This window comes from Pseudorasbora parva, chromosome 19 (assembly GCF_024679245.1).
Source record: "Pseudorasbora parva isolate DD20220531a chromosome 19, ASM2467924v1, whole genome shotgun sequence".
In the NCBI taxonomy this organism is placed as follows: Eukaryota; Metazoa; Chordata; class Actinopteri; order Cypriniformes; family Gobionidae; genus Pseudorasbora; species Pseudorasbora parva.
The window spans coordinates 8,201,625-8,271,723 of record NC_090190.1 but is presented as its reverse complement, the minus strand read 5'-3'; the positions used below and the strand labels follow the sequence as shown (position 1 = coordinate 8,271,723).

Here is a 70,099-nt window from a genome sequence, read left to right as displayed (position 1 = left end):
GTGTTTGTCAATGTTCTGAACTGTTCTCATCTGCTATTAGCTAACTAAATATACACTGCTGCCTTACATTTCTAAGTACAATCAACTTGGATGATTTTCAACTGAAATTGCATTAACTTAAAAATGATCATCTTGTATAACTTATAAAAAAGTTGAATATGACTTAACTTATTTTGATGAATTAAAGCAATGTAAAAACACACACATATATATATATATATATATATATTTTTTTTTTATTATTATTATTTATTATTATTATTATTTTTTACAGTGGAACTTGCTGTTTTCATGTTTGTGGGGGAAAACGGTTAAAATAATCCTTATAATTTAGTCCTCCCCAAAAAAAGATATATAATTCCCTATCTTGAAATAATGCACAGTTTTATACAATAAAAATCGCTTTCCCAATAGTCTTCCGAAAGAGTTAAGTAGCAATATTGAATTTCAAATTATAATTCCAACACTATATAAGCCACTTTAAAATGGTGTGTAAGACCTCGCCCAGAATACACAGCACATTCCTGCTGACTCCTCAGTTTATGCTGGAAGGATAGAGCACAGTTCACTCCTTTGGGTATCGGAAAGAAAATCACAAACAGCATGGCAAACATAGATAAGCCCACAATTCTGCTTATTATTGACAGCGGCATGAAAATCACGGCTGATTGGACTAATTGAAATTCATGCACGAGTCATGGCATTTAGCTCCCTCTCTCTCCTCCCCCATAGCGCATTCATCCAGACAGCATGAAGGATGGATGTTAATTAGTTAACACTAAAATACCAAGCTCACTATCCCTGGTACCCACTATCTCCCACCCCACTTCAAACAGGGAGGGGCATTTAGTGACGGTAGATGTGCTTTGTTTTGAGAGAGTCTTTCAAGGATTCAAAAAGGCCATCTAGGACACATCCCATTTCTTTTCAAGTACACATTATTGTCCAGAAAATGAGCTGAGCGTACACTGTCTGCACAATCATGGCATGATGCCACTACAGGAAGTGTGATGGCACCCCAAATGAATTCATACCATCATCATTTACTCACCCTCATGTCACTCCTGATGACAAAATATGTGATTTTCTTTCAGCTGCGAAACACAAAAGAATGTATTCCAGCTGTTCTTTTCCATACCACAAACGTAGATGGTGAGGTGCAAAGTACAAAACAGACAACAGGTATCATACAAAAAAAAAAAAAAAAACATTATATATAAGTCCATATATCTTGTTCCAAGTCTTCTGAAGCCGAAATATAGCCTTTGGTAGCTGTCAAATTTCATTCACCTCACCTGCATGAGGCATCAGGCTTGCAGTGAATTATAACCAAACTTTTGTTTTGGGCTAAACTATCCCTTTAACTCTTTGTTTCACGTCTCAGAGAAACGGTGGCAATTTATCATTCCTTTTTAGTTTCCGGTCAATTTTTTTTTTAAAAACCTGATAAATTATTGTGATAAAAGATTGGATTCCAGCGAAATACATTATTTAAATTGTTCACATGATAAGGGCGGATTGTCTGATTGGATACACTGTAGAAATGCATCCACTTTTAGTTATTTATTATTTTTATTCTATTTTTCTACAACAATAATACTATGTATTGCTACTATTACCACACTGTATAATATTGTTGGTTTAACTTAAAAAAGGAAGTTACCCAGGCCATTTGCCTTAAAAAATATATTTAATTTAAGTTCATTGAAATAATAAAAAAAAGAGTTAATACAGTGGAAATTGATTTGTTAAATAAAAACTTAATTTTATGTTATATAAATATTATGTTACCTCCACTGTAAAAAAAATAAAAAATAAAAAGTTTTTTAAATAAGTTACCTGGTTGCTTTAAAATGTTGAATTCATTAAAATTAAAGATTTGAGTTAATACAATGAACCTTTTTGATAATTGATAACCTTTATACAAAATATTATATTTTAGCATATTGGGTAATTGTGTGTGTTTTATTTGTGATGATGCAGTGAAACATACCAAAATTAGAATAATATTTTGAGTTTCTACACTGTAAAAAGTCCTTAAGTGTGTTGTCTGTAGGAGTTTATTTTAAAAAGTATATTTCTTCCAATAAATTGATTCTCTTTTCTTTTTGAATTAATTTATGTTTTACATAAGTAAAAAGTGTGAATGTTTTTGTAACTTATTATTACTTATCAAAAAAAATATTTTACTGACGTTCACAATAAATTGCTTCCAAACTCTATTTAAGTGTTTATATCGTTTATATCCAAAGTAAAACGTCACGACACACCCACATGCTGCAGCAGAACGAGTTCGACAGTTCGTTGCTTGCTCGTTGTCACCTGTACCGGACCAGCTTCGGATTTCTGTGGAGTTTTTGGGGGTCTTAAACAACGTGCAACCGATGTAAGTAACTATTTACATTGAAGAAAGTTAGGTTTTAGCCGAATGGGCATGCATTTATTGAGCTAGAAAATGTAAAAGTAGCACCTGGTTTCAGACAGTAACATTAAGTTTGTCAGTTTTGCAGGCGCTGCTTGAGGCCTTATACCGAAGGTCTTGACATTAACATTAAACGTTACGTTAACTGCTAGGTTAAGTTACTGTTGTTATTCCTGCATGATTGAAAAATATGAGGACATAATTCCTGGCGTCTCTCTCTGCATCGTGGTATCATGCAAATTCGTAAATAATGTGTGTTGCCACACAGCTGTTTATAGACCCTAGTCCGCTTTAACATCGGTTTATCAGTTTTTAAACACTTTTTTTTTACCTTAACCTTAATCTGTTGATGTATTTTTTTGAAATATTTTGAAACAATTAATGTTGTATGACACCAGTTCAACAGGCCAGGCTTTCTGTAGATATATGTCTGCCGTGAACCAGATCATGGTCGTAGATTACGGGGGGGACGTGTCCCCCTCACTTTTAATAAAATGTATTTTCGCCCCCCGCACTTTTACTGGGTCTCACCGATCCTAGTCAGAACCACTCCGAGCGGGATTCGAACCCGCATTACCTGCGTGGCGGCGGGCAAGTTAACAGGGACGCTAAAGACAGCTTTCTCTAAAGCCTAGTTCACACTGCCCGATTTTTGCCCCGATTTTGAGTCGCCGACAGGTTTTGTGAAATCGCCGACAAATGCCCGAGATCACAGGCAAATCGGTGCTCGTGCACGCGAGTGACAATCACGCAGTATGAATTATCAAAGACGCGATCAGAGAGAATCGCCGACGAGTCGCCGACGCCGGTGAGATATTTGGCATGCTAAATATCTGGACCTGTCGGCGATTCAAACTCCTGCTGTGTGAACAGCGTTCTGACTGAAAATTACACCGACAGCCAATGAGAGAATGAGATAAGGGCAGCAGGAGGTTCAGGGAGGAGTTATAAAGCAGAATTTCAGTATTTTAATAGATATATTTACAATTCTATCAAACAGAAACAAAGGCCAAACATTTGCACATCCAGCCACAGCAGCAGCACATTAAATAATTATTTATTTACCTCAAAATGTCTTTGCAGAACAAAATCCTGGCTCCCTCTGTCTCTCCAACAATTTCTTCCGCCATAATCTTTTTTCTTTTTCTCCACAAATCAGCGGTCATACAATTTGAAGCAAACTTTGTGCAGTTTATCATTTTTAATAACAATTCCAAGTCTCGCGCGAGAACTCCGGTCTGACGCACGTGTGATCTCGCGTTGTTTACTTGTCACATCGCACGTGTGTTTGGGAAACGTAGTTTGCGCACCGGAGAGCGAGAGAGTTGTCGGCGATTCTTCCTCTTGTTCAGTCATGCAGTGTGAACTCCTCTGTCGTCAAACCATCGTGCAGTGTGAACACAGCAGTGACTGAATGATACCCCAGATAGTCATGCAGTGTGAATAGAGCAGTGACCCGACGAGTTTGAAAATCGTGCAGTCTGAACTAGGCTTAATCTTCACGCGTCACGGTCAAATGTATTTACATAGAAACCAATGTGAATACATCAAGATTTAAATTCAGAGACAAAAAATAATCTATGCATGACCTGCCATTTTATTCGCATCTAAATATGAGGAATGCGCTCTCACAGAAAGTTCAAAAGCGGATTCGTGGAAACTTACTGTCACGCTGGAGCTGCAGCTGAAGGACAACAATCGGTATGAGCTGAAACGTGACGACGACAATATATGCTTTATGTGTGTTTTTCAAGCCATCTCAATGTAGCCTATTTATTGACAATAAAGTATCCTATGAATAATGCAGCTTTTTTAATGTTTAGTTGCCTAGGCTATCTTCTGCTCACCACGGCTGCATTTATTTAATCAAAAATAGTTCAACAGTAATATTGCGAAATATTATTACAAATTAAAACAGCCTTTTTCCTGTGTGAATATATAGTAATTTATTCCTGTGATCAAAGCTGAATTTATCATCATTACTCCAGTCTTCAGTGTCACATGAGCCTTCACTGATCATTCTCATATGATGATTTTATAATCAAGAAACATTTATGATTATTATCTGTGTTGAAAACAGTTGTGCTGCTTAAAAATGTTGTGGAAACCATGATTCATTTTATTTTTCAGGATTCTTTGATGAATAGAAAGTTCAATGGACAGCTTTTATTTGCATTTATTAAATAAATTATTATCTTTTATAATATAAAAAATATCACTTGTGATCAATTTAATGCATGTCTGATCAATAAAAGTATTTTTTTTTCTCTTTTATAACTTTACTACAAATGTTTAGATGGTTTCCACAAAATTTAAGCATCACCATGAGCAGCACAACTGATAATAATCATAAATGTGTGTTGATCATCAGATCCTCATACACTGAAAAAAATGACTTTGTGGTATTGTAAAATCTATTACATTAATTCATGTAATTTATACATTGTAAAATCAAGATTAAGTTGGAACTATATATCTTATGTAAAATTTACACAATTTATTAATGTAATAAATTAACTGAGAAGAAAGAGTAAATTTTACCATATATTTACAAATAGTATTTAATGTTTTATAGTCACAGCACATTCACCTAAAAATACTAAGTAAATTTTAATCTGAAAAGCAAAGTGTGTTTGAATCTGCCCGACCGTTTTTGTTGTTGCTCAAAAAGATCCCGGTTCAGTGGCAGAGACGGTCGGTTTGGGATGTCGCTTTTACATGGCTGACTTCTTTTTTTTCATTCTCGGTAAGTTCTGACCTTTCTATTTTAGATTTGTGATAACGATGTACTTCGTTTTGATGGTTTGATTATTGCATAGACGTTACGGTTTAAAATTGACTAAAAGTGAGTTTTAATCACAATAACGGTAGCTAAAGCTAAAGCATTATCCACTTCTATAAAGTTGAGACTGGTGTTTAGTCAAAGATAGAGGGGATTAAATGTAGTTAGCCACGTTGTTGTCGAAAAAGTCACCCTGTCTGGTTAACTTCAAAATAATTTAATGTTAGCTGGCCGTGATTAAGTGCTGGCTGCCTGTGTGTGTGTCCTCTAGCTAATGTTAGCATTTTTTAAAAGTGTCTAAGTTAGTTGTTTTTATATCCACTGAAAATTTCACAGCAATTATTATATCAAAGCATAAGTTAGTCTGCACTCTGCACTAAAGAAGGAAAGTTTGGATGGCAGGTGAACTCTGATACCAAATAAGCATTGATGTATAACGTTAGCAACAAGTGCATGAATGTCAGCAATTCTATTTTAGTGAGCTAACAACATGAAGGTCCGGTCACCTTTTTAATGAAAATAAAATGTAATGTTATAAATGTAAATCTATTTCTTAAATGGAATTGTGTTCTTTCTTTCTTACAAACTGTATGCAGGAGGACAGTCGCAGTGTTGCTGCTGAACATATCCTTAAGATGGTCGTCCATGGAGCTGATCGAGAGGATCTAGTCGATGAATGAGCATTAAGGAAAAGTGACCATTCTGTTTCAGCTGAACTATGCATGTGCTCGTCATTAAAGGGTTAAATTTAGTTCAGTTCAGTCAAAACTGAAATGTCTGTCATTAACTCCTCTCTCCCTAATGTCGCTCCACACCCGTAAGACCTCCGTTCATCTTAACACAAAGTTTAAGATATTTTATATTTAGTCCGAGAGCGTATGCAAGTGTATGCACACTATACTGTCCATGTCCAGAAAGGGAATAAAAACATCATCAAAGTAGTCCATATGAGACATCAGTGGGTTAATTAGAGTCTCTTGAAGCATCCAAAATACATTTGGGTCCAAAAATAACAAAAACTACGACTTTATTCAGCATTGTCTTCTCTGGCTTCTCTTCACCGTTTGAATCTTTATTTGAGAATTGAACACAAACACGGAAGAGAAGACCATGCTGAATAAAGTCGTAGTTTTTGTTATTTTTGGACTCAAATGTGATACATTTCATATTTGGCTGAACTAACCCTTTAATGTTAGTTTGCCACTGTTGGCTGCTGATGTTTAGATGAACCATACATGGTTAATTCTACAGTTATTGTAAATTATAATGAATGTACCTTAACTACTTAATCAGTTGATGTGAACATTACTGATTTAATGGTTAATTGTAAATTTTGACATAATAAACTGTTCAACTTCATTGTATTTATGTGTGATTTGTGATAAATGTATTTGATGCAGAGAACATTATTACATTTATTTGGTTTAAAATAGCAACATTTACATAATAATAGTGAGTAATATAAATTAATTAAACTAAGTAATTCAAAATGTCAAATGGACAAACATTATAAAATCTACTTAATTACTTCATAAGAGTAAATAATACAGATTTATAAAATTCACAATAGTTATGCTCCTTTTAAAATAAAATTTACTTGATTACTTTTAATAAATACAACATGCTAAGTTAAATATAATTAAGTAACATTTACTTAATGTCTTTGCAAATGTTACATTTATAGTGAAGTACATTTTACTTGATATTGGCAAGTAAGTTGTACTTGATATCGCAGCAGTAAATTTTACTTAGAAAAACTGAGTGCAAATTGTTACAAAGATTTTATCAAGTAAATCTTACAAGTTGTTTTTATCAGTGTATGAGACTGATCAGTGAAGGATCATGTGACACTGAAGACTGGAGTAATTATGATAAATTCAGGAATAAATTACACTTTACTATATATTCACATAGCGAACAGCTGGTTTATATCAGAATATATATATTTTTTTACTTTGCATAAAATCTATGTAGACTTAATGCACAAGTGTTTGTAGTAATCCAATCATAAAATTGGCATAAAATATAGGAGAAAAATATTATAGATATTAGAGGTTATTGTTCAGCAGTGCATTTGATATCTTACCAAATTAAAAGCAAGAGATGCGATAAATTATATAGGTCCACAAAAAAACGACATTTCGACATTTCTGTCCCCCTCACTCCTGAAAAGATAGCTACGCCCCTGAACCAGATTCAGTGGGCATCATCACTGAGGGAATCCCAGGGCATGTTGCCTGCTTCTGGGGATGACATATGCTCTGAACCTGCAGTATCCACCTAGCCTGGTTTTACCAGACTCTCGTACATTTCATTTGTACATAGAGTCTGGCCACTCTCCATTGACAAGGGTTTATTTCCGCGAAGACGGGCACCCTGTTGAAAACTATTGGATCTGCTCTGAGCCCCTCTGGATCTGCCATAACCAATCGCTATCGTTTGGTCGTGACGTATGTCATGTGCCCTTTGCCTGTTTCACTCATGGAAATCCGACAAAATAAAAGTGCACATGTGCATGCCACCTCAGTAATAAAACTATAGGATAAAACCTAAAACTCGTGCATTCGGATTGTGATTTATTCACGCCAGGGTGGACAGGAGAGTTCTGTGATCGGGAACGCGGCGCTCACGTGGGCAATAACATCATTGTATGCTGTAAATAAAATGTCGCTTGGTATGATAATAAATGCTGCTATAAATAACGGACCAATTCAAATGTTTAAGTGCTTTTATTTTAATTTGTTTGAGCGGTGATGAAATATATTGCTCTTCTAAATACTTGCCAGCATTTTAAGGAAATACAAGTCTATAAATGCATCCTAATAACAGCAACCGTGTATGGTGTTCTGCAGTGGTCAAAAATGATTACAAACAGTGCATTTTGAAGTGATATGTTGTTGAAAACTCAAGAGATGTGGATTCGGACAGCTGTTACATCAACACGACCTTGCGTTTGTCAAAAGCAGTAGGTAACTCGGCCGGGGATTTTTACGTGGGTGGTGAGAGACGGACGGCAATAAAATAACTGACCAGTCCCTGTAACTTAAATGATGGCAATACCTTCCGACCCCACGAGAAACAGTTACCATCCGATCTGGAAAATCAAACTTTTCCCGAATTTACCCTGTTGGAGGGCCACCAACAAACCCCAGCAAAGACTGTTATTGCTCCGGCTTTAACTTCTGGATATTCGGCAGCGGTGCCACAATGCAATGAATGGTTTAGTTTGCATCTTTCTCCGCCGCCATTACTGAACTACATCTCAAACTAGCGCTCAACATCAACGTCATCGTTCTCAGCCACTCCCTCCGTTCGCTGATTGGACCGGTAAAAATTTGTTCGGAGAAAACCTAAGACTACACAGCAGTCCCAGACGTAGTACTGAAGGAAAATAAAAATTGAGCGGAAGTACGTAGGAGGGCAGAGCCAGGCTAGTATCCACCACAACTCTGCAAAACATTTGAGGTGTTCCAAAGACTTTTTGTGGGTCTTGACACACTGCGCCCAAAACCTTCCTCTCGATTCATGACATTAAAAAACAAACTTCTGAGTTAGTTGGTCAAATGCCAGCCTAGCACTCATAAATGGTGTTTATAAAATCTTGTGTTTTTCAGAAGATTGTTCTGAATGTCTAATTGTTAATTGGCTGAAGATTGCCTAATTGGCTGTAGAATATGGCACAGATTGTACTTAAAACGTGTTCTTGTATTAATGTTTTAATGAAAAGGTACTGTGTGCACTAAAGTCAGTCTTTTTATGTAAATTGCTCCGGTCAAGAGTCACTGTATTTTAATGTCAGTGTTAGGAGTACACAGATTGCACTTTGAAGATGTTCTATGCTGCACTTAAAGATAAGGTCGGAAGTTTCTGTAATTTTTCATTTTAAAATGTTTACATTATCATTATTGTGGAACATTAACATTAAAATTGATTACAGAATGGCTGCTATATGGCAGCTGTTATAGAGCAATAAACGTTGGAAACATACCTCTCTTTCCTGTTATTGCAATGCTAAGTCATGGTAATGCTAACTATTTCAAGTGGATTGAAGAATTTGTCTAAATTAATGAGTAAATTAATTAAGTTAAAAAAATATTTTAAATGTAACTTATTTTAATTATGATTTGATCAATATGCTGCTCTTTGGCACGATGGTTAAACTCAAATGTTTTGCTTTATCTTGTAGACTCTACTTAATTTTTTAGCATTCTGTAAAATAAATAATACTGATTTTTACCAACTCAAAATACCAAGAAGTTCACTAAACTTACAAAAAGTAGTTGGAAAATGTTGCCTTAATTATTTTTTTTTGAATTTATGTAACAGTTTTTACAGTGTATTAAACCAATTTCCTTCAGTGTATCAACTCAAATTTTAAAATCCAATAAACTCAATTGTTTTAGACAACCAGGTTACTTACTTTTTTAAGTTAAACCAACAATATTTTTTGACAGTGTGCAACACAAAAGTTATCTAAGGTGATTTGACAAAAGATAAAAACTTGTGATAACATCATAAAAGTATTTTTTACAGTGTTCAATTAATAATTATAAATTATTTGATTAAATTAATTATTATTAATAATAATATCTGCCTATATGTGTTTTGATTTAGTCAATATATTCAAAGTATTTGAAGAGAAAATGACAGGTTAGTTTTGAAATATATATTATTGTTTTATCACAGTCTCTTTGACTCCAAAGATAAAGGCTGTACAAAATAATTCTTAACGGAACAATAAGGTTTAAACATATGTATTTTTGAAGATCTACAGTAAAGTAATATTTGTATATTGTTCAGATATTTGCATATACTCCAACGCTGACACTATGTCTGTCCTAAAAATAAAAGATTTTGACGTTCAAATTTTTTTTCTGGCATTTCAAGGAATGTAAGAAATTAAATATCATTCAGAGAGAAGCAGATGGCATTCATCACCTGCTAACAAATCAATGAAAGCTCTCTACTATTCTCTATATAAGAAGGCCTGCATGAATGCTAAGGGGTGCCAGACAGTTTCTTGCCACTTTTTTCACCTAATTGGAGCAAAATTAAGTTTGATGAAACAGCAAGACAATTAACTGTGTTTTATCAGGCTAGTGCAGTCTGGAGAAGCATCACTGCTAAAATGGTGGTGGCTCTTCTGAGCTGCCAGGCACAATCTCCTCCGTGCCGTTTCAGGGGCTTTGTTTATCTCATTTTTCAATTAACCTCCTCGATTTAACTCTCATCATAAAGCGGTGTGCATGTTTGCTCCAAAGAGCAAATAAAATCGCCCGGTTCTCTCTCTTGCATTCCTCCCCTCTCCTCGTGCATTTTCCTTTCAGTGTTCTCTCTCTCCCTCTCTGTGCCGTGTGCGGTGGCAAACCGGCAGCGGCGGATGTGCTTCACAGCACTGAGGCGGATTTTGAAGAGGACAGAGCCACATGTTTTTTAGATTTGAAAGGCTGAATCTGTCATAAGCAGAGAGCACTTTGGAGATATTGCAGTGTTGTGATAAGTTCCTTCCTACTTTGTTACTATGGCATCCTTTCCTGGCAGGGCTTGGCAAACAGAGGGCAAGATTGTGATGAAGAAAAAAAAAGAGATTTGTGTAGAATTTAGGGCTGTCAAAGTTAATGCGACAATAATACATTAAAGTTCCACTGATCTGGAAGTTGCAAATGATTTTATGTCAGTGCTGTGACGTATTTCCAAGTGAAATGGAATATTGAACTGAGGGCAGAGTTTTACTTCAGCGCTCCTCCTCTCCATCTCTCTCTCTCTCATAACGGTTGGAGGTGAGTGGTTAAGGATATTCAAACCCAAGCTGCCAAACTGCCATCATTAAAAAGGGAACGCCATTCCAGACCGGAAGTTACTTTTCAGATTTTGATTAAAGATTACCACAGCTAACTATTTTTTTCTGTGTATTATCTTGCATCCATTAATTGTTCATCCTAGGCCCTGTAATATGTGCTAAATGTGATTTCTTGAGGACCTTAACAGTTAAAAAATTGTGACGTTAAAACAGGCTCTATTTGACCCTATAAATCACCCAACCCAGTCTCACAGGGGGAAAAAAAGTAACTATTTTATCGTGGCATTCTGAATGGGACAAAAATTTAAATTTGTTTTAGAAAGAACTTATTATGAAGGACCACCCTAACCCCGCCCCTAAACAGATGATACAAACTCATGCGAATTAGCCACCAATTCAGCAAAACGTAAAATAGTCAGGAATCGCTTTGAGATTGGGTTGGAATCACCCATAGTTCAAGCCAGGGTTGCCAAGTCTGTGTTTTTCTCTACACCAAATTTGTAGCGCACTTCCCATCCGATAATCGTACAGGGCTTTGTGCTTTCTTACTTCTGATAAGAAACAAAGCTAGCTTTCAAATCCCTTCCATTTTATCAAGAAATTCAAACAATGCATGGCGTTTTGATTCTCTTAAAGGTGCCCTAGAATGAGTTGAAACAATATTGGGTGTGTGGCTTGTTTAGAGGCAAAAATTGTCCAGATACAGTTCTACAGGTCCATCTACAACTCTCTAAATTGTCACTAGGATGTAATGCTCTGTTTTTGCCTTATTTGGAAGAGTCATGAACATTAATGTTGAGCTCTGCTCTGATTGGCTTATTTCAGCAGCTCACAGCACACAGCATTTCATTTGTTCAGCGAAGCGGCTCGTGAGTCCTGACAGAACACAGGCCGATTGATTTACACTTTAAGCAGAACATTTCAAATGGAGATTCAGCTTACTTGTTTATTAGTGTTTTCAGAGCATCCAAAACTCTGAGAGTTTTTTGCATATGGTTGCCAGATTGCAAATGTTTAGGTAAAACACCAGATAGTATACGTGTTCTTTTCACAGAAAAGCTCTGATTGGGGGATTTAAAATAATGAAATCTGGCAACCACAAGCATGAACGCTCTTCTTTACCCCCGACAAAAACAAAACCAGTATATGCGGTGTTTGTTATACATGGTACTTGGAGTTCCCTATTGTTACTGTATTAGCATCTTGCATTATCTAGACAATGCTATCTCTAAGAAACTTTCAATTTAATCAGAAATTGTTAAAACAGTCAATAAGTGGATAAATCACTACTTACCGCTTGCAGGAATATAGTTGTAATTATTGCCACTTTCTTCAGTTTAAGACACTGAGCGAAGCTTGCTTGAAATGGGCCGAACAAACGAACGATTTTGAATTAAATTGTTGCGGTATCCGATAATAATAAACATCACCCAAGACTGTTGACATTGTTTATCTGTGGGAAGGGTATGAAAAGTCCTCACGTCTCCTGCACAGCCTGGATCATGACATTTGTGTCCAGGAGAGCTGCCGTTTTTGCTATCCTCGAGTGTCTTGTTTACCTGCAGTTACGATGATTCAGCTCCGTAAGTTCCGTCTGGCAATGAACATGTTTGGACAGATGCAAATATTGGGGACGTACATATTAATGATCCCAGTGATTGTGTCACAGTTGGCGTTATGTTGAGAATCACTTATTTTTCTGTGGTGTTTTTCATGCATAAGATTTACATATGAAGTAGGAGGCAATGGTGTTTGAGACTCACAGTATGTGATGTCCATGTACTGAACTCTTATCATTTCACTATTGGCAAGGTTAATTCAATTTTTCATTCTAGGGCACCTTTAAATGTGACGTGACAGATTGCTGTAGATCCTTTTCTTTCACATTTTTTTTTTTACTGACACCAGGTAAAAGTAAGTAATGAAAGAAATTTCATTTTCATGTCCTTTTAATGAAAATGTAGAAATGTCATTTAGAAAATCACAGAACATATCATTAGCTCAAGATACAAATTAGTCAAAAAGTCCCCACTATGATAATGTGTGTGTGTGAGAGAAAAAGTTTTGTAACTTTTTATCTCATATATAAACTCACACTTGTGAGTTATACAGTCAGAATTGTGAGATAAAATTTATATATATATTAGTGTTGTCAAAAATATCGATATTTCGATATATATCGATACTGGAATATCTGAAACGATACGATTCTCAGTTTTTACAGTATCGATATTAGCTGCGCTCTCCTCTCCGACCGTCAGCGAGCTGACACACACCGGCATATTCTCACTCGGCCCGGTTAACCTCTGAGCACGGCGAACGCGCGTTCTGCTGAACTTTTTCCTCATGACAGTGTGTTAGTGTTAGTGTGTGATCGGTCTGAATTTCGCGCGGGATTGCACATAAATTAATTCTAGCCTACTATTGCCCGCAGATTTCGTGCTCCACATCTGAAAGCGCACACACACATAGCCTACCCTAATAAAGCCGCCTCTGACATGATACAAGTGCAAACATTTGCTTCCTTTTCCAGCATATTATTGGTCAAATACACTCAAAGAATTATCAGTGCACATCTGGAAGAGTATTAACGTAAACACAGTCGCAAACAGTTCAGGAAGAACGAGTAACAGGAGCAGTGTTTAGGATCCATGCGTCTTAAAGGGACCGCAGTCATTTGTTATTCAGACTACAAAAAGACAAACGATCAACTGCTCTTGACTGATCAACTTGTGTAACTTTAATAGTTTCATCTGTACGCTATTGAATTTTTTACAAAGAACATTATCCAATGTTGTTTTAAATGTAATTACTATGCATTTTTTTAATTCAGTTTCTTATCTGAATGTTAGACCTACCTGAAAAAATAAAGCAGTCTTTTTAATTTTTATCTTCTATTCTATTGCATTTATTTGTGCTATTGTTTGTAATCTGTTTATTTGTTCTTATTTTATTACTGTTTACTCGTCTTTTTAAATTCAATTTACCATTCGAAATCAAGCTTTCTTGTGCTGTGTGTAAGCTACTGCAACACAATTACCCTATTGTAAAAAATACATTGAGATAGCAAAAATTTGTGAGATAATTTTAATAGTAATTGATCAATTGATCAATAATTGTTCAAATCAAAATGATGCCCAACCCTAAGGAACATGCTGGCCACATGAATTTTTAGTAAAAAATAACAATGAATAATAAGTTCTGTTGTCATATTAAGCATCTTATCTTATTTATTTATTTATTTATTTTTTTTTTACTGTGGTATCGATTTAGTATCGATATATCGATATTTTAGTCTGATATCGTATCGAAGTCATAATTTTGGTATCGTGACAACACTAATATATATATATATATATATATATATATATATATATATATATATATATATATATATATATATATATATATATATATATACAAATTCTGACTTTATAACACAGCAAGATATAACATTGCAGTTTACATCTCAAAATTCTAAAAAAAAGAAGTCAGAATTGCGAAATATAAACTTGCAATAGTGAAGAAAAAAGTCAGAATGTCAGATATTAATTCACTATATAGCAAGAAAAAGTCAGATCTGCAAAAAAAATCTAAATTGCAAGAAAAAAATTAGATCTTCAAGAAAAAAAGTCAGAATTGTGAGATATAAACTTGCAATAATAGAAAGAAAAAAGTTTGATTTGCGAGAAAAATGTCAGAAATGCCAGATATAAACTCGAAAGAGTGAGAAAAAAAAGTCTGAATTGCAAGATATAAACTCACAATAGAGAGTAAAAAGTCATATAAACTCTCTAAAAAAAATAATCTGCAAAGTCGTTTATATCTCGCAAATTGCCGCAGTTGTGAGGGGGAAAAAGTCACAATTGTCTCATTAAATTGTTTTAATGCAGAAACAAGCTTACGTATGTGGAACCTTAAAACCGAACGCAAACAATGTTCACAATGCAGTCAGCCCATTGAGCACTGATGATTAATTCCTTTAGAATGTAATAATGCAGGGCAATGTCATGAGCTTTCCATATAAGCCTGATTTAACTTTGAACATATTGCTATAGTGGAGTTACACTCCGGAACGCCGTCCGGCTTGAAATGGAGGTTCAGCAAATGGAGGCACCAAAGCAGCGGCCCTCGCCGATTAATCACTGCTAATGAGCTACAGGCCCTGAGGAATACAAGAAAAATCAAAACAAATTAATAGGAAGCAATGGAGAAGATTGTAAAATACTCATTTGCATCCCCCCACAACAGACAACAATTCCCCTATCCAATCAGTGCTCGGGCTTTAAGAAATCAAACATACTCTTATCTAGGGAGGGATGCTCTTCTGACAAGCCTGTGATTGAATGAATGCATTATCCATCGCTCAAAGAAACGCACGCTGTTTCGCTCAACTTTTCCCAGGGTTGCTTGCCTGGGTCGGCGCATGTTTACGGCTGTCCTGTTATGGATGACTTGGGTGCACGGTGGAGAAAGACTCCTTCAAACTGATGGAGGGTGTGCTGCTTATTTCAGCACAAACGCTCACCCCGAGAGCAGGCGTTTAGCATCTTAAGCACAGGCCACGGTGTAGAGCATGTCAACAGTGCAGCTCTGATAGATCAATCTGGCTTTGAGATGAATCCAGTTCTGAATAATTTTCAACAGCATGGCGAACCTTTCACTGCTCGGCAAGTATATGTGAGACTTAAAGTATTGAGATGTTCAAAGGGAGCGCACACTTGGGTGCGGTGTGTGTACAAGTGGTCTATGCAACCAGCATGGTGTGGTAGTAGTATTATTTTTATATACAGATATTAAAGGTGCACTATGTAGTATTTTTTTTGCAGTAAAATATCCAAAAACCACTTGAGTTCTTACAATATCCCAAATGTTTCCAACTATTTGTAAAGGAGCCGGGACGTCTAAGGGCCTGCCTGTCAATTGCGTCATATCTGCGTTACCCTCGGTTTCCGGTTTTATTTTGCAGAAACGCTTTACTCTCAGCAGTGTGAACAAGTGTCACAGCAGCTGCTGAGCAAACACACACAGAGTAACGTCCTAACATCATTTTAAATACACTTAAATGTGTCTAATATGATAAACAGAGCTGCGTTACCTCATACTCATGACGGGAAAAGCGGAAATAGCGCCGGCGACTGTGTCCCGTCATAATAAACGTCCTGCTGCTCGTGTGCCGTGTGTTGTGTAAAAATCGCTCCAGCAGCCTTGCTCAGCTCCTCAACACTCGATCCTGCTCTGCTTCCTACTACAGTAACATTAATAACAACATCCACGACATGATTTCTGCCCGAGTCCTAGCCCGATGTCTCAAGACTCTGAGCTCAATCTTGGCGTCATCAACCTACGCCTTTGTTTTGAATAGGCGCCCTCTAGCGGACGGAAAAGTTACATAGTGCAGCTTTAATTCGTTATATTTGGTAAATGTAATATTAAAATGATTCACAGAATGATTTTAATTGATTTAATTGAAGTCCCTTTAAACATTCAAGGCATTCAACTGAATAAAATGTTGTCAAGTGACTTGTTGTACAGTATAATTATCAATCAAATTATTTGTAATCTTTTTGCACATATCAGCATTTACTAAATGTGAATTCAAAGCATAAATAATAAAGAGAAGTCTTTATTATTTGTAGATGAGAAAATCATTAAATAACACTACAAAAATGTACTTTAGAAGTCAATATAGTATTTTTTATATATAAAATGTTGTTAAATAAGTGATATGAAATAGTATTATCTATATACTACCATCAGGGTGGGAAATTAGCACCAGCCAATGGCGGGTATTTTTTCAAAGTGGCGGGTGACTTTGCCGTGTATACCAGCCACAGTGGCGTGGGTTGTAAAACATGTTTATTGGTTACTATTGGGGTGCTCCGATTGATCGTCAACCTATCTCAATCGGTCGATAATCGCGTTGGGATTTTTGATCAGCGGTCTCTAAAAAGGCTGATCTCATAAACCGATCTCATGCTGACGACCATAGACTGTAAAAAAATATGGACGTAGTGTCCGTGACGTCACCCATAGGATTCTGATAAGCCGTTCTGAAGCTTAAAGTAGGGTCGAGCTGGGCGTTGCCATCTTGTGAGCGAGTCAATGCGTGTCACTCCCGGATAACAGAAAATGGGCAAAAAGGCGGGATGTGCGTGGAGCTGAGGTGACGCAATAACTATAGACGGCGGATAAATGGCTATCCACTTGTAACCACGCCCTTAATTATGCAGAATCTTAAGGCTTTATATAAGGGTAACGAATGAGTTATAAAAAAAATCACCCCCCTCAGAGTTGTCATGAAGATCAAAATTAGCCTTATCAGCCAAAACCACAATTTGTACCAGGCTGTAAACATGTTTTTTTCTGCTTTAAAGTTGAGAATTTTAACATGGGGCTCAATGAGATTCTGCTCCCTTCTGGAGCCTGGAATTGCAGTTTTCATTACTTCCGTATTGGCTTCAAGAGAGGTCGCGGGAGGTTGCCGCTTGCTGACGACGCGCGCCTGCTGTGAGAGCGAGGGCATGACATGCAGCGGTACCGTCTCATTCTCTTTCCGGCGCGGGTATAATAATTATAATGCTGAAGGTGAGGTACAATTCATACTTCTATATTAAATAACTTACGAAGTCATTTGAAAACTTTCTGTGAGACGGAAGTTCACAAACTGCGCGAGCTGAATCACCGCGTGCGCTCTCTCTCGCTCTCTCTTTCACTCTCAACGTGCTCAAATGGCTTCACATCAGCGCATCCGATCTGCAACTAAAATCGAGCTGCACAGTTGACACATGATTTGGCACTTGCACAATCGAGGCAGTGTCGCATATCCTCACTAAAGTTTATCATTTGCATTTATTTTTAAGTCTAGCAGCCAAACTGCTCAGCACTCGCCCTCTCTCCAAGAAGAGACCGTAACACACACACACACACACACACACACACACACACACACACGAATGTATGTACTAAATTACCATATAGAAGAGTATGCACGTGTGACCCGCGAGTGAACGTTAACATTTGTGTAACTGCATGTAACCCCATGCAGTCATTTGAGTAACTGTGTATGCGCTCTTAAAGTGACAGCAATGAACTGCTGCCAAGCCTGCAGTCTCCCTCTCATTTACTGAAGCTTTCGCGCCTCGATCGCCCCCCGGTGACCGGTCCCAGTATAACCGCCCCTCTGTGATTTCTAATGGCCGCGAGGCAAACTACATAATAAAATTACACTTCTAAATTTTTCCCCCAAAGTTAGTTTATGTCACTGAAGGCAGTTATCATCACGATGATTTCATTTCAGGTGTTCGTTTTAAAAATAAGTTTAGTTTGAGTTAGTTATTTGATGCTATAAAAACGGGGGGTGTGACGTCATGATTGACAGCTGAGACTGACGTCTTCTCTGAGTGAAGTTCTCACTGAGGCACTAACGGACTTTTTTTGAAATTTTTGGGAGCAGATTAGAGCTTTAGCTTTAATTTCTACATTTCCATAACTGTTTATTTCACACCAACATAATTAATTGTTCTGCATCTGTGAGAGTGTGGGCGGGCTTTTGATATCGCAGCTGTACTTCCTGCTCTACTTCCTGCGCTCTACTGCGCAACTCCGGTCCCGAAATCGCTACTGCGCAGACTCGGTCCCAAGATGTCCGCGCCGTGCAAGGCCGCCTGAAAGCTTCAAATATGGCAAGCGGAAACGGATGATGTCGAGTCGTCCATATTTTTTTACGGTCTATGACTGCTGCTGTCTCTGAGTTTCTCTTTGTCTTGTGTGGTTTGATTAACCTTAATGACACTTACTGCTCTTGAATGACTAACTTTTGCAGCCTTAAGTGTAAAGATTAATTTAATTTATTCAGGGAAGTCCAATATTAATTTATATTTGATTCCTTATTAAATTTCTTTAGTATTTCGTACCTCAATAATGTTAGACCTACCTGAAAAATTGTCTTTAAAAACAAAAAGGCACTGCATGATCAAAGATTTAGGTGAGATAATTATATACATTTACAAAGAGCACTGTTCACGTGAGCAGCTCATGATTGGCGGTTCTTTCAGAATGCTGCTCCATCACTGCATGTGCTGTGAGTTTAACCTGCTTTAGACTTTTAAGTTGCATACATGTTGTTCTTGCACTGACGTTAAATTTGTAGACATTTTACACTTTGACAGGCAGTTTGAGATAAAGGCTACATTTGTGTGTAGAGATTCTGATTCTGCCATTGAAATGACTGGGAAAAAGTTTCCAAATCTACCCGAATTCACCCCATACTATGCTATTGTGCTTTCTTTATAAATTCGAATTCTGAAAAAAGTGGCTAGTAAAAAAATATAAGTGGCTGGTAAAATTGGGCATCCACCAGCCACTGTGGCTGGTAGGCAAAAAAGTTAATTTCCCACCCTGACTACCATATTATCTATTAATAGCTTTTATTTTATATTTTCACTGTTTATTTAATTTTTACTTTAAAATTATAATTTAGTGTGCTTTTGTGTTTTGTACTATTTATATTTACCTTTAATTAATATGTATTTTGGGTTTAGCTATTTTCGTACTTAAACGTATTTCTGGAATGTTTCTTCTTCTTCTTCTTCTTCTTCTTCTTCTTCGTGTTTTGTGCAATGAGCACCACATTTTTAAGATGCTTTGTCAAGTTAAAAACAGTTTCGGTTGAACGTGATGAATTTGTCCCGCCTGTATGCTTACTCATTATGTGCTGCCTTCTTAAATTAAATATGACAAAATATTTTTAATACAATTAACTGTATCAAATGAATGTGTTGAAACGGCAGCCCTATAGTTTAATTGTAATTATGATCGTTCATTTATAGAGTACTTGTTTCCTTTCCAAATATATTCAAACCAGAGTCTTTTCTGCCTCGTCGCTTTCGCACAATGGCCGCATGAGCCACATGTAAATCTTCCATACAGTGTCAATTCAGATTCAGTTCACGCACAGAGGGAAAAAACCCACAGCAGAGAGACGCTCTGATTACTACTCAGCCATAATCCCTTTTCTCTGATCTCTGCTGATTTTAGTTTAATATTCCTGGGACTTTTTTAGAAGGGGGAATTATTCAAATACAAGGTAGAAATCGCTTCTCTACCTGCAGGCGTTTGAAGGGAAGTTTGGAGGGAGGGAGATAAATCGGAGCAAAGTGCTTATATGGCCTCCAAGCTTTTTCCTCCCTGATGTTTCCTTCGACGTCAGCCGGACATCTCGAACCCTCGAGGTCATTTCCCTTCCTGCCCTGCTAATTTACTTGCGGGTGGCGTGTGTCTGGCGATGGCTAAGAACTCGTTCTTGAGCTGCAGCTTCCCACCCCTTAGGCCACCCAGACTCACCCCCCTAAACTGGGGTGTTCGCTGATAGCGGCATGATAACTGCCATGCCTTGAATTTTATTTCAGGATCACACCTCGTCAGCAGAGGAACAGGGGCTGCTGAACCATCTCTGATAATCGGCTAGACGACTAAAGCGGCCTAGCATGGCAACCGTTTACAGGATATTTCCTCTTTCTGTAAAGCCTCCTGCATGTGTGCGATGCTCTAAAAAAAAAAAATATTTTTTACTGCTTTTTCAAATTGCTTAATTAAACATGAGCTAAAGCAACACAATTGCTGTACATTTTGTCCAAACTTAATTTGATTGTGTTCAATCCACTTAAATATAAGTCAAATTGAATTCAAACTTAATCCGTTTGTGTTGTGCTACATAAATTAACTGAAACTGGATGGGGCTTGTTAGCATTATGTGCATGTGGCTAAATCATGAGCGAGTAAATGTTAGGCCCCACTTTATATTAGATGGCCTTAAGTACTTTGTACTTACATCAAAAAATAAGTACAATGTACTTACTGTGTTCAAATTGTATTGCAAAACACCTTTGCTGATATTGAGGTGGATAAGGGTAGAGTTAGGGACAGGTGTGGTGGTGTATGGGTCAGTTCAAGGATAGAGTTAGGGACAGGTGTGGTGGTGTGGGTCAGTTTAAGGGTAGAGTTAGGGACAGGTGTGGTGGTGTGGGTCAGTTTAAGGGTAGAGTTAGGGACAGGTGTGGTGGTGTGGGTCAGTTTAAGGGTAGGGTTAGGGGCAGGTGATGGTGGTGTGGGTCAGTTTAAGGGTAGAGTTAGGGACAGGTGTGGTGGTGTGGGTCAGTTTAAGGGTAGAGTTAGGGGCAGGTGTGGTGGTGTGGGTCAGTTTAAGGGTAGGGTTAGGGACAGGTGTGGTGGTGTGGGTCAGTTTAAGGGTAGAGTTAGGGACAGGTGTGGTGGTGTGGGTCAGTTTAAGGGTAGAGTTAGGGACAGGTGTGGTGGTGTGGGTCAGTTTAAGGGTAGGGTTAGGGGCAGGTGATGGTGGTGTGGGTCAGTTTAAGGGTAGAGTTAGGGACAGGTGTGGTGGTGTGGGTCAGTTTAAGGGTAGGGTTAGGGACAGGTGTGGTGGTGTGGGTCAGTTTAAGGGTAGAGTTAGGGACAGGTGGGGTGGTGTGGGTCAGTTTAAGGGTAGAGTTAGGGACAGGTGTGTTGGTGTGGATCAGTTTAAGGGTAGAGTTAAGGACAGGTGTGTTGGTGTGGGTCAGTTTAAGGGTAGAGTTAGGGACAGGTGTGGTGGTGTGGGTCAGTTTAAGGGTAGAGTTAGGGACAGGTGTGGTGGTGTGGGTCAGTTTAAGGGTAGAGTTAGGGACAGGTGTGGTGGTGTGGGTCAGTTTAAGGGTAGAGTTAGGGACAGGTGTGGTGGTGTGGGTCAGTTTAAGGGTAGAGTTAGGGACAGGTGTGGGTCAGTTTAAGGGTAGAGTTAGGGACAGGTGTGGTGGTGTGGGTCAGTTTAAGGGTAGGGATAGGGGCAGGTGTGGGTCAGTTTAAGGGTAGAGTTAGGGACAGGTGTGGTGGTGTGGGTCAGTTTAAGGGTAGAGTTAGGGACAGGTGTGGTGGTGTGGGTCAGTTTAAGGGTAGGGTTAGGTGTAAGGGAAAGGCCAACTGTGTAATTACAAATGTAACTACAGAAATTAATTACAGACGTAATTACATGCAGGTATTTTTTAAAATGTAAGTACAATGTAAAAACATGTATATACACAATAAGTGCATTGTATTAAATGATTAATTAAAATGTTAGTACATTGTAGTTAAGGCCACCTAATATAAAGTGGGTCCAAATGTTATTATTTTTTTATATGTAAATGTTTTTTTTTTTTTTTTTGTAATCTATTTTTGAGCAAAATAAGAAAGGGGGATACTTCGTTTCATAGATTTTAATATTCAATTATGTTGGAATTATTAGAACAAGTTAAATTATTGTGAGTTACCATTGTGGAGAAGAGTGGAGCATTTGCTTAGGCTGTGGACTAATATAACTAATGTCATAACGGCTTTGCTGAAGGAGCTTTTAATGCCTAGCATTTAATATGCTAATGTGTGCTATTCCTAGCTAAAAGTTTGTCAAGTAGCTAGTGCAGTACTTGTGTACGCAATTAATTCACGTGGGACTGATGTAAACACTTAAAAAAAGTAAATCCAACACACTTTTTTTTCCAGTTTGGGTTGCTGCATTTGCTGATTGTCTAAACAAATGAATGCCTTTAGGTTTATACATAGAATCATAAGACAATATTGATTTAAAGGAATATTCCAGATTCAATACAAGTTAAGCTCAACTGACATTTCTGTACCAATGCTGATTAAAAGAATTTCATCCCACGTTTTCTTTAAGCAAAGTAATCTTTATTTATATTGTTTATACAATACAGATTGTTACAGAATGATACAGAATACAGAATCAACAACAGTGTGATTATGATTCAGGCTGCATCACAGATGCAGTCAGATTTCACATTGGGATCGGTAAAGCATTCAAATATTTAGTTTGAAGATCGGATTCATCACACCGGTTTGGAGACGAAGCAGGTCATATGTCTGTGCCGGGGACCTTTCTGGTTCTTATGGTCTTTGCTGAGGATCTGTGCTAATGGCTGTCATGTTGGCAAGGCCCTCACAAGGGTTTCTGCTGACATTCAGGGCTGCATTGTGGTCGTGTCTATGTGCAGGTCCACCATTTGATCTGAATATGCACCAGGTCTGGCTGACCACAGTAACCTTGGGATAAGGATAAGACAGATGGACTAGATGCCATTCTTCTTACCATGTAACAAGTATATTAGGTGTTATAGAGAGTGTTCCCGGGTGACCTAATTTATGCAGCCTAACAATAATTTAACTGATTTGAATAATATAAAATGGCAACCGCCTGCAGTTGATTTTGGTATTGCTTGGTATTATCGACTGGCCAGGATTTTGAGATAGCTTTTAATAATAATAAAAAAAATTAAAAAAAAAGCACTTACAATTGGAAATAAATAGGGCTATATTTTTGGAAGATTTAAAAGCAGAAATGTGAAGCTTATAATTTTATAAAAGCACTTACATTCATTCTTTTGTTAAAACGTGTATTATTTGAGCTGCAAAGCTGTTTTAGTGTTTGGTGGTCTGTTCTCATGGCAACAAAGTTGTAAAATTGGATATAACTAAGCTGCATTCACAACAAAGTGACATGATCCCATTAATTTCAACAGTGAGCTGGCGATTTCCGGAGACATGACATGACAACATGACAAAGTTGAGAACTTATGCAAATGAAGAGCGACATTCGTGACGACCCATAGGAGTGAAGTCAGTGGAGTGCACGTGATGCGCCATTACATCCTGTAGTGGAGAGTGTTGAGGCAAGATGGAGAAGTTCATTTTAGCAGTTAGCAACTTTCCCATTATTTCAGGAGCTTGAGTTGAACTGACTCGAGTTGAATAATGGCAATTTTGTCTTCTGTTGCTTTACAACAGAATTAGAATTTGTCTCATATTTGCAGAAGTTTGCATCATTGAGTCTGTAAATTTCCTGTGTATTACTGTGAAGCTGCTTGAAACAGTTTGTATTGTATAAAGTGCTATATAAATAAACATGATTTAGCTATTGTAAATTATTCATTGTAACGCAAATTTTTACTTTTTGTTATATTTTTTGTACTCAGCATTATTCCACAAGTAACTCATTCTGTTTAAAAGTAACTTCTGCACCACACACATCCCCAAATGTTGTCTTTTTCTCTTTATTCCCCATTGATTGTAATTGCAGTGACCAGAACATTCTTCAAAACATCAGAATTTCACGGAAGTAAGAAAGTCGCACAGGTTTCAAACAACAAGAGTAGGTGAGTAAATGACAGAATTTTTATTCATTTAAAGAATACACACTTCACCTTTCAATCAGTGGTGTCAATTCACCAAAAGCCAGGGTTTGGCAGACTCTGATGACATCATCATATTTTACTCCCTCAACATGACAGTCTCCCTTAAAATACAATCTGTATGTAGTTCCTCCAGAGATGAATTACATAGGCCTATAATTTTGATAGTAAGTTCCACGATGTAAGAAATGGCAGTTGAGTATAGGTTTTTACGGGGACCAGAACTCAGACATCTTTAGGTTTTTCAGCACCATAGAGAATCATGAAAAGTTTCGAAACTCTCATCAGTTTAACAGTGTTTGTGCTACAAAAATTATAAAATGATTTGCTTGGGGTACTTGCAAAACTAAATGATTTTCTGGCTGTAATAAACACATTAAGGTACAATTAAAGTTAGTGAGTCCATGCTAACGTACAACTCTAAATAGCTAACTGTTCTCACGTCACGCAACATTAACAGTGTAGTTCAAAAACACATAAACGGAGGTGTGGCAAGCAGCGAGGCGAGGGACCGTGAGAGCGGGCCGGTGGCGAGTGATAATGAGTGCCAGCTGCGCGACACACTGGTCTCGTCTCACCACGGCAGAGTAACGGGAATATAAAAGGAGGAGCAAAGACAGTAGAAGAAGAGGGAGGACCAGGCCTGGACTTTACGTTGAGTTTTGTTTATTTAATAAAAGTTGTTGAATATTTGCCGGTTCCCGCCTACTTCCTTCCCATTTCTACAAACGTTATTACATTGGTGCCAAAGCCCGGGAGGAAGGAGGGACACACGGTCGAAGAGCCCTCACTGCTGAGGGGGATCGCGGTGCTGAGAAGTTCGGGCAGCGCGGATGGACAAAGGACCGGGAGTGGCTGCTCGAGGCGGTGGTTCTGGAGCTAGTGAAGACTGGTTGGACGGAGAGCTCGTTGCCGTGCCCCTGGGTCGAGGTGGGGTGGCGGCTATCCTCGAGAGACCGGAGGAGTCGCCGGTGTTCGCCGTAGGCTGGAGCCTGCTGCCGTCCACCATGATGGGGAGGAGCAGGGAGTACGGGGCTCGCTGCCGACTGCCCTCAATCAGAGGAGCTACCGCCGGCCGCCAGGGGGCGGAGGAGGATCGGGCCGTCCACCGGGCATCAAGCACCATCGCATGGCACTGCAAGGAAGAGCCTCTTGGCTGGTAAGGGGCGAGCGGCAGTGTGTCGGGGAACCGGACCAGATTTTTGTTTTTTTCCTTTTCTTTTTCCTCTCTCCCTCTCGATGGGGGTATGTGGCAAGCAGCGAGGCGACGGACCGTGAGAAAGGGCGAGTGTTAGTGAGCGCCAGCTGTGCGACACACCGGTCTCATCTCACCAAGGTGGAGTGACGGGAGTATAAAAGGAGGAGCAAAAACAGTGGAAGAGGAGAGAGGACCAGGCCTGGACTTTATGTTGAGTTTTGTTTATGCTTCGTTATTTGTGTGCGGGCAGTCGATCTGTTATTTGTGTGCAAGGGTTTGAAACCCTTGCTTCCAAATTAATCTTGTTAACTACCATATTTATTTTAAAATATTTTATTTATTCCTCTATGGCATATTTAAGTCCTATTTGAATACTCCTTGATGAGAGGTGGTCCTTCTTTGTCCAAAAACATCCAAGGTTTACACACTGACAGCTGTCATTGTAAGACAGTTTGTTTGACTGAGTTAGCAACAGTTACTAAGAAGGCAGGGGCTTACAGACGAAAGTATTAAGACCCCCTTACATTTTTCACTCTTTGTTATATTGCAGCCATTTGTATGCTCCACTCTTCTCCACAATGGTAACTCACAATAATTTAACTTGTTCTAATAATTCCAACATAATTGAATATTAAAATCTATGAAACGAAGTATCCCCCTTTCTTATTTTGCTCAAAAATAGATTACAAAAAAAAAAAAAAAAATTATCGTGAGGTCAAAGGAACTGCCTGAAGAGCTCAGAGACAGAATTGTGGTAAGGCACAGATCTGGCCAAGGTTACAAAAAAAAATTCTGCTGCACTTAAGGTTCCTAAGAGCACAGTGGCCTCCATAATCCTTAAATGAAAGACGTTTAGGATGACTAGAACCCTTCCTAGAGCTGGCTGTCCAGGCAAACTGAGCTTTCGGGGGAGAAGAGCCTTGGTGAGAAAGGTAAAGAAGAACCCAAATATCACTGTTGGTGAGCTCCAGAGATGCAGTTGGGAGAAAGTTGTAGAAAGTCAACCATCACTGCAGCCCTCTACCAGTCGGGACTTTATGGCAGAGTGGCCTGACGGAAGCCTCTCCTCAATGCAAGACACATGAACGTTAGCTAAAAAAAACACCTGAAGGACTCCAAGATGGTGAGAAATATGATTATTTGGTCTGATAAGACCAATATAGAACTTATTGGCCTTAATTCTAAGTGGTATTTGTGGAGAAAATTATCACCTGTCCAATACAGTCCCAACAGTCGAGCATGGTGGTGGCAGCATCATGCTGTGGGGGTGTTTATCAGCTGCAGGGAGAGAACAACTGGTTGCAATCCAGGGAAAGATGAATGCAGCCAAGTACAGGGATATCCTGGACCAAAAACTTTCTCCAGAGTGCTCACGACCTCAGATTGACCCTAAGCACACAGATAAAATAACGAAGGAGTGGCTTCAAAACAATTCTGTGACTGTTCTTGAATGGCCCAGCCAGGGTCCTGACTTAGACCCAATTGAGCATCTCTGGAGAGATCTGAAAATGGCTGTCCATTAACGTTTACCATCCAATCTGACAGAACTGGAGAGGATCTGCAAGGAGGAATGGCAGATGATCCTCAAATGCAGGTGTGAAAAACTTGTTGCATCCCAAAAAGACTTATGGCTGTATTAGATCTAAAGGGTGCTTCTACTAAATACTGAGCAGAGGTTCTGAATACTTAGGACCATGTGATATTTCAGTTTTTCTTTTTTAATAAATCTACAAAAAATGTCAACAATTCTGTTTTTCAGTTAATATGGGGTGTTGTGTGTACATTAATGAAAAAAAAGGAACTTTTGAAGAGATTTGAGCAAATTATGGCTGCAATACAACAAAGAGTGAAACATTTAAGGGGGTCTGAATACTTCCCATACCCACTGTACATCTGATAAACTAAGAGTCAGGCACAAATACATTTTGAATCATAACTGTTGCAGAGATATATTGCAGATGTGAAAACAGCCAACTTTTTGATGAAAATACATACAGTAAAATTGAATAGAGAAGTGATGTATGTGTGGCTAAACAGATAACAACTGTTCTGCCATAGAGCTAATTTTCAGTAATGGTGATTCTTGGGGGTTCTTTAGAAGGTCCAGAATGCAACCTCAGCCCTTCATCCAGAACAAGCTTTGTGTCAGTGCCAGCCTGGGGATTCACACTCTGGGAACAGTCACTTGGAGACCCGCTGTCAACACAAACACAGCACAAAGAGTCCCAAACCGCCTTCACTCTGACAATGTGCAGCTTTAAGCTCTCTGCCAGCTACCTGATTGGGGTGGTGGATGCCAGAAGAAGAGCTTAAGTACAGGCTTCGGAAAGGTTTACCACCAAAATCTGTATTTACCAGGTTCCTTGCAACTTCTGTTTTGCTTTTTCAAGGTATAACTATCATTTTCAGTTTGAGTTGAGTTAATGTTAAATATTTAGTAATCATTAACAATAGTTTAATTATTATTTATTTTTTTCTGTATACAATGCATAAGATAAGAAAATGCCAGAATCTTTTCAAACGTGTAATTTTTGTTCTTCAGGCATCACTGAACAGAAGGTTCAAAAGTATTGGGACAGCCCTCCAAATCATTGAATTCAGGAGTTCCGATCACTTCCATGGCCACAGGTACATACAATCAATCACCTAGGCATGCAGGCACTTCTACAAACATTTGTGAAATAATGGGTCGCCCCAGGATCTCAATGAATTTAAGCGTGGTACCGTGATAGATTGCCACCTGTGCAATGAGTCCATTTGTGAAATTTTCTCACTATTAAATATTCCACGGTCAACTATTAGTGGTATTTTAACAAAATGGAAGCAATTGGGAAAAACAGCAACTCAGCCATGAAGTAGTAGGCCATGTAAAATTACATGTAAAAAGAGTGGGGTCAATTCATGCTGAGGTGCACAGGGTGCAGAAGTCGCCAACTTTCTGCAGAGTCAATAGTTATAGACCTCCAAACATTGTGTGGCCTTCCGATTAGCTCAAGAACAGTAGAGCGCTTCATGGAATGGGTTTCCATGGCCGAGCAGCTGCATCCAAGCCTTACATCACCAAGTGTAATGCAAAGTGTCAAATGCAGTGGATGCAGTAGTCTGGCAATCTGATGGAGTTTGGGTTTGGTGGATGCCAGAAAAATGAATCCTGCCTGACTGCATTGTGCCAAGTGTTTTTCAAGCGTTCCAGTGAAAGGAACTCTTAAATGAAAGAAGATCTTCAGCATACCAAGATATTTTGGACAATTTCATGCTCCTAACTTTGTTGGAGTTTGGAGATGGACCCTTCCTGTTCCAACATGACTGCACACAAGTGCACATAGCAAGGTCCATAAAGACATGGATAAGCGAGTTTGGTCTTGAGGAACTTGACTGGCCTGTTTAGAGCCCTGACTTTAACCGGATAGAACACCTTTGGGATGAATTAGAGTGGACACTGCGAGGCAGACCTTCTCATACAACATCAGTGCCTGACCTCACAAATGCGCTTCTAGAAAAATGGTCAAAGATTCCCATTAAAAACACTCCTAAACCTTGCGGAAAGCCTTTCCAAAAGAGTTGAAGCTGCTATAGCTGCAAAGAGTGGGCCAACTCCATATTAAACCCTACATGTGCATGTAAAGGCAGGTGTCCCAAAGCATTATCAATGTAGTGTACATGTCCACGTATCGGACATTGTAAGTCCACAAGACTGCAAGTGCGCATGCCGCATAGCATTTGGGACAAGACCGTATATGTAAGTATAAATAAACTACTCACATGACTTATACAACAAAATGCCATAAAATAGTGCAAAAGTATGTGCAATAGGATGCTTTTGATGGTGCTGTATTTATCTAGGAGATTGGTAATACTTAGGCCCTGTCCCAAATGGCATCGTAAACACGCAGTCTTCCTACGAGTCCGCACTTTCGTGATGTAATACAGCTTTGACTGTCAAGAAGAATTCTACTGCAGAGCTCACATCCGTTTAGGTTTGGCAAAAGTGTGCATCGAGCTCACAAGCACATTTCTGACAAATGGGTCACCGTAGGGTCTCATGAACTTAAAGGGATAGTTCACCCAAAAATGAAAATGTGATGTTTATCTGCTGACCCCCAGGGTATACAACATGTAGCTGTGTTTTTTCTTCAGTAGAACACAAATTAAGATTTTTAAATTCAACCGTTGCTCTTATAATGCATGTCAATGTGGTCTAATTAATTAGATAAACATCACATTTTATTTTGGGTGAACTATCCCTTTAAGATGATTGAAAGTGCATATGAAGTGTGCTATTTGGGACAGGGCCACGGAGAAATCTGCTTGCAGTCCCATTCATCTCAATGACAGTTTCGTGTGTTTTGGGTCCAGATTGTGTTGTTAGTCCACCAGAAGGGTCTAGCTGCTAACCAACTAAACCTTGACCCCTGTGAGAATTTTTTTTATTATATTACTTATAGTTGTCTCTGCATCTTACGCTTAGAAAGAACAAATACACACATACCCTTTAATGTGTTGTCTGATATTCACAGTGTGTTAACTTGTGTTAAAGGAGCTACAGTTACATATCAGAGCATTGGCTGAACTATTCTTATGATTTTGTGGTTTGATGGCAGCAGTCACAATTTCTTTGCTCTACTGTACAGTGCCCTCTGCAGGCAATTTGTAACCCTCAAATTTGACAGAACCGACAACATTTTCACTTCCTTTGAACATAATATGCACATAACAGCCTTTCAACACACACGCACACTCACACAAAGAGAGAGAGAGAGAGAGAGAGAGAGAGAGAGAGAGAGAGAGAGAGAGAGAGATAGCCTACATGCATAAAGATAATGAACAAGGTTTTATACGTTTTGTATTGGACATTTGACATGACAGGCACTAACACAAACACACAGACTCGCACATCCACTCCTTCTAAAAATGACACTCAGAACATGCAAAGCCCGTATGAATTTTTAGCAGACAGATGCATGCTAATTAATCACACAAACTAATGCCTCATACCCCAACAGGCTGTTTTCCCTGTGCTCTTCCTCTTGATATGGCAAATAACAGGCCTGCCTGCCACGCAGCTAGACACTTTGTCAAACAAATATGATCAAAACAAAGCTAATGGCGTGTAAATTGTTTATGATGTTCTGTGCAATGAGCAACCCTAGTGTGTGTGTGTGTGTGTGTGTGTGTGTGTGTGTGTGTGTGTGTGTGTGTGTGTGTGTGTGTGTGTGTGTGTGTGTGTGTGTGTGTGTGTGTGTGTGTGTGTGTGTGTGTGTGTGTGTGTGTAAGGGAGGGTAATCACTGCCATCAGCTTGACATAATCAGGAGGAAATGAATATGAGTATTTCACAGCACACTTTGAGCCAAATAGCGGTCTGGGGGCCTGTGATGGATGCAGGGCAATTCAAATGACGTGAGGGATTGTTTGTGTATATTTCCCTGAGAAGTATAGATCACGTGTGCGACATATGAAATGTACTGGAGTGAAACAGGTACGTAATGGACTGGCACGTGCAAATGAATCAGGTTTTGAGAAAGAACTTTTCCTCCGAAGTGACTACTGTGAAATGATCTCGACACTTTCTGTTTTTGATAATTATATAGCAGTGCAGTATAAAAAAATATGAATGCTTAACAACATTGTATGGGCAGTAGGCCTATCCATGAGCACTGAAAATCTGTTATTTAACATATAACATAACTTTGCAATCATTACAAATACATTCTGAAATGACCACGGCTATTTTTCAGTGCTGTAACTAATGCATGTCAACAGCATCATTGGCAGGTGTGTGTAAAAGGAGATGTTTAGCTCATGCATCAAATTGAAAGTACACACTTTAGCTCTCCAGCAGACAGCACCGTAGCCAGCAGCTCAGGCAGTCTGCAGTGTCTTCTGTAAGGGGAATGAATGCAGTGTGTGCCTGCTGGGCTGTCACACACCAGCCAAAAGAAAGCATAACCAACCCTAATCCAACACACTGAAGCAATGCATTGTTCTGCTGAATCCTCTGACAGAAATTGAAAAATTTACACTCACACATTTAGATGCATGCAGGTGCACCACAGATACACATTCTTATCTATTTTATTTTGAATTGTGTGTACATCATTTATATGGTAACACTTTAAAATAAGGTTTCATTTGTTAACATTAGTAACTAACAATGAGCAATACATTTGTTACAGTATTTATTCATCTTTAACGCCAGTTAATACAAAAATACAGTTGTTCATTGTTTGTTCTCAGTGCATTAACTAATGTTTACAAATACAACATTTGATTAAAAAAAATAATGTATTATTTATATTAAGGATTTTTAAATAATTAAAAAATTATTTAATCTGTATTATTTATTTGTATTTATATAAATATATTATTAATGTATTTATATCATTTTTAATAATAATAAATTAATTTATTATATATTTAATTATATTAGTTAATAGAATTATATTTTTGTAGATTTTCGAGATTAAAGTTTAAACCTCCCATTGATTTACATAGCAAGTTCATAGCATCAAAATGCAACTGACAGTGATAAGGCCATGATTCATGATTCGGATCGCATGTCAAACGACCAAACTGCTGAAATCACGAGACATTGGCGATGTCATACGCTAATTCATAACCGTTTCAATCTTTATTTGAGGAGTGAAAATCAAACCGGAAGAGAGGACAGTGCTGAATAAAGTCGTAGTTTTTGTGATTTTTGGACCAAAATATATTTTCGATGCTTCAAGAGTCACAAAGGGACTACTTTGATGATGTTGTTATTACCTTTCTGGACATGGACAGTATAGTGTGCATTCACTTCCATACGCTCTCGGGCTAAATATAAAATGTATTAAACTGTGTTCCAAAGATGAACGGAGGTCTTACGGGTGTGAAACAACATTAGGGTCATTAAAGGGGGGGTGAAACACTCAGTTTCAGTCAGTGTCATGTCAATCTTGAGTACCTATAGAGTAGCATTGCATCCTGCATATCTCCGAAAAGTTTTTATTTTTTTAATAATTATATAAGAAAGATGCGCTGTTCCGAGTCTTTCCGAAAAAAGCCGAGCGGGTGGGGGCGTGTCGTGTGAGCGGAGCTAAATAATGACGTGTGCAGCAGCGCGCTGTGTGTTGAGTCGAGTGCATCCCTAACAGCGGAAAAAAACTTTATTCAAAATAAAAATATGGCTTTTAATCGGATACAGCCATACATCTATGATCCGGAATCAGACCCAGAGGCTGCAGTTGAACAGGAGTAGCAGCAAAAACGACTAGAGCAGGACGTCTGTATGTGGTAAGTTACAAGTTATACACTAACTATATAATATGCTTAGCGGCTTGTGTTATTTACATATTTATACTTGAATTATATCGTCGTATTTTTGTCTTTGAAGGTGTACATGTGGGAAGTGCAGTTGTGCACGTGTGTTTGTGTGTTTACGCGTGGTTTGTGTAGACAGTAAGGTGACTAAAAGCAGTCTCACTCACCCTTCTAACGTTGGGACTGCTCCATCCTTCAGCATTAGGCGATTGGGAAAATTCGGCGTCGAGCTGGGCCTTGTTTATGAAACAGCGAACAGATATAAACATTCGCGCAACTCAGTTGCTGATCCGGAAAAGCAAATTACATCCACTGTTGCCTTAACGCGGGGTTTTTGGCGAATCTGTGCAGGACTGTCTTGGTCTGGCAACCAAAAACCCACTTTTTTGGTGACATTGTTATGTGCTATGTGTAATTGTCACCTGTCCAGCATCCTACAAGCCCCGCTTTGATGGGCGTAGGCTGTTGCTTTCGCTCTCTCCCTCGCTCTCTCTCACGCGCAGGCTGTTGCTTTCGCTCTCTCCCTCGCTCTCTCTCACGCGCTTCCGGTAGAATTGTCCGTAAGGCCCATACAAGGAAATTCCGCCCCCACTAACGTCAATGGGGACGCATGATCTCAAAAAACTTGCCGAAACTTATGACTAACCGGAAGTAGTATTTTTGACAAAGAAATACTCCCATCAAACGTCCACCTTAACTTTTGAAACTTTGTCTATGTTTAGTATGGGATTCCAAGTCTTTAACAGTGTAAAAAGATCAGTATGCATGAAACAGCATTTCACCCCCCCTTTAATGACATCAATTAGATTTTTGGGGGAACTAACCCTTTAAAGGTGCACTATGCAACTTTCCGTCCACTGGAGGGCGTCTATTCAAAACAAATGTGTAGTTTGATGACGCAAAGTTTGAGCGCAGTATCTTGGGACATGTGGTCTTCACCTCACAGCCGGTGGAAAATAGGACTCTGGCAGAAATCATGTTCATGTATGCGGTTATTACGTTACTGTAGTGTGAAGCAGAGCAGGACCGAGTGTTGTGGAGCTGAGCACGGCTGCTGGAGCGATTGTTATACAAACACACGTCGCGAACACCGGCACTAATTATGACGGGACGGGACACATTCGCCGGGCACCCGCACTGATCCGCTCTTCCTGTTATGATTATGAGGTAATGCAGCTCTGTTTATCATATTAGATACATTTAAGTGTGTTGAAAATGTGTTATGACGTTACTCCGTGCATTCACTGGTTCACACTGCTAAGAGTAAAGCGCTCCTGCCAAATAAAACCTGAAACCCAGGGTAGCGCAGATATGACGCAATTGACAGGCGACTTCCTCAACCGCTATGCTGAAACGTCTCTGTCCTTAGTTAAAATAGCAATTTTCTCACAATTTACAAATAGTTGAAAACATTTGGGATATTAGGTACTCAACTGAACAAAATATATAACACCGGCCTAGTGGTTTTTGAATATTTTACTGCAAAAATACTACATAGTTCACCTTTAAGATACGATTTGGAACCCGTCTGGAAAACACAAAGCCCCGGGACTCTGGCCTTTGCGAGGCCTGGCCCATACATGTCCGAGTCTGATCCCGAATCGCAATGAACCATAACTGGATTATCCAGCCTTTGACAGCATGCTAAGGTATGTTCAGTTAGACATGTACACATAATCAATACTATCTGTAACAATGCAATACTGTCACATATTTTTTTTTTTTTTTTTTAAATGTTTTACTCGCATTAAAGTGTGTTGCTGCATTCATTCATGTAATCGCATCCTGTCTGCAAATCCAGTCTCTTGTTTACAAACGAATCCGTGGTAAAATGAAGGAACAAACGCCGGTGTGTTCCCAAAGTGAGCTGGATATTCATTCAAAATAAAGTTCATCCATGCATTCATGATATTAGAATCCGAATGAAGCTTATGTGTTATATTTATTGCTTAGATAGAAATTCAATCTTTAGCTCTATGTAGGTCTTTGTCATGTTAGTGGGATGAGACGGTGGGCAGGGCTACAGAATCAGGCGTTGTTCTTCTGCTGAGGCGGTGTTTCACCACACAATGACTTCAAGGTGTGGCATATTCTGAGATCGATCGTTTTCTGGGCCTGGTGTCAATAAAAGCTTTTCTTTGACTAACAGGGATGTTTTCAGCTCAGAAACTTACAGGATATTCTTATATAACCATGGTTCGGGTTGAATAACTTGTTCTTCCAATGTTCCATCATCGGATATGATATGGTAAAACCAACGTCTTTATATTCGCTGAGCTTTAGGAAGCCTCCGGACGGAGCTGAAGTTCAGTTATGGTAATGGACGATTAGCTTCTGACATGTACTGTACGCTGTAGACCAATCACAACAGACTGGGCCACCTGGCCAATCAGAGCAGAGTAGGCTTGCGGAAAGAAGATATTTTGAGAGATTGAATCATCCGTAGAGTCGTTTGTGAATCATTGAAAAGCGTGGTGATGTGCGTATCATGAGAAAATTAAACCTTTGTTGACCTTGTAAGTAAACCTGTTGTAGGAGACCTCCAAAACTAAATTGGGAATCTTTAAAGGAACTAATTTTAAAGGAACTGTAGTATTTCAATTAATCATAAAATGGCCCTGATATGTCACTAGACATTAAGAAATCATGTTAATTTCAAATACTTATATCATTGACAACAGTAGTCCGGCCAGGATATTGTCATTTAAAAGTTGTTGTTGCAGCCCTCAACTGATGTTGATGTTGTCATGTTGTGTTTTGGCCTGAAGCTCCGCCCTCAACCTATCGACCAATCATGAAGTCAGTATTGTTTTGGCAACCGGGTTGCCAGATCTGCTCTAGTTACCACAGCTGAGGCTACAAATGTTCCTTCTGGATCCTGCAGCTTATCTGGCAACCTCGAGTCAGGAGGAGGGGGAGGGGGGATAGTGATTGCAGTACGAGTTTTGGCCACAATCTTACATACAATTTAAAATAGCATAATTTGGGCACTTTAATTTTCCTCCAAGAGGCAGAATGAGTCTTTGAACTGAACAATGTGGTAAAATCATTGCCTTTGGGAACTATATACATATTTATAACCAAACAGCTATAGCTTAAATACACAGGCATATACAGCAAAACACAAAGCAAAAAAAAAAAAAAAAATACTAATCTGATTTTCACCATTTGTTCTATGGCTGTTTATTGCTTATCTTAGAGCATTTTGCACTATCCATAATGTAGAGCACTGAAACCGTAAATAACATAACTATGGTAATGTCATGCAATTTGACTATAAATCAGTGAATGATGGTTCCAGTTATATTTGGCTCTGATGGCAACATGTAACGTTTGAACCTGAAAATAAAAAATGAAATTTCTTGACACAGTCTCACCATGCAAGAGATGGATTTCCCTCTCCAGGAAATGAATGAACAAAAAGAGCATTCAATATGTAATTACCTGTCATAGACACAGTCACACCGGTGAAGGAAATTCAATATGCACCCGTGACACTTCCGGCGTAATGTGATGGAAATAAGTGTTTGTTTTGGTAGGTGGAGGGGGATGCAAGTTAGTGTGTGTGTGTGTGTGTGTGTGTGTGTGTGTGTGTGTGTGTGTGTGTGTGTGTGTGTGTGTGTGTGTGTGTGTGTGTGTGTGTGTGTGTGTGTGTGTGTGTGTGAGTGTGTGTGTGTGTAGTTTAGTGGTTTGTGGGTGCCGGAGAAACTGCATCTAGTTGTTCATTATGACCAACCATAGAAGAAAATGAAGGCATGGAGAGATGTTTCGTTTCATGGACCAAAAACATTGTTTGCGACACTTAAGTTTATCTCAGACATTTCAAAACATCTCTCTCCCTCTCCCTCTCTCACTCTTTGTAATGGTTGTGTGAGTCTCACTCAATATTTCTCATTCTTATTAACTGCATGGGTGCAATTTATTTTCCTCTCAGGCAACGGAGGTAGCTGGGAATGTGGGAGACTCTGGTCGACGCTGATAAGCCCACGCTCACATATAGGCCTGCAGGAGGAACCAGATTTACCAGGAAGACAATGTCCACTAGGTCACATACGTGCGCTTACACACGGACACATAAGTGGAGTAATTTACTGCACCAACATAGATAAACTTAAATAAACAGATAAACAGACTAACACATGCTTATAAGAAGCAAACATGCACAATCATTCAATTTATCGATGCTTTACTGCGTACACAAGCACATAACATATAAAACATAAAAGCAAGTCCACTCGCTAACCTACCTGCTAAACAAGGGAACAACCCAAAACTGTATCATCATTTATGATCATCATATCTGTTTTCTTTATAAATCAATATTTTCAAACAAAGCATGTTTGTGAGACAGTATGTAAAACACTGTGAAAAAAGTGTACTAAACACAACTACAAGCCAAGTATAAACTCACCTAAAGGATTATTAGGAACACCATACTAATACTGTGTTTCGCCTTCAGAACTGCCTTAATTCTACATGGCATTGATTCAACAAGGTGTTGAAAGCATTCTTTAGAAATGTTGGCCCATATTGATAAGATAGCATCTTGCAGTTGATAGCAATTTGTGGGATTCACATCCAGGGCATGAAGCTCCCGTTCCACCACATCCCAAAGATGCTCTGTTGGGTTGAGATCTGGTGACTAGAGGCAATTTTAGTACAGTGAACTATTGTCATGTTCATGAAACCAATTATATATGACTCAAGCTTTGTGACATGGTGCATTATCCTGCTGGAAGTAGCCATCAGAGGATGGGTACATGGTGGTCATAAAGGGATGGACATGGTCAGAAACAATACTCAGGAAGGCCGTGGCATTTAAACGATGCCCAATTGGCACTAAGGGGCCTAAAGTGTGCCAAGAAAACATCCCCCACACCATTACACCACCACCACCAGCCTGCACAGAGGTAACAAGGCATGATGGATCCATGTTCTCATTCTATTTACGTCAAATTCTGACTCTACCATCTGAATGTCTCAACAGAAATCGAGACTTATCAGACCAGGTAACCTTTTTCCAGTCTTCAATTGTCCAATTTTGGTGAAAATTGTAGTCTGTTTTTCCTATTTGTAGTGCAGATGAGTAGTACCCGGTGGGTACAAATGCTTTGCTGCATACCTCGGTTGTAACAAGTGTTTTTTTTTTCAGTTAAAGTTGCTTTTCTATCAGCTTGAATCAGCTTCTCCTCTGACCTCTAGCATCAAAAAGGCATTTTCACCCACAGGACTGCTGCATACTGGATGTTTTTCCCTTTTCACACCATTCTTTGTAAACCCTAGAAATGTTTGTTGCGTGAAAATCCCAGTAATTGAACAGATTGTGAAATACTCAGACCGGCCCGTCTGGCAACAACAACCACGCCACGCTCAAAATTGCTTAAATCACCTTTCTGTCCCATTCTGACATTCAGTTTGGAGTTCAGGAGATTGTCTTAACCAGGACCCCACCCCTAAATGCATTGAAGCAACTGCCATGTGATTGGCTGATTAGATAATTTCATTAATGAGAAATTGAAAAGGTGTTCCTAATAATCCTTTAGGTGAGTGTACATAGAATACATAAATATACTTATACTTTACATCTATACTTTACTTATACTCATGACTATACAACACTCATTATCGTCATACCACCAAAAAGTCTTTTTTTATATATTTATAAAAGAAAGATTGGCTGTACTGAGTCTCTCTGAAAAAAAAAACTAGCGGCTGGAGGCAGAGTCCTGCACAGGTACGATTTTGTAAATCCGCGCCCGCCCGTACCTGCGGTGCATTAAACCGCATTCGACCCGTTTTCCGACATGGAGCACTAATTTAAATCCGCACCCGACCCGACCCGCTTAAAATAGAACTGACACCCGACCCGCACCCAAAATAAAATCAGTTTAGCATATTTCTTTATATAGGCCTACACCATTTATTTCCAGGTCATACAAAAGTAATTACTTCACCGTGCCACGTCTTTAAAATTCGAACACATTATTTTCAATGAGTGTACGCACAGCGGCGGCGCCATTCGGTGCCTGTCCACGGCGACTCAGGAAGTTGTTCAAAGTCCTGCTGCGTCACAGAGCGCCAATGTGCTGATTTAACCCTGTGCCACAAGACCTTCTGTCAGAAGTGGATTCAAAACTGAGCTCACGCGTATATAATGTGCGTGTCCGGTGTGCGACCCCCTTGAAGCCTTGTGTGATATTTTGAAAGTGAGAGTAAATTTTTCAGTTGGCCAAATTGAATTTTTGTGAATTGATGCAATTTAATTCACAGAAATTAAATTTGTCTGGTCTTGTCTTTGGTGTGATTATTTTATTTTTATTTAATTTTTTACGTTTATTTTTAGAATGTTGTGTCATTTGCGAGACGCTGCAAAAACACAAGTGCAATGGTCAAAGACGTTTCTCTAAAGTGTGTTTAAATAGAAACAGACCTAGTCCTCATTTACTTTTTTATTGTATTAAAAAGAGAGACTATGATGGTCTTCAAAAATGTGCTTTTTGCATACCACAAGTAATGCAGAATTAATTAATTTAAGTAAATAATTCATTTTCATTATTTTCATTTATGGATGCACTATCCCTTTGAGTTTCTTCTGAACTATCCAACAAAACAAAGCTGAATTAAATGAGAGATAATTAGGGAATAGTAATTCCATTTGAGCTGCGTAGTTAGTGACTTGCATTAAGGAGAAAGTTTCGGAGCTGGAAAAATATGTAATGATATTCCTCCCTAGTTGCTTGTTTGTGTTTATGTCTAGGAGCCGAGCAAAGCAGCAGGACGATAAGGGAGAAAAACGACAGCACACACTGTGGCGTCAGGAGCACAGAGACGTCTATAAACTAAAAGAAGCACTGCACTGTCGGAATATGACAGCCAATCCATCAGGGAAATGGAAGCTCTGTCTACTGCACCAAGGAGAGAGTGGCCAGAACTTTTATAAATAGTCACGCATTTTTAAGGGAAATTGAAAGTTGTCAGACATATGCTTTCCAGTCTTTCTGTTGATCATCCAAGTGGCCGAGTTGGCTGGATATGATTGAAACATCAAAGCATACAAAGTAGGTTGAAAGCTACATGGGACATGGAAGGGCATGGGGGATGATTTTATTTGTGGCCTTCTGTCTTAGAGCAGGGTTTTCCAAACGGGAGTTGATGAAAAGTTAATAATTAATGAAATCCAATGTAACATTAAAACAAATAGGGCTGCACAATTACCGTATTCTAAGTAAAACTGCCACTACACTCTCAGATAAATGGGTTTACAAGCTATCACTGGGGCAGTCCCCTTTTAAAAGGATCTAATATGTACCATTACTAATATACACAATTTTTGCACCAGTACCATTAGGTACTAATATGCGCTCTTAAAATAAAGGGTACCACCACAGTAACAGCTTTTGTACCTTTATTTTCGGGGTGTATTATATCTTATCAAATTGTGATTGCCGAATCAAAGGCTGTGATTAAATTAAAGAAGTGGTTTGTTGTGTAACATCTTTCGGAGGCAAGATCAGCATGCATACAGCTTATAATAGAGCAGCTCAGTATATGCTGCTTCTCACAACCTCCATCTCTGCAAGAGTTGTGTACGGAGTCCCTAAAGGGACATTGTGGTGAAAAAAATAAAATAATGATAAAAAAAATATATCAATACTTTTGTGTTCCACTTTTGTGAGAGAATGCAACAACTTTAAAGGGATAGTGGGTGAACTTTACCTTTTGCTTTTAATTTGTTCTCCCTTTTAACATGCACGTCTTTTTTCTCTATTTTACCATGGAGTTTGGGTTCAAACATATTGATTTGACTGCACTGACACTTGGATGAGAACTGAACTGAACTGGATGATGATGTTACTGGTTTCTCCAGAGATGCTGTAAACGAACTAAATTAATAACTAATGATTATTAAAAATCAACACTGAACTCACTATTTTCTTCTAGAGCTGCCCCTACACTGCAAATGTTTTTTGTTGGTTTAACTTAAAAAAGTAAGTAACCTGGTTGCCTTAAAATTTTGAGTTTATTGAAATTAAAAATTTGAGTTGATACAATGAAGGAAATTTGTTTAATAAATAGAAACTTGAAATATTGTATCTGAACCACATAAAAAAAATGTTTCATGTTTCACTGCGTCATCAGAAATAAAACACACACAATTACTTAATATGCTTACAAAATCTTTTAATAATATTTTAATAAAGGTTGTCGAATCTCAAAAACATTTTTACAATGGTGAGAAAAAAACAACAATATGTATTTCTTACGAAGTATTGCTGACATTGCTTGAGACGGATATAAATATTAAAATTCAACTTTATTTGGAGTATTTCTTTACTGCCCAATGCATATTTCTTAATCTTAAGCCTAAAATGTGTCTATCTTTAGCTGGACCTCAGCACTATTTCGACATAACTAAAGTACATTAAGTACAACATTTGTTCCAATTTAGCAGACTTTATGTATCAATTATAGCCCTATACAAAAAGTACAATTGCATTTAAGCCTATTTGCACTAAGTACATAAATATGTAAATGTATAGAATAAAGCAGAGAATAAATGTATTTTAAAGACATTTTGGTGTATTTCTTTTTCAATAAATACAAAAATAAATTATATATAGTCAAGGTGACTTGACTTTGACATGACATTTGGGAATGCAAAGTGCACTAGGTTCACTTTATTTGCATTCATGACTCTTTTTTTTTGACAGAAGTTTATAACATTTCACGAGTATGATGCCAAAATAACGCTCTTTGACATTAAAGCTTGAGAGCCAATGTTAAACATTTAGTTGACCTGTACTCACATTAGGCTATCCCAAACGTTTCCAACAATCTTTAAATCCAGAGTAATCAGCTTTGTTATGGACCGTGTCCTTGCGTCCCGGATCAGTGACGTAATATCCGCACTACCCTTGATTTCCGTAGAAATCATGGAAACAACAATGACGTTTTAATATTGTACGTGTTTTATTAGACAGGCGAGCAAGTGTTTGGAGATACATTTTTGACAGAATGATCCTCACTGTAAACTGGAGAAAACAAATAATTTTAATACAGCACAACACAGTTAGTCTTTTTGTTTGAATCACATTTTTTCCTGATTTACTGTGATTACTGATTTTACCATTTTACCAACAGCATAATCAATTTAGTCATCTAGTTTTTATGAACTCTTTCCCCGCCAAACACAGAATTTTCGGTGTTTTCACTGTTAGACGCTAGGGGGCACTATTACTCATCTCCAGAATGAGTACAGAATCTCCTGATCAAAACACACGCGAAGACATCACAGTAAAACAAGTGGTCCAATGTAAACAGATGCATATGCAAAATAACTTGATCATCAACATTAAAAAGCATACACTCTAAAAAATGCTGGGTTAAAAACAACCCAAGTTGGGTTGAAAATGCACCAACCCAACAATTGGGTTGTTTTAACCCAATGGTTGAGTTGTTCTTACCCAGCAATTGGGTTGTCTTAAGCAACATTTAACCCAACCACTGGGTTAAAACAACTCAACCATTGGGTTAAAACAACTCAACCATTGGGTTAAAACAACTCAACCATTGGGTTAAAACAACTCAACCATTGGGTTAAAACAATCCAATTGTTGGGTTGGTGCATTTTCAACCCAACTTGGGTTGTTTTTAACCCAGCATTTTTTAGAGTGTATGAATCAAAACTATGTTACTGAATGAAATGTCAACCCAGGACAAGGAAGCATTAGGGGTGTTGATGGGATCGATCTATATAGAATATAATTGGACAACTAGGCACAACATGGTCATGGGATACAGCTGGTCAAGATAAAATGGGATCAGGGTCTAGACATAGTCAAGAAAAGGTAAGAATGTCAGGAGGTTTTCATCATGTTGTCAAGAAACACCCAACATTGTTGCTACCTCGGATACAAATTCCCAAATGTAAAACATGCAGGCTTTGAGTTTTTATATATATAAAAAATTATATATATATAAGAAAAAGGAAATGATCAATGTGGATACAAAAATGAAATTCAAATTTAACTTCAAAGAGGAAACACAGTGTAACTAATTCAAAGAATACCAGAGTGAAATAGGAAGAAGAGGCAGTTGATTAAAGCTGAATATCTCCTCATGCGGAAGTGTTAGGCAGACTTTTGAGAATGCATGTTGAAGAGAAGTACCCTGAGGCTCGGGACAAAATATGTTACATAGACGTGTGGTCATCCTTTCATCTGTGCATGGGCAGCGAGACCTATGCTATTAACCTCATCAAAACTAGCATGGCCTGCAAGTCAAACATTATGCCATATCCTAAGGAATGTTTCACACTGTTCTTTTTGGACAACAACTGAACCCACATAAAAAAAGAGTTTAACTTTAAAGTAACTGCTAAAGCATTGCAAAAAAGAGGCACATTACACTGACTGCAAATTAGCTGAAGGTGTTAGATGTTAGCTGTTAGCAAGGAGGCCTGGAAATTAGCATCATCGCATGGGAGTCATTAGGTTCAACACATCATTAGGGTTTGAAACGAGAAACGGTTATTATTCAGAGTGTACCTAATTCTTATTCAGAACGTTACATCCCCCAAAAGAACAATCATTTTCATGACGTTGGTTCCTTTGGTTATCTTGTGCTTTGTTTCCCAGATGTAAACAGAATGCTGTACTAACTTAGAAACTGTTCCCTGCATTAGTGTTCGGTGCTAAACACTCAGCATTACTAGGGAAAGATTCCTATATCTTTGGTGAATCAAAAGCATACGGCACGGTGAATAAAGTCCGATTTCGTTGTGGATGACTCCTATGAGTCGGTTTTAGTTGTCATGAACATTTAAAGGGATGGTTCACAAAAAAGGACATTTTTAATTACTCACCCTCAGGTTGTTTCAAACTTCTTGGAGTTTATTTCTTCAAAAGATGATACTCATACATGTTCGGAATAACATGAGGGTGAATAGATGATGACAAAATGTTCATTTTTGAATGAACTATCCTTTTAAAGGTGTCATAAACTGGGTTTTTGATTTTTTTTTATACTGTGTTCTGAGGTCAACTAATGACGTTTGTGTGGTTTTTACATTCAAAAACATCATAATGAATAAGTATAGGCTGTTTTCTTCACTGGTTTTGAGGCTCTCTCCAGAATGCTCGGTTTTGATGGGTGTGCCGTACTGAAGACTTGGAAGTAAACGCAAACGGCTCGGATTGGATAAGATTTGCATATTTAATGATCTTCAACTCCCTTGTCAGTTCACGGAAGGGATTGTTTTGAAAGCGGCAACCGGAATAATTATCTGAGGGCTCTCAAAATGCATTTATCAAGTAAACACAATGATTTACCCCCCGTGATTTATATATTTTTTTATTACTTGGCCTGCCCGATTGGTGGATAAGCGAGAACTGCGCACACATAAGCGGGCATGCGCTCTGCAATTATCAAGTCAAGAGCATGAACATTAACAACGCAGATCAAGAAATGAATATTATTTCACTATTTAAGATTCACCGGCCTGCCGACGTGCTTATACGTTTTGGTCTGGAAAACACATGGGACGTTGTGCTTTGCGAGCCCCCTGGCCCATAACATATCCGATAGGATCTTTTCTGATCCTGAATCGCAATGAACCAACAAATGATTGTCCAGCCTGTGACAGTGTGCTAAGGTATTTTATGTTAGACATGTACACATAATTGATCTGTAACAATGCTATACTATCACATATACACGTTTTACTCACATAAGTGCGCTGCACCATTCTTGTCGGATCGAATATAGAAGGTACAGCATTGTGTTTTAATCTCAAGATGTCTGCACATCCAGTGTCGACCTGTGTCTTGTTTACAAATGATTATCTTGCTGTCTTCGGCGTGTTTATTGCTCAGTAACGCGATCAGTTTAGCTCCACGAGTCGGTGGGCAGTGCTATAGAAGCAGTGTACACTACACATAGAGGCAGCATTTCACCCTTCTAATACGTCACTGATTTGAAAGCCTCTTTTTCTGGGCCTGGTGTCTATAAAAGTTTTGTTTTGTTTTTTACTAACAAGGTTTTCCACTCTGAGACTTACAGGATATTATTATATTAACATGAGCTTTTATATATCAAAGGCTCAATATATATTTATATATCAATATATATTTATATATATATTGATATAAATGATTATTATATATCAATATATATCAAAATATATATATATATATATATATATATATATATATATATATATATATATATATATATATATATATATATATATATATACATACAATGCTGATGACCCTTTTTTCAGCAGCATTTTTTTCATACATTTTTTCTATAGAGATGTTTAAATTAGTTTGATTCGTTAAATAGTTCAACCAAGTCAATCAGCTACAAGGTAAATCAAAACACAAGTAAATTTGATTTGAAGCAAAAATGTTTTTGTCACAAAATCTAAGGTACAAGACTGTAACAGTTTTATGCAAACCCTTTTCAGATTTTCCGGGTTTCAGAAGTGGAAGTCGTCATAGTTGTGTAAACTTCTACAGCGGTGAATGAGAGATTACATTATGTATTTTTGTGTTTCTACTTGGTCAAATATAGCAAAAGAAAAACTCCACAATAGTGTTTTCACAACTTTCAGAAAGAGGGAAAAAATATAAAGAGACTGATAACGGCAGTCAGAAGAGAGAAAGCTGTCCATTTTGCCATCACTTTCATAGCCGCTGTAGAAACACCACATAAGCGTTAACTTTTTCTTTTTTTCTTTTTTGAAATTTGATGCAAAAATAATATAAAACAAAGTAGTTATAAATGTACAAAAAAAAAAAAAAAGTTAAAAATGAGCACATCAGGAGTCATTTCTAAAACATATACAGACTTCGGGTCCAATATTTCCAAAAGCAAGATGTGTATCACTCTTAGAAACATCAACTATGGACACAATGATGAAATTCTTAGACTCTGTCAGTCTGCACATAAATCTATACATAAAATTTCTTAAAACAGCATTAAAAGTGGGCACATTGTAAGACACAAACATTACACTGGCACTACTCCACCTAGGAGTTATATATATATATATATACATTTACAATGCTGATGACCATTAAAATGCATCATCAGAGTCTGTGATAACGGTCCATCAAATTAAGAACAATGGATAAATGTTGATTATATGTAACAATATATATATTTAACTTATTGCAAAATTAGCATTTATATATTATATCCTAACATTTTAGTATTTTGAGAGCATAGAGAGATTGTCTCGCACGGAGCTATTTTGCAACATGATGCTTTTTGATTGGTGTACTTTCTGTACAGCATGATGGGTAACATATAGTTTTTCACCACTGTTAATAACAACCTCGTAGCTCCCAAATGAACTAATACTGGCTTAATCTAAGCCCTGTCTGTGAAACCGGGCCCTAGAGACTCATTTAAACAGTTCGTAAAGTTCTAGAGCACCTAGTCAAACCTTCCTTACTAAACCATGAAGTTCAGTTTTTGTTTTTGTTTTGTTTGTTTCATAACAGACACTTTTCTGATTGTCAAATGTCTTAGGATTTGTATATATTGCTAAACATTTCGGTTATTTGTCCAACTTTTTTAGTTTCCTATATGGCAAAACAGTATGAATATAACGCTGCATTTAAAAAATAAAATAAAAAACATATGTTAAGATGTCCTGCTATTTACACTATATACTATTTACACCATTACACCATTATATCAGGTTTCTGGTTCAAATGTAATTGATTCATGTTATATTGACTTAAGATTGTTGCTCTTTGACATAACTTGATGTATTTGAAGTGTAAAGCATATGCTTGGGGTGAGGACCTGCTTATAACAATTTAAGTTGTTTTAATAATAAAAAACAGCTACATGGGCATGGATGTAAAAAATAATAATAATACAAAAAAATACATCTGGCTAGCTAACAAGATTTTGTAAAAGATTTTCTTGTTAGATAACATTTGCAATTCTGTTATTAAACTGGATTGCTTGTTATGGTATTTATTTGATATTCATTTTAGAATAAGTGAACTTAATAGTTTTGGACAAAATTAAGAATATTAACCTGATTCAACTAAATGGAATTAAGTGAACCTTTTTACTGAACTGTTTACTGAAATAAACAATGTGAATAAATTCAACATAACCAGTAACGTGGGACCTGTTGACATAAAAACATTTTTTTGAGTGTAATAATAGGTAATGTAACTTTCCATACTGATATTTGACTGTTTAACCAGACTGGAGCTGCAATTTTCCATACAGTGAAAGGACATCTCCAAAAAGGTTCCCTGTGACTCATGCACCATATCCCAAGTCTTCTGAAGCCGCATGATAGCTCTGTGTGAGAAACAAAGGGTGAGTAAATCATGACAGAATTTTCATTTTCGGGTGATCTATTCCTTTAATGGCTGTGTTCTGCTCGGATGAGCTCCATGCTAATCATTCCGACGGCTTTCACAAGAATATTTCTTAACTTCTCTTTGCCAATTAATTTCAAGCATTTCGGTTTTCAATTGAATAAAGGATTGTGCATCTGTATAGATTGTCTCCTTCCTAAGGAGTAAATAATCATATCTAAAATGACGATTAAATTAGCACAGGCCTGCACACGGAGGGTGACATTAAGATAACACCGTGATAACATCTCCACACAGGGGCAATGTGTTTGTAATCAAATTCACTCAATTTCAGCCACACGCTCCAGTGAAAGAGCCCGCGAGGAAAAGCAATGGGCACCTCAGTCAAGATAAACAGTGGCCAACGTAGTATGATTTACACCATATGAATGGATAAATATTTCAATTTAAATGCAAAACATTAAACTGGCGGAGGCAGTCGATCAATGCAAGCATTCCGTAACATACTTCTTTAGGGTTCATAAATAATAGCCCATGCAATTACTTCTCTTCAAATGAGGTTAGCTGGCGTGTCAGAGCTACGTCTTTATATAGTAATGTTTTTATTTCCTAAACCTTGTGTTATTCTTGTTCTTAATGTAATTGCTTCTGTCTTTTGCCTCATCAAGCTGACAGATATCTGCAGTAGAACAGTTTCTCAAGATCTCCACGTGGCTCCTCAGTGGGTTTCTTCATTTACAGCCCCTCGGTCCATCACTGATTTTGTCACTATATCAGATACTGAATAGTGCTGATATAAACTTAAGTTAACACAGTGATGAAAGTGTCATTTATGATAAAGATGCCTCATATTTTAATTCGTTATTTGTGTTGATGTTTAGAAGTCAGTCTGAACTTTACCATTTCTCGAGTTTTAAGGACCCAGACTGGAATTCAGTATTTTCAGTGAAATATTATTTGAATTTAAAAACATCTGTTTCCTATTTTAATATATTTTAAAATGTAAATTTTATTCCATTCACTGTAAAAAAATATTTAGAAAAAAAGTTACCTGGTTGCCTTAACATTTTGAGTTCATTGAAATTAAAATTTTGAGTTAATACAATGAACATTTTTTGAGATTCGACAACCTTTATTAAAATGCTATTAAAAGATTTTGTAAGCATATTGGGTAATTGTGTGTGTTTTATTTCTGATGACGCAGTGAAACATGCCAAATCATGATTTATCAAATGTTTTATGTGGTTCAGATACAATAATATTTTGAGTTTCTATTTATTAAACAAATTTCCTTAATTGTATCAACTCAATTTTTTTATTTCAATAAACTCAACATTTTAAGGCAACCAGGTTACTTACTTTTTTAAGTTAAACCAACAAAAATAAAAAATAAAATGTTTACAGTGTTGTCCTCGCATGATCATTCTAATATGCTGATTTGCTGCTCAAGAAACATTTACTATTATTATTATCAATGTTGATAATATGTTTTGAAGATACTTTAGTGAATATTAAGCATTTATTCAAAATAGAAATGTTTGTTACATGTCTTTATATCGCCTTTGATGTTTTTTAATGCATCCTTAATACATTTCTTTTTTAAAACTACTGTAAATGCAATGTGCGAACTGCACCATTCATCACGCAGAATAATAAAATACAGCCCACAAAAGGCGTTTCAAATTTCATGGGAAAAAATAAGAAGAAAGAATTTCTGACAGAAATGTGCTGCTGCACAATCATAGTCACCTTGGCTAATATCAAGCATTCATTTCATTCATTGGCAACATCACGGCATCTATAAATGCTGGCAATAGAATGGTGACACTGATGATGACGATGATGCTTATGGTGATATTCGAAATGTGTTTTGATGCCAAGGGATAAAAAACGGTGGCTTTCCAGCACAATACAGTGCCATTTGTCATCCGGCAAGGACAGTCGTAATCATCCCTTGCGCGTGCCTTTCCCCATCAGTCTTCCCCTCGCTGAGTATCAGGATCAATCTAGGCTCATTTATTTTAATCGTCTCCTGTTTGCTAAACTGGCAAAGTCAACAGAGGACGACAGAAACAAGTCTCGCTCTCAAAACAAGCCAAAAACAGTCATTTCCCAGTCTCATAACATGTTTTTGTTATTCTGCAAATGTAAGCTTTGTTTTAACCTTAAAAATATACTGTATCATTTTACTGATTCCACCGATCAGTGCTTGTACATTTTTTGCTCAGCAGCCACTTAGGCTATAGTGGTTTTCCAAAGTTACTTATCATTTTCAACAGTCACAATTTTGACATTGACACCATTGCACCATCATAATATAAAAAAATATATCTCATAATTTAGAAGCAGCCATATTAAGATCCTGTCACTTTAAGACCTGACGTACAGATCCATTATTCGGTTACACATGCATATCTTTTCTACTTAAAACATAACTGACTATGTTTATGTGAATACTTGCCAAGACCGGCATTTTGACATTACTTTGTGTGTATTTAAATGTTTAAACAGCTAAAAAACAAAAACTACATTTATTCCTGAGAGGTGGCTTTATGTGCACGCATTTTGGGTGTGAGTTTAGCCCTCTATGTCACGGTGTTCCTTCCAGGCAACATAGTCTATTTTAGCTTATTTTTAATAAAATGAAACATTAATTTATTGTTTAAACCTATCTCAAGGAAAAATAACTCAAATACTAACCAATGAAAGTGCAAAAAATGGTCACATGACCCACAGGGGTATATTTTCCCTGCGTCCCAATTAGCATACTATCCATCCTAGTATTCGAAAAAAATCCCAAATTGTAGTATGTTAAAAAGAGTATTCCAAAGATTCCTGGATGGTTTACTATTTCCGGTCCGATTTCGTAGTATGGATCGATGGGCACTCTAACGGCTGATATTGCCCACAACCCATTGCGAGTTGGACGAGGATTCGATTAGAACTACAAACGCAGATAAAAAGCGTTAAAAAACTACAAACATGACGGATGTGCGAGTTCGACGGTTAAGTAGAGAAGTTTAGATAAAAGGGTTTGAGTGACCAACTATCAATATTTAACCTGACAAAAATATATTTATTCAGTGTTGTCCACATTATATTTCACCTGCAGCAGCATTGTGAACTTTTTTAATGACACGTTTGGCCATTAACTTTTAAATGCATCATTATATAAAACTGCAAACACATGAGGAGAGTCTCTGACCCACAAAGACCCACACATGGCAGATCAACATGCGGCTACATTTCTCTCCGATACAGTAGGAGATTAATCTGAATGTGGAGGATTTGAACTGTGATGAATCTGACGATGATTGACAGGGCAGATAAACGGTGACGGGATGCACGTAACTAAGCGACAGAGTCCGTTAAAGATGGCCAAGTAGTATGTCCCGAAGCTTGCATACTTTTCTGCTACACACTCAAAAGTATATACCTTTTCTTCACAAAAAGAGTACATACTTTTAGGACGTATATAAGTAGGGTTCAGCACATGTGCACAGATCACATGGCTCCATATTTTCTCCAATGTGCATTTTTCAAAAATTTCCCCAAATCATCCAGAGTTGAAGAGTCATCTTCACTGGTAAATAAGTATTTTTAAGAACTTTACATTATATATCAAATGTTTTAAAGTAAATAAAACAAAAACTGTGTTGTCTCAAGGCAAGATTGTAGCATAATGGAATCGAATTAGGCCATACACTAGGCTGTATACAAATAGTATATTTTTTAAGGAAAAGAGTTTGAATTCTTTTTGTAATGATTTTGTCTTGATTTTGTAATGCACATATAAGAATAGTAAATTCACATACTATAACTGCACATATTATGATCTGCACATTTTCTATAGCATTTAAAGGTAGCTATAAAACACAACTGCCATTTGATGAGGGTGAGGATGAGGTGTCATGTGATGAGGAAGACGAGGTCATGGTGACAATCCGGCTGGGGGAGAGTGGGGGTGAGATCGAAGATGGAGAAGAGGATGAAGATGTATGTGAAAGCTTGATATGATAACTTGATATGATAACTTGGTGTGATGGTTTGGTAATACTTGTGTTCTACGATGGTACAATGTTGCTTGAGAGCAACCTGAATTTGAAATGTTTTTTTAATTTTATTAAACATGAAATTATGTTATTATAATAATAACTTTATTAACTGGATAAATGTGTTTGTTCAGGTGTCTGGTTAAAGAAATTGACGTTTTCTTATATATTTATGTTTTCTATATGAAAATGTCAAATGTTTAATTTTGTCAGTTGTGGTAGCCTACAATGTTGCCTTGAGGCAACAAACTTAAAATAAAAATAAAAATTAACAAATCAGCAATACATTTGTATTACTATTTTTACAGTGTCCTATTTTAAGCAGGAAAAAACACCACAAATATTGTTTTCCTCATTGAAATCATACCATAAAGGGTAATGGGAGGGGATTGAGTAAAATGATGTCATACCCACAATGCCCATGTTCAAGCCCCGTAACACCATCATTATTCATCTGGATTCTGGAGACTACAATTGGAAACTGTATATAGAACATTAAACCCCAAATAATAATTTGAAAGTAATTTGAGAATAAAGACTCTAACTGCTGCAACTGTCTTAAATCCCGAATGTTTCTCATCAACTGATGACGAATTGTCTTTATGCAAATGCGAACTTACTGAAAAATCACTATGATGGTATTCTATTGACCTATTATTTATTTTATTTTTTAACCTAAAACGTATAATAACTAACTAACAAAAATAACACAAAAATGCTATGTTGACATTTTTCTGTTATTTTTTTATTTTTCAACTTTTCAAACCTGACTTTGAACGTTTTGATATGGTAGGCTATTTAATCTGATATTATTATTAGTATAATATTTATAAACCTTTAGAATGTTGTGTTTGAAGGTTTTTTGGAGGTTACTCTGTATATCTATTTCTAATTAGTTATTGTGTAGAGTTAACGACACTTTACAAACCGCGAGACAGAACACGAGGGCAGCAGAGCCGAAAAGGGACGAGGATACACATATTTGTTATATTGTTTTCCGGTTTTGTGTTTGAACATATTTTTCTACATTTGTTTCAAATTATAAAATAAACTGTGAAAGAAGAATGTACTACGACGCTAAATGTAATCGACGTGATTGTGAAAATAAAGCATTTCGTGAACAAGCAAAGGCAAACTGGCTTTCTCTGATGTGACTGATTCGGCGGTTGCTATGGTTTCCAACTCCTACTCTGTGAGCTGTACGTCACCACAATGTGCCACGTGATACGCAATATCGTGGACGTACTACGCAGAACATGAGCTGAAGAGGCGTTCGTTGTACCTTTGTCCAAGCTATCAAACGCGAAAATCCCAATAAAGTGAGTAATTCTCGCTGTTATATTATATATTTTGAAAGAGAAAAAATAGCACAACAGAGTCACCATCAGAATTTAAAACATGGGATGTGGAATACGAGAAACAAGCGTTAATAGATAGCATGACGCTACTGCTGCTATAGCTCGCTGGCTAACTGATGTGAAGTTGTTCTCTATCATTCAGCTTTACGAACACAGAGTATCACGTATGTCAAAGAAATATCTGCAGTTCTACGCATTTTTCACCTTACGTTGGACGCAAAGTGCGTCTTCGTATGTCTAGGAAACTAAGTTAGCTTCTTCAGCCAGCTTAGAAAAATTAAACAGACTCTTTCTCCGTGAGCTGCCGTGGCAGCATCTTAAGGCGTCATAGACCCGTGCTGAATGTTTAGCCAGCATAATGTGTGAGTGAACTAAATTGCAGTTCACGGGATTTTTAGAGCCGCATACAATCTTTCGTTATTTGCCATTCTTTTAAACAACGTGGGAAAGCATTAAAAGTAAAATCATCTGTCTGTCTCTCTGTCTGTATGTCTGTGTAATTTGTTTGAATACATTTAACGTTACATATGAAAATAAATTTAAAGTCAAAGGCCATACGTGTGAATATAATGATTACATGGTAGGACTGTATTGCACAATGTATGTCTCCATCCATCCATCCATCCATCCATCCATCCATCCATCCATCCATCCATCCATCCATCCATCCATCCATCCATCCATCCATCCATCAAAACCGTAGCTCTATCACAGTTAAATTAATATAATATACTTTTGGTATTATTTTTGTTATACTTTTACTTATAGATTTTTTTTTAATAACTTTTTGTATTATTAATGTAATTTAAAAAAAAATATGTTTAGCTTTTTCATTTCAATTTTTAATAAGCATGTCTATTAAATGTGTATTGTGTTTATATAATATTTTCTGTGTGTGAGTGTGTGTTTATTTCAGTTTAACATTTTGTAGTTTTGACTTTAAAACTGATTTAAATAATTGTATGAATTTTATTTATTTAAGTATAAAAAATTAAATCTCATTCATTTAGTGGATCGGGGGTCAAAGCGGCGGCAGGTGAAGCCTTTGGCTGACTCTCTGCTGGATGCTCTGGACTATGACAGCTCAGATGACAGCGATTTTGAAGTTGGAGATGCATCAGGTAACAAAAACAAAAAACAGACGAAAGTCTTTCAACCCCTTCTTGTCACATTGATGACTAGGCTGAAAATGCCAAAAAAGTGGAATTGCGGATCAATTTGATCTGCAAAATACTGACAAGTAGTGATGGCAAGTCTCAGTTGAAATACTCAAATCAAAACGGATGGTTACATGTATTTATTTATAGTGCAGATGGCCGTTTTAGACTTGCGCCCTTGCTTAGGTTTTCACACCTGTCATGAAAACAGCTGCTGAGGTGGAGATGAGACCTTCATCACTACGTGTGTCACTGTTTCCCCCCCTGCCTGTAGATTAAACCTCCTGCAATGCATTACTAACACTGGAGTCACATAAGCAATGGCTCCATATCACCATGACAGACTGGAGGTTAACGCAAAGCTATCCCATCCAACTGCTGTCATCTAAAGTGCTGAAATATCTTCAACCTGATAATGAAATTCTAACACTTTGACCCCTTTGGGTCTTGAAGTTTTGCTGCATTAAATTTCTGGTCAGAAATAAAATGCAGCGTCACACTTATCTGTTTAGGCAATATATCATTGCCATATGCTGTGTAAAAATGATACGAATAAATGCATTAATTACACAAAATTGTAACCACTATAAGCATTATATGCATATATTGTGTGATACATTTATTTAATCCTAAAAAGGTAAGAATGTGTTAAACAGTTTTATCTGTATATTGTTATATATATATATATATATATATATATATATATATATATATATATATATATATATATAATTATTATTATTTTATTTTTATTTTTTTAAATAATACCATTCATTGATAAATTGTTGATCCATTGTACATAAAACAGAAGCTTGCTGCCAGAAGAGTATTTATTTGCATTACATCTGAAGTATGTTTCTGCACAAAATGCCACTGAGTTAATTTCTCATCCTTGTGTCCCAGGTTCAGAGGGCACTGGCAAGGGGACTGATGAGGAGGGGTCAAATGACAGCGCTGCGGGCTCTGAGAGTGACTCTGACGCTGTTGGCTCAGCTGATGAAGAGGGTATAGATGAAGAAGAGACCAAAGATTTGAATGAAGACACTGAAGAAGAGGAAAAAGCCAAGGAACAGTCTTGCTCTGAGGAGACCAGCAGCAAAGAAACAGGGGGAACCTCTAAGAATCGCCGGAAAGGAGAAAAATCCTCAGATACAGAACCAAATGGTAGTGGTACAGCTGAGGAAGGCTCAGGAGAGCCAAAAAAATGGAACCTACGAAGAAATCGGCCAATGCTGGACTTCACTACAATGGAAGAGCTAAACGAAATGGATGATTATGATAGTGAAGATGACAATGACTGGAGGCCCACGCAAGGAAAAAAGAAAGGCAAGGCATCATCTGGGAAAGAGCAAGAAGGAAGTGATGAAGAGGATGATGGTGGTAGTGATGAAGAGGACAATGAGGATGAAGAAAATGAGACTAGTAGCAGTGATAGTGAGGAAGAAGGAAAGAAACCAAAGAGAAAATCAGGAAAGAACACTGGGACATTTGACGAGGAGGAGACCAATGACAGCCACAGCACATCCCATGGAAAGGGCAATGAGGTAAAATCTCTCTCATTGCACTACTGCGAGGTTATTTTCGCAAACGAAAATTGAAAATAAGACTAAAACTATTGGTCAAAAACATTTTCGTAAACTGAAATAAAATTCAAAAATCAGAATAAATAAAAAACTAAAACTAAACGAAACTAACTTCTCTTACTGATAAAACTAACTAAAATAAATATTAAATATTCGTTTTCGTTATTAATAAGCTCTCTTTACTGTGGTGGAAAATCTGACCCGTGGCAGCTGAGGGAGTGTCTGTATATTGCGCTACCGCGTGTGAAGTGAGCTGAGGAGATTAACCGCTGTCCTGTGACGGACGCGTGCAGACACTCAACACATCACTAGTCCTCAAGAGCAGTTCACAAAGAATCAATGCGTTTGTGGCAGTGAAATGGGAAATAAATACAAGGTAATGAGATGCACGTTGAACTTCTTTTAACTTAAGCTCACTGTTTTAGAATGCTGTTTTATACGCGACGAGAGACGCAGACGCAAAAGTCAGCAATAGTTGCAAGTGCTAGCCCTTGTGCTATTGTCATAATATTTTACTATATATGTGAGGACATTGGTCCTTGTACAAGTATAGCCAAACAAGGTACACACACACACACACACACACACACACACACAGCGAGAGAGAGAGAGAGAGAGAGAGAGAGAGAGAGAGAGAGCACAACTGTATTCAGGCTGCATTCAGATGACTTTAGCTCTGGTCACACTGCTAGCCTACATTGTACTACTGAAGAAATTAAAATAACTGGTAGTAATGAATGATTTTGTCTTGAATTTATCATTTTTACTTTTATATTTTACGTTGCATTTATTTGGTTCTTTAAAAAAGATGCTCTGAGTATTAGCCTGAGTATCAAATATAATTTTTTAGTCAAAAATATCAAATATAATTTTTTAATATCAAAATATAATTTTAAATATCATTTTACTCTCCAGATCGTTGTTTGCATAGGTCATAGTTTGACTGAAGCTTTTTTGCTTAAAGGTGAAGACCCAACTTTATACATGTTTTGTAAGACTCCCCTCTCCGTTAAACATAATTTTGTATATCCTGTATATAATTTTGACCATCCTGGGTTAAAACAATAATGCTCTTTTATCAAGTTATTACACTTAAGGACTTATTTAGTAAGATTAAACTAATCTGTGCAAACATTAAACTTTGCTGACATTAAAAATCTTGATTTGGTCTCTACACTTCATTCTGGTAACTCTGCTAAACTATAATTACTGAAACTAAAACTGAAACTAAATAAATAAAAACTAAAAAGAAATGTATCTGCAAAATAAAAACTAAATTAAAACTAGCAAAACCATTTGTAAAACAAACTAAAACTAAACTTAAATTTGTAGCAAAAGTGAAAACGATAATAAAATAAAAACTAATTTAAAAAAAGCAAAATTATAATAACCTTGCACTACTGTTCAAAAGTTTGGGGTCAGTAAGATTAAAAAACAATAATAACAATACTTTTATTCAGCAAGGATACGTTCAGTTTATCAAAAGTGACAGTAAAGACATTTATAATGTTATGGAAGATTTCCATTTCAAATCAGTGCTGCTCTTTTATAGTTTCTATTCATCAAAGACCCCAAGCACAACTTTTTTCATAATTGGTAATTATGTTTCTTGAGCAGCAAATCAACATATGAGAGTGATTTCTGAAGGATGAAGACTGGAGTAATGATGCTGAAAATTCAGCTTTGCCATCACAGGAATCAATTATATTTCATATATATATATATATATATATATATATATATATATATATATATATATATATATATAAAACAGAAAACATGTTAAATTGTGATACTATTTCACAATATTACTGTTTTAATGTGTTTATAATCAGCCTTGGTATTTCAAAATGTTTTATTCTTTACAATAATAAAGTAACATGTCATTTTCAGATAAAGCAACACCTTATTTACTTCTGTTCGTACTAAAGATGAATTCTACATTCTTCAAAATGCTCAACTTTAATTTCTTCACTCTTTATGGACTTTTGTGGGGGTTTTTTTTAAATCAAAGGTGGTTTTGCTGCAATCTTCCAAGGATATTTCTTATTAATTTTTGTTCAAATATATTAACATCATGCTGTAGATGATACTTCATTTTTATTGTTGAGAATCAGTTATAATTTACCTTACAATTAAAGGGATAGCTCACCCAAATATGAAAATTGTCATTTACTTACGCTCATGTCGTTTCAAAAGACTTTTGTTCATATTCGGAAAACACAGATATTTTTATAAAATCTGAGCGGTTTTTGCCCCTTCATTGACAGTCTAACTTTGCCACTTTGATGCTTCAGAAAATTCATAATAGAAAACTAATCTGTATGAATTAAGTTTAGTCAACATTTTCTGAAGAGACACAATCTCTTTGTATAATAAACAGATTTAAAGGGGTCATGAATTGAGAAATCAACTTTACCTTGAGCTTTTGATATATAAATCATGATAAACGAAAATCATCGTGATAAACGAAAATCCTGTAAGTTACAGAGCTGAAAACTTCCTTGTTAGTAAAAGTAAATATTTTATAGACACCAGGCCCAGAAAACGATCAATCTCAGAATGTGCCTCATCCTGACATCATTGAGTGATGATGCCTCTACAGAATAATGAACACGTCTAACTCAGTAGCCCCGTCCCCCGACTCATGGAGCTGTCCGGATCACCCTAGCCAGCAGCAATAAACATGCCGAAGAAGATAGCAAGATATTGCGCTATTGCTGCTTGTGGAAGAACACAGTAGCTGCATAAGCTAATATTAGGAATGTGTGGTTGAACTTTATTTTTAATGAAGTTCTAGCTCACGTGGGGAAGACATGTACGTGTGTTCTTTTCATTTCACTGTGGAATTATTTGTAAACAAGACACAGGTCAATGCTGGATTTGCTGACATATTGAAATTAAAACACAATGCTGTGCCTTCTATAATTGCATCCGACAGGAATGGTGCAACACACTTATGTGAGAATACTGGAGAATACTTTTTTTGTTCATTGCTATTCGGGATCAGGCTCCTATGTCCTGGGGCTATGTGTTTTCCACATTTTCCATACTACCATTTCCAAGCTACCAAAATGGAAGCAAAAGTAATACAAAAAATTCAAGACAACCATTCCCTCATGTGAACTGACAGGGAAGCAAAAGAACATTGAATATGCAAATCTTATCCAATCCTAGCCGTGGACGTTTACTTCTAAGTCTTCAGTGCGTCACGCCCATCAAAACCGAGTGTTTCTTAAGAGAGCCTCAAAACCAGTGTGGAAAATAGCCTATTACTTATTAGTTATGATGTTTTTGAATGTAAAAACCACACGAATGTCATTAGTTGACCTCAGACAACAGTATAAAAAAAATACAAAAAGGCAGTTCATGACGCCTTTAATTTCGGCTTTTATCCACATATAAACATATAAATTGGATCAGCCAGAACCAAGAACCCTTTACTGCAAATACCGTTCAGATTTTATTTATTAATAAACTAGCCATCTGTCTCCATAATTTACTGAAAACTGGCAATTATGTGCGTCCTATTTTTCACATTTCGTACAATTAAATTGTTTTTCCACTTTCATGTGTAATCCACTTGTTTAAATTAGTCCAAAAGTTGAGTTGTATGAAAAGGAACCAGCTTGAATTCTCAAATGTAATTGTATCATTGTGCATTTAGGCAAGCAATCAGATAATCCAGTCATTGGCTCACATCAGATTATTGATACAAAAGAGCAATCCTTGTGAATTGGTTTATCTGAGAACTTCAGTTTATAGGATTGGCTAATCTTCCAATCTCAGAGGTGGAATTATAGCAGAAGCTTTTGAGTGACTTTACTTTTTTGTCTTGTTTTTTTCCCCACACTGATCCGAGAGCTTCTTTCAGAGAAAGATATTTGGACTTTGGTAGAGGACACTAGTCCTATCAGTTGTAAAATCCCTAACTTGAGTTGGAATGCTAAGTTATCTGTTGCTTCCTCAGGACTCTCTGTTGGAGCGGCCCCAGACCTGGAGCTCCCAGCGGATGGAGCACATCCTTATCTGCTGCGTGTGTCTGGGAGACAACAGCGAAGATGCGGATGAGATCATCCAGTGTGACAACTGCGGCGTGACCGTGCATGAAGGTAAAATCCCATACCCTGCCACCAAAAACTCAGCTCAAATATTGATCTCAAATGTTTGCACAAAGTTACAAAAAATTAGTTTATATTTCAATATTCAGTTCCTCCTTTTGCAGCACACAGCCTGATCTAACTTGGACAAAATATATTAAAGGTGCACTCACTTCTGCAAATTTAAAAGGTTTTAAATATAGATGAAGAAATTGAGAAGAATACATGCAATAGAATGCCGTTCAATTCATGCAAATGTCATGCAGTCGAGTTACTAATAATAATCTGAATTATTACTTATACTTGCATTAGAAAGTCCAACCCACTGGTTTACTATTAGGATGAATTAGAACGCCTACCTTTTATGTAGTTATTTCTCAGTTAGATAAGAATAAAAGCTATGGGCAATGTTTCCATACCTCTAAAATTGGTTGTGAAACTTGTCATGGCATACACTTGTCGCGCATCCGTACACTAGATTGCATTGTCTAACCAGCATGAGGAAAATAAACACAGAAAGGAGAGTGATCTTCATCATCCCACATTATTAGCTCATTGTGACTCTGACTCATTGGAAACAAAAATCAATTACGCTTTAAACCGTCTTTTAGTGGTGGCCGTCTCATTCAGACAGACCCACTTAACACCAGCCGGGCAGGCTTGATCAATGTGTCACCACTAATTTTCAATTACTCACTGATTTATTTCTTTAATTATTTATTTGCACCTTGTTTTCTTTTTTGCTGATGTTCTGTTGATTTGCAGAAGCCTTACAGGTGTTTCTACACTAAGAAAAAAAGTAGAAGCCTGTTCTACTTTTGTGCACATATTTTAGGTATGATTGGAAATTGCCATCAATAAATCAAGTCAAGTCAACACAGCGTTTCAACACAGACCCGCCCCGAGCGAGGTGTCATCATAGTCAGCCATTGTTGATATGCTGGAGCATAATGGCATCTAAGTGATTGTGGTGTTCTGTTCTTAGGTGTAATAACGAACAAAGCAGTCATTTTGATGTTCCTAAATCTGAACTGCTGAAGACGCAGTGGCTGAGTTTTGTTTTCGAAGGGAATATTCCCCCCGATCAACGTCATGTTTATGTGAACCCGGAAGCATTTCTCAGCAGACTGCTTTATAAACGAGGGTCAGTATAAAGCAGGGTTTGCTAAGAAGCTGCTCCTGAATAAAGGATCGGCACCTATTCATGTTCCTGCTGCACCTCCAGAATGAGTGTAGTTTGAAATTCCTGCACGCTTTACGATGAATGTTGCTAAAGTTTTCAGGGTGTTACATTACGGCATGCTTTCTATGTATGACGTTCTCAATATAATTCATAATCTTATTGTGTTATTACAAACGCTGTACACTGTTGAGAAAGTTAACGTAATCACACTACACTAAGCTTACTTTAGTAGATGGTTTATAACAGAATCGGTTGCTGTACTGTACTATCATTCTGTCAATGATCTAACATATACATCAGTAAACAAATAGCATTAGTATCTCTCATTACGTTAACCAACCATTCAGAAACGTCCTGTTCGAGCCTTAATTGTCAAATCTAGTTTGGATTCCGGTTCAAATTGATACAGTTGCACAGATGTGTCCTCAGAGACTCCCACTGCCATTCTTTCCCCTCTACTTTTGTCAAGGCAACAACTCCACATGTGTTGTGTCAAAGGAAGTCTGAGTTATAAATTTTGATTCAAAATTAAAAACCAAAAACACAAATCAATATGAATGGATGAACTGTTCATATTTAAGATTAATAATATGCATTTAGACAATAGACAGATACAAATCCCAGTCTATTTATTTAGTTTTTTTGTGGTGTGGCATAGTGCAAAAGGATCAGTAAATCAAATGGTTGCTGCTCAAGCCCCCTAAGGAATAACAGTCACTGACTGTTGTGCCCTTGAGGAACACACTTAATGTCTGGAGGGATTGTCCTTTAAAATAAGCAAGTCACTTTGGATAAAAGCATCTGTTAAATGACTACCTACTTACTTCTCAGGTTTAATCTGGTGAGGACACATTAGTTAATTACATCTATAGGGCTACATCTATATCTGTTTGTCCTTCCATCTTAGCACACAGCAATGAGTGGTTTAAGAGGTGTCAAAAAGAATATATATATATATACAATCAGTTTGTCAGTTTACTAAAATATGTATTCAGTGTATTTATGTACAGCATATGTTTCATCCATTATCTTGATGAATCTCCCAGTACATCTTTGACCACTGCAATGGATTTTAAAAGGGTGAATCTAATAAAGAAATTCCTGGGGAAAATGTTTACCTCAAATTCAAAGGGAAATTAAGATGTTATATTTTGTACAAAGAGAGGTTTTTAGTATTATGACATTTGTGACATTATGAAAAAAAGGTCTAAAAGAGTAATGAATATCATCTTCTTATTGATGTTTGATTTAGTGTTTTATGCTAAATACCATTTAGTACCATTCAAAAGTTTAGTTTTTTTACACATGATCCTTAAAAAAAGTTAATTTGTTGCTAATGAAACATTTATTATCATCAATGTTGAAAGCAGTTATGTGGCCTAATCTATTCTTTAGAATTGTTTTAACTTTTGTTGAATGTCTTTACTGTTACTTTTGATCAGTTTAATGTTTAATTTCTGAATAAAATAGAAATGTATTTAAAAGAAAATACTTTTTGACCAGAAAACATTTTAATGGAAGTGAATATGATTAAACGGTTAAATGACCCACGCATTTATTTGATGTTTTTTTGAGCTATTCACTCAAATAGATCAACAAAAGTTAGGGAGCATGACCAATAGTGTTTCTAAACAACTGTTTGTATTGAGCTATTTTTCAACTAAAAAAGTTTCATTTTAGCAGCCATTGGGTCATTTTTAGCTGTCAGTGGTGTTATCTAAGTCAAATAAGCTGCACTCTCAAACTGATAGCGTGTCTGATTTAGAAAATGGTTAAATCAGTCACTGGCTCTGCCATCCTGGTTAAAAGATGCACAAGGGATCCGGTCCAGGCTCTCACATTCACTCCCTCCCCCTTTAGTGTCAGCGCCAACTCACTGAAACAAGCTGCTTCATAACCTAGAGCCACTGAATCAGAGGGCAACCTTGAAGCATCCAGGAGTCTTTTACCGTGCCAAGAGCAGTGTTGCGGTGTCAGCTCCTAGAGCTGCACACCTCTCAGATTCATAGACACACAAAGTCTCTGGCTGTCCTTTTCTGGAGTGAAATAGAAAGTATAAAATGCAGTGAGCCTTACAGAGGAGTGCAGAAACAGTTCTGTTGCTTCATGAGCTGTTTGAGTTCTCCTCCCCTCACTCTCTTTCTCAGTCCTGCTTTAATCATTGAAGTGATAAAAAGAATATTTCAGGACTTTTTGAAGTGTCATTTAATAGTAACAGCGCATATCATGCTACTGCTGCTTCATATTGTATAATAATAAGCCACACTCAACTCAGATGGCACAATTTGAATTCTTGCACCAAATTGTTAAATATATGTGGACTATTGACCATAAAAAAGAAAGTTGTAATGACTTTACACACATGGGCCGTATTCACAAAACATTTTAAGGCTAAAAGTAGCTCCTAACTTTGCCGATTTTATAATAAGTAATATTTTGTTTTAGTTTTATTACCTGTCAGTCCTAATTTTAGGACTCCTACATTTTTGGTCTAGAGTATTTCACAAAGCATTTTAGCGCTAATCCTGGACCTGGCCTGTAGACCCGTTCGCAATTTGGTGTTGGGGGAATTTCTCATTTGAACTGAGTTAGTGGGTCCCTAGACATGAAAAATCACAGAGGTGCTCGTCCGCCATAGTGCCACGAATGACGTAGTGGTCCAATCAAATATGGCCGCCATCGGATGACGATGAAAATCCAACATATTTGTTTCTGAATGTTTATACACATGTAATACCTCTATTTTGACTAATTATGGTATGTGGAATTCATTTCTGCTATTGATATGACCATATTGGGTGATTTTGACCTTAAAGGGGGGGTGAAACACTCAGTTTCAGTCAATCTCATGTCAGTCTTGAGTACCTATAGAGTAGTATTGCATCCTTCATATCTCCGAAAAGTCTTTAGTTTTATTATATTTATAAAAGAAATATGGGCTGTACAGAGTCTTTCCGGAAAAGATCGAGCGTCTGGAGGCGTATCGAGTGGGCGGAGCTAAAGAAAGACGAGAGCGGACGAAGCAGTGACGTCCTCAAGCGTGGAGAAACCCATGGCTATCTCAGCTAATACAGATAATGATCCAAGGTTATTATAGTTTTGCTTTTTGAAATTAGTTTTTATTTTATTATCGTTTTCAATTTTGCTACAAATTTCAGTTTAGTTTTAGTTAGTTTTACAAATGGTTTTGCTAGTTTTAGTTTAGTTTTTATTTTGCAAATACATTTCTATTTAGTTTTTATTTATTTAGTTTCAGTTTTAGTTTTAGTAATTATAGTTTAGCAGAGTTAGCATAATGAAGTGTAGAGACCAAATCAAGGTTTTTAATTTCAGCAAAGTTTAATGTTTGCACAGATTAGAGTTTAATCTTACTAAACACCCTTAAAGGGGGGTGAAATGCTGTTTCATGCATACTGAGCTTTTTACACCTTTAAAGACTTGGATTCCCATCCTAAACATAGACAAAGTTTCAAAAACTAATGTTGGACGTTTGATGGAGTATTTCTGTGTTAAAAATACTCCTTCCGGTTTCTCACAAGTTTCGGTGAGTTTTTTTCGAGTATGGGTCGACTTGCCGTTAATAGAGCGGAAGGTCCTTGTATGGGCTGTACGGGCTCTTCTCCCGGTAGGGTGCGTGCGCGCGTGACTAGAGGGAGAGAGAGGAAATGCACGCTGTAAACAGTCTCTCAGGTGCAGATCCAGTCGTCCGTGAACACTTATGTCGCGCCGCGCTCCACTTTATTCCTATGGGTGACGTCGAGCGACTTCAACGCTTCAGCACAGCATTCCGGGAAGGCAGCGCTGCATTTGAACCGATTTGAACGCAGAAATGACGGGAAGCTTCAAGGCATCGCTTCAGTCGCGTCGCAAAGTGGATTTCCACGGTCACTGCTGTCACAGGACTTCACCAAATCATACCAAAGAAGTGTGTTTTTGACAGAGCGGTCCTGCTTTGGAAGATGCCGGTGAGTAAATCAACTTCAAATGTCTCTGCTATTGGCTACCGTCGCATGAGTAAACATCAGTAAACGACACGATCGCGTGCTTCGTCATTCAAATGCGCTAACGGTTACTCCATTGTTGTTCTGTATAACGTTACACTATTCTGACTCTGACGTGCAAAACCGTTTTGCTTGCTACCTCTAAGGTCTAGTCACATACAATAGTCCATAAACCGAATCATGTCCTCATAAACTGCGAGTAAAGACACACAAAGGCCCCTAAATACAGTACATACCACAGAGACGGACATCCTGATGTTGCCGTTTCTCCTGTTCAATTTATTTCAGCCTCAGATTTGATTGTGGATCATTATCTGTATTAGCTGAGATAGATGGGTTTCTCCACGCTTGAGGACGTCACCGCTTTGCGCGCTTGTCATTCTTTAGCTCCGCCCACACGATACGCCTCCAGGCGCTCGGTTTTTTCCGGAAAGACTCGGTACAGCCCATATTTCTTTTATAAATATGATAAAACTAAAGACTTTTCGGAGATATGAAGGATGCAATACTACTCTATAGGTACTCAAGATTGACATGAGATTGACTGAAACTGAGTGTTTCACCCCCCCTTTAAGTGAAATCACTTGATAAACGAGCATTATTGTTTATAGCCAGGACGGTCTTACAAAACATGCATAAAGTTGGGTCTTCACCTTTGAGCAAAAAAGCTTGAGTCAAACTATGACCTAAACAAACAACGATCTGGAGATTAAAAATGAAATAAATTATATTTTGATATTAAAAAATTATATTTGATATTTTTGACAAAGATCCTCTGAGTATTAGCCTATCTTAAAGAACAAAATAAATGCAAAGTAAAATATAAAAGTAAAAATTATAAATTCCAGACATACTCATTCATAACAAAGATGAAATATTGTTAAACAATTAAAAGCTTATTTTAATTTCTTCAGTAGTACAATGTAGGCTAGCAGTGTAAGACCACAGCTAAAGTCATCTGAATACAGCCAACACACACTGTTGTGCTCTGTGTGTGTGTGTGTGTGTGTGTGTGTGTGTGTGTGTGTGTGTGTGTGTGTGTTGTGCTATAATTGTAAAGGGGGCCAATGTCTTCAGTTATCTAGTAAAATATTATGATAACTGACTAGTAAGGACATTTGACTGGTCCTCACTAGTTAAAAAGGCTTATAAATCGGCCAAAACATGTTTTTATTTAAATCTATTGTTTTGCACGTTCTTGGGATGGGTAGGTTTAGGGATAGGGGTTGGGTTAGGGGATATAAAATATCATTAACCTCATATAAAATCAATGGAAGTCTATGCAATGTCCTCACTTATATAGTGAAACAAACGTGTGTGTGTGTGTGTATCCTGGTATTCCCTACTTTGTGGGGAAATGTCTCCACACAGACAATAATATAATATAATGTAAATGATTATGATAACACCTTTGAGCCTGTCAATATTATGCAAACATGAAATCTCAAACGCACAGTAGGCTAGTAACGTTACTTGCTACTATAGTTGCTGACTTTTGCGCCTGCGTCTCTCGTCGAGTAAGAAATGGCATTCTAAAACAGTGAGCTTAAGTTAAAAGAAGTTCAACTTGCATCTCATTACCTTGTGTTATTTCCCATTTCACTGCCACGGACGCATTGATTCTTTGTGAACTCCCGTTTAGCGATGTGTTGCCTGTCTGCACGTGTCCGTCACTCAGATCACTACACGCGCACTAGCGCAATACAGACACTCCCTCAACTGCCACAGTCAGATTTTCCACCACATTAAAGAGAGCTTATTAATAACGAAAACTAATATTTATTTTTGCTAATTATTATTTTATTTCAGTTAGTTTTTTAGTAAGAGTAGTTAGTTTCGTTTAGTTTTAGTTTTTTATTTATTCAGATTTTTTAATTTTATTTCAGTTTACGAAAATGTTTTTTGACCAATAGTTTTAGTCTTAGTTTCAGTTTTCGTTTACGAAAATAACCTTGTAATGATCCAGAATCAAATCTGAGGCTGAAATAAATTGAACAGGAGAAAAATTAACAGCAGGATTTGTGTGTGTTTACTCGCAGTTTGATTCGGTTTATGGACTATTGTATGCGACTAAACCTTAGCAGTAGCAAGCAAAACGGTTTTGCACGTCATACTAGTCTAACTTTATACATAGAACAACAATGGAGTAACGTTAGCGCATTTGAATGACGAAGCACGCGATCGTGTCGTTTACTGATGTTTACTCACGCGACGATAGCCAACAGCATAGACATTTGAAGGAGTTTTACTCACCGGCTGCTTCCAAAGCAGGACCGAACCTTTATCGCTGGGACCGGTCCGTCAAAAACACACTTCTTTGGTATGATTTGGTGAAGTCCTGACAGCAGTGACCGTGGAGATCCACTTTGAGACGCGACTGAAGCGATGTTGTGAAGCTTCCCGTCATTTCTGCGTTCAAATCGGTTCAAATGCAGCGCTGCCTTCCCGGAATGCTGTGCTGAAGCGTTGAAGTTGCTTGATGTCACCCATAGGAATAAAGTGGAGCGCGGCGTGGAGTGTTTATGGGCGTGCATTTCCTCTCTCGCTCTAGTCACACGCGCGCTCACCCTACCGGGAGAAGAGCCCGTACGGCCCATACAAGGACCTTCCGCTCTATCGACATCAAGCCGAGCCATACCCGAAAAAAAACTCTCTGAAACTTGTGAGAAACCGGAAGGAGTATTTTTAACACAGAAATACTCCATCAAACGTCCAACATTAGTTTTTGAAACTTTGTCTATGTTTAGGATGGGAATCCAAGTCTTTAACAGTGGAAAAAGCTCAGTATGCATGAAACAGCATCCCCCCCCCCCCCCCCCCCCCACAAAATGGCATGGTCATAGTCATTTTCCTATTTTGAAGAATCTCAAAAGACATGTACATGCGAACTAACTAAATTTATAGTCTGCCCTTATACTGTGTATTGTGTATACAATACTAGACAGAGTTCACAAAAAATAAGAGGACAAGATTTAACTTTTCTTGTATTTTACCAGGAGTATCAAAAGATACTTCTCACTTCATCTCACTATAGAACATCGCACCAATTGATCAACAGTGAGCATGCTATCATCTTGATGCGTCACTGACAAAGACAGTGGTTAAAGGACATATTCTGACTGGAGATGACTGTATGAGCAACATGGGGACTAAACATGCTGCTATGGCTTCTGACCCAGTGCAATACTTAGCCAACTTTGAAGAGGCAGACACCTTGACAGAGCAAGATGCAGCTAAGACATTTGATGATTTCAGGATAGAAATCTACACCAGAGGAAGTTCTGGAATTGATGCTCTCCTCCACAAGTAGTGGGATCAGAGGCCACATCCAACGAGGGGCTTTTCTGGTTCATACGACATGCCACTTGCTTGCAACTTTGGCACACCCCTGCCATCAAAATGTCTGAAGCCCATACCACCAAGTCTGCTCACAGTAAAGCCCCTTTCACACTGCGATTTCGGCAAATACACGGATAATGCGACCCGGCATTTGTTCCCGGGCCGCTAGATTTGGCCTATTCACACTGCCAGCGAAATGCCGTAATATGTGCGCTTTCACACACAACGCTTAACGGTCCCGGGTCGAGTTGACACGTGACATCCTGATGTGACGTATAATGGCGAGCGATCTCCGCTTCAGCGCGGATAGTAAGGAGCTCCGTGGTCTCGACTTGTGTCCAGTTTGCGCACATTTCTGCTTGTTTAATTTTAGTTTCTTTTGTATACGAACACTCTCTGCGTTTAAAACACCAACGAGCTCTTCTGGCACTGCAGGGTTGTGTTATTGAAAAAACAAGCTCTAGGAGTCGCACGATAACTACGTACACGTTGCGGCATTAGTTTCGGCTTTTGTTCACACAGCGCACGTCCCGTGTCGAATACCGCAATATTACTAGGTCCCCGACCCGGGTCGAATTCGATAATCAATCCCGGGACGTGGTTGCTTTCACACAGAAGGCGACCCGGCAATGTTCCGGGAATATTGCGGGTCCGACGTGCAGTGTGAAAGGGGCTTAAGTAAGTGTGCAGGCAAGTGTGACAATCGCCGATGTGGCTTTTGTGCTGCTGAAGTTCATGCACCATATTCTGCCATGGAAAAATCATCCTGTAAAAACCCATCCCACTAACATGCATGAACACATACAGTACACTTTGAGAGAAATCAGACTATATGGTGCACTTTTAGTTCATTTGATATGATGTAATTTGTATCAGTTTTATTGCTTCTTTAGCTTAGAAATCTAGATACACCCTAGCGGCAGGAAAGCTAATTTGCAGCCAGGGTAGTCTAGCAACTCTTCGTTGAATTGTGAGCTGTAAAAAACAAACTCTGGTCAGGCCAATCAAATTGTGTATAGAGTCGGTGGGCGGGCTTAATATAATGACAGCAGAGTTGCGGAGGTTCCGCGTGCTACTTGTAAACAAAGAAGCTGGCAAACAGCGTTCTTTCAAATTGGCTTTGGCCGCGACTCTGGAAGACTCAGAGTTAAGCTTTTCTTTCAGAAAAGAACGGTACTGAAATCATTCTTAAGAAGGGAAGATGTGTTCGGAGTTTTGCCGACCGGATACAGCGAAAGTTTAATCTATCAACTAGTTCCACTTCACCTTCGTTGCTCTGGTTGGTTGTAGCGCTATCCTATCGCGTGCAGAGTGAATTTGAAAGACAACCGTTTATCCCGCCTCTCAGATTGAGCCCTGCCAATGGGAAGTTCCCAGGCCCTACATCTTGTCAGGCTATTACTACATAGTTTTATTTGCACCCAATTGTTTATCATTGTACTAACACCCAATTAAACTAAAACTTCAAAGAGGATGTTTATAATTGTTACATTTCTTCTCTTCATGTCTTGTTATAATTAAAACAAATAATTGAAGGAAACAATAATAAGTGACTATAAAGAAAAAATATTTTTTAATAAAAAAATATGTTGACCTTGATATTTCAATGACAAGATGATCCTTAATGTTAAAAAAATATTAGCAATGAATGTTAAATGTCAGATTTAGTAGAATTAAACTTATTGCATCTGGCTTTTATTCCTAATAATGGCCAAGTTATGGCCAAGGTCTTCTGAATAGGAAAATTACCTTGACCATGCCTGTTAAAGGTTAAAATTCAACCATTATGGTCATAACAATATCAGAAATTAATTCCACATACAATAGGAAGTCTAAATGGAGGTATTACATGTGTATATACATTCAGAAACATAGAAGTTGGATTTTCATCATCATCCATCGGCGGCCATATTTGATTTGACCACTACTTCATTCGTGGCACTATGGCGGACGAGCACCTCTGTGATTTTTCATGTCTAGGGACCCACTAACTCAGTTCAAATGAGAAATTCCCCCAACACCAAATTGCGAACGGGTCTACAGGACAGGTACTGGATTAAAAACTCGCTCCTAAATCTACAAACCGCTAGGAGTAGTCAAGAGGACTCCTAAGTCACTAAGACCAAATCATAAACAATCCTAATGGCTGTTGCCACAATCCACCCAAAGATACTATACAATATTGAGGCAATAGTGATAATAAATGTAGGCCTATCTTTAATAAAAAAT

At 37.6% G+C, this 70,099-nt stretch overlaps 1 protein-coding gene and 1 long non-coding RNA gene across 2 annotated transcripts in view; both read left to right on the top strand.

Moving 5' to 3' along the window:
* The first annotated feature begins 27,414 nt into the window (after positions 1–27,414).
* Positions 27,415–40,242, top strand: LOC137048446 (uncharacterized). Its single transcript, XR_010899407.1, has 3 exons — positions 27,415–27,830; positions 27,983–28,068; positions 39,501–40,242. It is a non-coding gene; the product is annotated as an uncharacterized lncRNA (long non-coding RNA).
* Positions 40,243–52,328: 12,086 nt separating this feature from the next.
* The window catches only part of phf14 (PHD finger protein 14), a 112,550-nt gene continuing 94,779 nt past the window's right edge, over positions 52,329–70,099 (top strand). Inside the window, exons 1-4 of the mRNA XM_067426517.1 lie at positions 52,329–52,468; positions 53,518–53,628; positions 54,568–55,208; positions 59,218–59,359. Of these exons, the coding sequence (XP_067282618.1) occupies position 52,468; positions 53,518–53,628; positions 54,568–55,208; positions 59,218–59,359 (895 nt within the window). The 5' untranslated portion in view covers positions 52,329–52,467. The remainder of the gene's footprint in view (positions 52,469–53,517; positions 53,629–54,567; positions 55,209–59,217; positions 59,360–70,099) is intronic.